Genomic DNA, 72,089 nt, shown 5'->3' with positions numbered 1-72,089 from the left:
CTGGGTGGGGATCCTGACCTCCCATAGCGGGCAGGGAGGTACACACTGTGTCTTCTATCCCCTTATATCTGTTTTCCAACATGCTTTCTGTCTTTGTCTTGGAATGAGATTACTTAGTTTTTTTCCTGGCCCTGGTCGGAGTCCTAGCTGGGAGGGAAACAGTCAAATGCATAGTTATTGTTTTGGGAGATGATATTTTTTTCCTTGTAAATCATCTCTCTGTTATTAGTATATTTGTTATTTTTAAATGTATAATGTAAGCATTTGAGTGTGTTCCTCTTTGTTGGATTTTGTTCTTGTGTCCGGATGAGACTTATAGGTGATCTCAAACTAAGTACATTGGTGGTATGCTCTTGGAATCTACATCTGATCCCTATTTGTTCCCAGTTCCCCTTTGTCTTACTTTTTCTTGGATGCTTTAATTGTAATTCTAGAGCTTTTTACTGTCCCATTTTCTTCCTTTTTACTGGCGCTGATATAACCTAAATGTGTTGCAAGCGCCGTAAAACCCTTTTTAAAAAAATCAGGTTTCAAATACAGCAGATCCCGTATAGAGCAGTATAATTAGGTGCCCCAAACGTAAACAATAACAAGTTGCTAGTGATTTTCGTTACGCACAATATAGGTCTCCCAATTTTGTAGTTTGAGTTGTAGGCAATACACTTTCAGTATTGAAAATATGTTTACATAAAATCTAACAGTTGCAGAAATAATAATATAAGGCTAAATTATTCTGAAAATCAGGCTCCGAATAATTCTCGTTTTGTTCACACCAGCGCAATAATTTGCTCTGGTCTAAAAATAGGTAGACTGTAACTTTTGATAAATTTTACCTTTTGTTCTATAAAATATCCATATCTAGACATTATTTGATGCATGATCGAGTATTTATGAATATGTGTTTCTTTTGCCACCTAACAGCCAAATTTTAAAGGTTATTTTTTTTTTCTATAATTTACATTGGAACTTGAGCTGTCAAGACAGGAACATGTGGTTTGCCATGTGCTTCTAGACCTTTGTTTACGTTTGGGGCACCTAATTATACTGCTCTATATACGAGTAGCAGCTATCGAATACAGCAGAATCTCAGATATGACATCAGGTATCGCATACAGAATGAAGGTATCGAGAAAAGCAGGTATGGGACACAACAGGGCCTGGGTGGGGATCCTGACCTTCCATAGTGGGCAGGGAGGTACATGCTGTGTCTTCTATCCCCTTATATCTGTTTTCCAACGTGCTTTCTATCTTTGTCTTGGAATGAGATTACTTAGTTTTTTCCTGGCCCTAGTCGGAGTCCTGGCTGGGAGGGAAACAGTCAAATGCATAGTTGTTTTGGGAGATATTTTTTTCCTGTAAATCATCTCTCTGTTATGTATTATTGTATGTGTTATTTTAAATGTATAATGTAAGTATTTGAGTGTGTTCCTCTATGTTGGATTTTGTGCTTGTGTCCGGATAAGACTTAAAGGTGATCTCAAACTATGTACATTGGTGGTATGCTCTTGGAATCTACATCTGATCCCTATTTGTTCCCAGTTCCCCTTTGTCTTACTTTCTCTTGAGTGCTTTAATTGTAATTCTAGAACTTTTTACTATCCCATTTTCTTCCTTTTTACTGGCGCTGATATAACCTAAGTGTTGCAAGCGCCGTAAAACTCTTAAAAACAAAAAAACAAACACAACAGGGATTTAGCCACGTTGCTGCAAAACCATCAGGAAAGTGCCAGAAGACAATAGAGAATAAAAATGTCGTGGCGGCAATGAGGGCTCTAACCTGCAACCTAATTGGTACGACAACTCAGCCGATGAGAACATGTCTCTACTGTGTGAGCTATTCATCACACCAGTCTTACAACATACTTCCTTTGAAATCCTCGAAAAGGACATGTGTTTATTCAGTCATTAGCAAGAAATTAAAAGAACAGAGAAGTGCGAAAGGCAAAAGCCAGTAAATACTTATATTGTGCTGAGAATTGAACCCGTCATCTAGCAGGTAGTGGTACTGCTGTTTTTGTTTTTGAGGGTTTTACGGCGCTTGCAACACATTAAGGTCATATCAGCGCCAGTAAAAAAGAAGAAATGGGATAGTAAAAAGTTCTAGAATTCAATGAAGACCCAAGAAAAGGTAAGACAAAGGGGAATTTGATCAAATAGGAAACAGATGTAGATTCCAAGAGCACACCATCAAAGTACTTAGTTTGAGATCACCTAAAAGTCTCATCCAGACACAAGCACAGGTCCCCACTAAGAGGAATACACTCAAATGTTAACAAATCAAATATAACATGTAAATAAAACATAATACAGTACATAACAGAGATGATTTACAAGGAAAAAAATATCATCTCCCAAAGCAATAACTATACATTCGACTGTTCTCTCTCAGCCAAGGACTCCGACCAAGGTTAGGACAAAACCAAGCAATCTCACTCCAAGACAAAGACAGAGAGCATGTTGGAAAACAGATATAAGGGGATAGAAGACACAGTATGTACCCCCCTGCCCGCTATGGGAGGTCAGGATCCCCACCCAGTATACAGGGATAGAAGACACAGTATGTACCTCCCTGCCCGCTATGGGAGGTCAGGATCCCCACCCAGTATACAGGGATAGAAGACACAGTATGTACCCCTCTGTCCGCTATGGGAGGTCAGGATCCCCACCCAGTTTACAGGGATAAAAGACACAGTATGTACCTCCCTGCCCGCTATGGGAGGTCAGGATCCCCACCCAGTAGTGGTACTGCATCATCCCCATGGATATGCAAGGGACGTTAACGATCAATGCCACCCTCCATCTTGAAAGGAAAAAAAATACACACAGTCAGTTTCAAAGGTCGTGTCTATTTCGAGCCTCCAATCTTATAACATTTTGGGGTCATAACCAGGCCAAAAGAAAATAGCTTTAAAGCACACACATACAAATATGGTTTTTGTTTCAATCATATTGCTCATTCTGAGGTGGACTAAGAGCAATGTTTACAACAATTTGAATCCACCAGATATGTGTAAAATGTTATCATGGACAGGAAACTCAACTTCGGTTAATCGCAACATTTTTGCTGATCCCAAGGTGTTGCGATTATCCGATAACCCAGAGTGAACTGTATAACCAAATCATGTGAAAGGAAGAAGAGGAAAACACAAACAAGTAAAAATTTTATCAGTCATTTATTATCAAAATCATGGATAAGATTCATATTACTTCTACTAATTGTGATCTAAGTCCCAAGTTATTTATAATAGAAAAAAAAACATACTAGAGTATTTATAAAGGGCAATATCCACTAACGGTAAACATGCTCAAAGTGCTTTACAAGGGGTCCCTGACCAACAGCAGCACGTAACATATAGAACGAAACATAACGCCTGTTAGGCGATATTATATAGTTTCACAGAGACAATGCTGTTAACGGCCAGCTACTCATTTTACACCCGAGTACAGTGAGAGAATGTGAGTAAAGAGCCTTTTTCCAAGGACTCGTGTATGCACCGAGCGAGGCTCAAACCCAGGACCGATGAAAGCGAGTGTCATACCAGAAGACCACATAGCCCCACAAGTGTTCTAATTTTAAACAAGTTCACAGGTTGCATTCATATCGTATACATGGACTAGCATCCTATTCGGCTATGTGGTCTAGTGGTATGACACTCGCTTTCGGATCGGAAGGTCCTGGGTTCGAGCCTCGTTCGGCGCATAGTTGAGTCCTTGGAAAAGGTTCTTTACTCACATTCTCTCACCGTACTCAGGTGTAAAATGAGGACATGACCGTTAACAGCTTGTCTGTCGGAAAAAAATTGTAATATCGCCTAACAGGCATCATGTCCAGTCCTACATGTTACGTATTGCTGTTGGCCAGGGACCCTTTGTAAAGCGCTTTGAGCACATTTAGTGGATATTGCGCTGTATAAAAGCTCTATCTTTTTTTTTTTCAAAGGATAGAAAGTGACTGCTATTGTCCGTTTCATGTTATAGAAACTGGGGCGTGTTTGTTGTCTTTTAAAGGGTATTACGGCACTTGCAACACATTGTCATATCAGCGCCAGTACAATGGAGGAAAATGTGACAGTAAAAAGTTCTAGAATTAAAATTGAAGCACCCAAGGAAAAAGTAAGACAAAGGGTAATTAGTTCAAATAGGATTAGGAAACAGATGAAGATTCCAAGAGCACAAAATACAAACACGGAATATTTTGGGCTCAAAACCCTTCTTCAGCCAAAAAGTTTTGTTTGTTTTTGTTTTTAAGGGTTTTACAGCGCTTGCAACACAAGGTCATATCAGCGCCAGTAAAAAGGAAGAAAATGGGATAGTAATAAGTTCTAGAATTACATTAAAGCAACCAAGAAAAAGTAAGACAAAGGAGAATTGGATCAAATAGGGAACAGATGTAGATTCCAAGAGCACACTATCGAAGTACTTAGTTTGAGATCACCTTAGTCTTATCCAGTCACAAGCACAGGTCCCCACTAAGAGGAATACACTCAAATGTTTGCAAATCATATATATAATATGTAAAACAAACATAATACATTACATAACAGAGATGATTTACAAGGAAAAAAATATCATCTCCCAAAACTAACTATACATTTGACTGTTTTCCCTCTCACCAAGGGTATCCGGTCAGGGCCAGGACAAAACCAAGTAATAACATTCCAAGACAAAGACAGAAAGCTAGTTGGAAAACAGATATAGGGGGATAGAAGACAGTAAGTACCTCCCTGCCCACTATGGGAGGTCAGGAACTCCACACAGTCAGCCAAAAAGAAAAAAAAAAAGAAAAAAAAGAAAACAATAAAAGAATATATACATTAAAATGTTAGAATGTTTAGTGATCCTAAGATATTTCTTCTACTGAATAGTTTAGAAATGTAATTATGTTTTTAGTTGTTTGGCTGAAGAATTTTGAACCCGAAACGTTCCTTGTTGAGTATTTTGTTATTTTTTAAAGCTGTTGTATTCATTTTTGTTTATTACTTTTTACAGTCCTTAGTTTCTATGAGTATAATCTATCAGTGTACTTAGTTTTAGATCACCTAAAAGTCACGATCAGTCACCAGCAAAGGATCCCAACAAGATTAATACACTCATACACTCAAACGTTTACAGAATATATCCTAAAAGAAAAGATATCTAACAATACATAACAGAGAAATGATTTACAAGGGAAAAAATCTAAACATTGACTGCTTGCTTCCCTCTCAGATTGAACCTGCATTTCTGAATGTAATTTAACATTTTTTTAAATATTGGTAAACGGTCCTAACAATTCCATTGAGCCCTTCTTTCCTTTTCTTTCTACGATTCTGAGCGATTGCAATTTTTAAAAAAATTCTCTTTAATCTCCAATAAAACAATGAGTAACAACCATGGTATATAACAACTTTCAAGACTTGACAATTCTCACAACGTTTACATTACATGCATGGGTGCAAGTCGGTCGGTAAGGCCAAAAAACAAGACCGAAGGGCTAGAGCTCAGGTGGTCGCTGGTTCGGATAAGTAAGTAAGAAAGGCCCAAAAAAAAAAAAGCCTGAAATTCAAATCTACAATTTTAAAAAAAGGCTGAAATTCAAATCTAACAAATTAAAAAAAGCCTGAAACTTATATTGAAGTGTGACTTATTATCTCAAAATGTTATTATGTTGAGATGATCTAGAGGCGAGAAATAAATGAAAATCATTTCAAAAAGCCTGAAATCCAAAAGCTGGGATAAGCCAGAAATCTTGCACCCATGTACATGAGACAAGAGATAGGAGATAGAAGCAATGCCCTGACAAAAATTCAAGTCCTACAATTCTCAGACTGTTTCACTCGACCTGTCACAAGCAACAAAAAAATAAAAATAAAAGTGTATTCCTTAAAAATCAGAAACTAAAAAAAAAAAAAATTCAATTTACCCATAATGCGTAATTGAATATTACTCGCATTACTTAAACAAACTGTCACTTTGAAAAGATTCCAAAATTGTGTGGTGTCCAGTTGGCGCTCTTACAGTTGGCTAATTATTCGCTCTCATCAAAACATTCAACGGTTTTTTATTTATTTGTTCATATGTAACCCATCGCTTCAACATGGTTTTATGTCCAGAGCTTGTGTTGTACATGAGAATGAGCGCTGTATAAATGTGTATTATTTTGTCGGGGTGTACCAGAATGTTGGAAAGTGTCTAAAATAAAACAATCAAAACTATGAATTTTTAATACTTTGCATTTTCGGAAACGATGGCATTTCTCGTCCATACCACAAATAAACGTAAAATAAATCTAATGTACTTGATTACAAATATAATCTTTCAGACTTTCAGCAACGACATCATCCGACATAAAACTGATAATAAAAGTTTAGGAACATTTCCATATTTGAAGACCCATGAAGGTGAGGCCATAAGAGGGCAACTGTCCATTAATATCTATGATGGCAGTGATTCTATGTAAAACAACAGAGCAGTCTCGTGATCATAATTTTTATACCAATGGTCAAATGGAATGAAAGCTTCAATATAATTAATAATTATTAACATCCAATTGCCTCAGCACCCTAACACACATGATGACATTCAAAAGCTAAGAACACTTGCACTGGACAGAGATCTATGGAAACAAATTACTAACTGGATACTAGAAACAGACTGACACACTCGAAGAAGAAAACACATTGATGGGCAAGCGTCCAGAAAGACAGACAGCCATATTAATTCATTAACAAAGACATCTTTTGTTTGTTTTTAAGGGTTCTACAGTGCTTGCAACACAATTAGGTCATTTCAGTGCCAGTAAAAGGGAAGAAAATTGGATAGTCAAAACATTCTAGATGAAGCCCACAAAGAAAAAGACTTGAGGAAAAAGTAAGATAAAGGGGAAATGGTTCAAAAAGGGAACAGATGTAGATTCATCTCAAGATGAAAAATTTTACAAGTCTGATCTCTCAAACCATCTTTGGTGTTTCATTAATCATGTCTTGTTGACAAAGGAGAAACCCGAAACATCCATCTGACTTTGTTAATTACATTTGACGTTTCCATTCCATTTGACTATGGTTAACTATTTCTTTGATATTCAAGCAACAATATTTGCATGACTTTATACCAGAAATTGGGACGTTTAAGTTCTTTCAATAAAAAATTTCTTTTTCTTTCTTTTGGTTTCCCAAAAATAAATAGTTCAGCTGTCAAAATAAATATTTTATAATTTCTCAACTCAATCTTGAGATTCCTGATAGAGTGACACATTCCTCCTCTTAAACTTTTTCACACTCTCACCTCCTGCACCCCCCAAAGACGGCGATGAAGACAATGAAGAAGATGATATAACCTTCAACTCTTCTGTCGAGTCGAGGTCGCTATTATCCCTTTTCAGAGGGGGTGATATTGACTGACATGACGATGACGAGGTCGTCTTTGAAGAACCATTTGTAGTGGTCGAACTTACTCCAGAAGAATCACACCTTGCTTCCAACTGAGCTCTAGTTTCGATTCCTTGACAATCCAAAGTGTCCAGTCTGGACAGATTAGGGCAGGCTTCTTTTTGTGAGGAATCATCACAGGATTCAGCAATGGACGTGTCTGAGGTAAGTCTAGAAATGGAGGAACAGTTGGTATCTGTTGAAGAGGTGGAGTCGGCCCTTTCAATACAACTTCCACTCGTCGTTTCAGAATTTTTGTACTGGTGTTCCTTGGCTTTCAACGCCCGAAGTCTGTCAGCAACTGAAAGTTTTGGTGGATGTTTAGAAACTGAATGCCTGTCACTTTTCCCTAAATCTGATTTTGTGATTGATGATGCTGAAGTTGACGACGACGGTGAAAATGATGAAGATGCGGGAGCAGTGGCAGATCGGTGTAAAGGTGTTGATGTTAACAAAACTGATGAAGATATTAATGGGGAGGATGGCAATGGCGAGGCATCACTTTCTACAGGTTTACTGGACAAATGATGAGGAGTAGGAGGAAGAGATTTGCTCTTCTGTGCTAGAAGAATAGACTGAAATTCTTCGTCGTCATCTGCAACGTCGACGTGTTTCATACCAGGAGACGAAGTTGATGTGTTCACAGGATCATTACCTTTCTTCAGCTCGCTCGGGACTAATTTGTCCCAAGAAGCGGAGATGTTTGAAGAAAATGATGAGGAAGACTGAGAAAGGTCTAAACTACTGTCGATGTAGCTGGGATTGAATGTGGTATTTGCAGCATCACTGTCACTTCCGTCGTCGTCGTCTTCATCATCATCAATACCTTCTTCGTCGTCTCCGTCTTTCTCCGAAGGAAGACCGATATTGCTTTCCTCAAGCAGCTCCTCGGAGGTCTTCCCGAGAATTTTGGCATTGGGGTCTGTGATCTCCAGCATAGTGCATAGTAGAGTGGTCTGTGGGTTGACGCGCACAAACAGTGGATTGGGACGATGCCGTGTGGGGTTGTTGTGAGGGTTGCCCCTGAAGACCGGTGCTGTTTCCACAAAGTTTTCTGGGAGGGTCATGTCCCCTCCAAACAATCCTACTACCTTGTCTAAATCACTGTCGGAGACCGTGTAATCACACCTGGGATGAAATGCAGAGATAAAAATAAATATAAAATTGATTCTGTCAGGGCAATTGGAGCAGGAATTTTTTTATCCCCATTTCTATCTAGTGCAAAATGGACAATAGCAAGTTAGTGTTACCCTTTGGATACAACGCTAGTCTATCGCAATGTACTAACAGATCTACCAAATCACTGCTGGGGGAAAAGGGGGGTCAGAACATAATGATTATGAAAAGAAATTCTTGGAACCAAAAATTTCGATCTAATATTTATGAGTCGGAAATAAAGGAATTCAAGAAAGAGAGAGAAAAAAAAAGAAAATATATATATATCAAGAAAATTCAGATAAATTAAGGGCAGCTGACAGGGCTATGTAGCCTTTTGATAAGGCACTTGCCTTCACACCAGAAGATCCATGGTTCGAGTGTCTGGGGCGATGCATAGTTGAGTCCTTGGAAAAGGCTATTTACTCACAATTTCTCATCGCACTCTGGTTTAAAATGAATAACTGACAAGTAGTAACGCTGTCTCTGTCAGAAAAAAATTGTAATATAGCCTAACCGTCGTCATGTCTCTTCCTATATGTTAAATGTTGCTGTTGGCCAGTGACCCCTTGTAAAAAGCTTTGAAGCACTTTTATTAATGCACAAGGTTTGTTTGTTTTTTTTGTTACTACCTGTTTTTATTGTCCAATATTCTTTGAATTATTTACAATAAGCATTGTTATTTTTAAAACACTCACCTAGCATTACCACCTGGTCCAGGCATAAAACGATTGTGTGGACTGGTATTCAACAAATGATTCGTAGACTGTAGAATCCTCAGCCATTCGGGATCCAACTTTATCTTCAGACCTTCCTCCTCGTTGTGCGGCACATCCAGGACCTAATTTTGAAGGAAAGGGAGGGAGGGAGTGAGATTAGTTATTAGTATCCGATATAGAATGTGACTTATATTTCTCTGTCGTCAATCTGTTTTTTTTTAAGTAATGTATCCATATTTTCATTGATTTTTTATTTTATTGTTGGCTGAAGAAGGGTTTTGAGCTCGAAATGTTCCGTGTTTGGTATTTTGTTCATTTTTTTAAAGCTGCTATATTCATTTTTGTTTATTTACTTTTTTACACTCCAAACTTTAGAGCATTTGCTTTACGCTATATCATTCCAGGTGAAGTTGAGCTTTTTTTCTCTGACCCCCTGTGCACCCTGCAGTCTTGTATGTTTTTAAGGGTTTTACGGCACTTACAACACATTCAGGTCATATCAGTACCAGTAAAAAGGAAGAAAATGGGATAGTAAAAAGTTCTAAAATTACAATTAAAGTAACCAAGAAAAAGGCAAAGGGGAATTAGTTTGAATAGGGAACAGGTGTAGATTCTAAGAGCACACTATAAGTGTACTTAGTTGGAGATCACCTAAATGGCTTGCCTAACACAAGCATGGGTCCCTACTAAGAGGAACACACTCAAATGTTTACAAATCATATAACATGTAAACATTTGTTTTTGTTTTTAAGGGTTTTACGGCGCTTGCAACACATTTAGGTTATATCAGCGCCAGTAAAAAGGAAGAAAATGGGAAGTAAAAAGTTCTAGAATTACAATTAAAGCACCCAAGAAAAAGTAAGACAAAGGGGAATTGAGAACAAATAGGGATCAGATGTAGATTCCAAGAGCATACCACCAATGTACTTAGTTTGAAATCACCTACAAGTCTCATCCAGACACAAGCACAAAATCCAACAAAGAGGAACACACTCAAATGCTTACATTATACATTCAAAATAAAAATAATAATACATAACAGAGAGATGATTTACAAGGAAAAAAATATCATCTCCAAAAACAATAACTATGCATTTGACTGTTTCCCTCCCAGCTAGGATTCCGGCCAGTGCCAGGACAAAACCAAGTAATCTCATTCCGAGACAAAGACAGAAAACATGTTGGATAACAGATATAAGGGGATAGAAGACACAGTATGTACCTCGCTGCCCGCTATGGGAAGTCAGGATCCCCACCCAGAACATGTAAACAAAAACAATACAATGCATAACAGAGAGACGATTCACATGACAAAAAATACCAACTCCCAAAACTCTAACTATACATTTGACCGTCTCCCTCCCAGCTAGGGTATCCGGCTAAGGCCAGGAAAAAAGCAAGTGATCTCATCCCAAGACAAAGACAGAAAGCATTCTGGAAAACATCTGGGGATAGAAGACACGGTAAGTGCCTCCCTGCCCACTATGGGAGGTCAGGAAGACCACCCAGCCACCAAGCAGTGATTGCGTGTTAGATGTGATAAAAAGCAACCTATCCAAAGGGTATCAAGCAATTGCTATTGTTGATTTAACGTTATAGAAACAGGGATAAACTCCGGCTCCACGAATCTCATGGCTCTGAAGGACTACTTTACTTTAAAAGAAGAAAGAAATAAAATTCTGTATTTTTTATTTTTTTAAATGAATAACTAGCTTACCACACATACCTGTAAAAATTTCCTTCTTGGCAAACACTTGTCCAGTGCCAGAAACTTTGTGATTTTGTCATCCTCTGTGTCACTCTGTGTGGGTAAGAGAAAAATTCATCATTCCATCAGTGAAACTCAAACAAAATTTTAACATAAATAACATAAGCGACCCATATGGAACATTCCCAATTATTGCTACAAAGCTTTGTAATGTGTTCACTCATCCAACAACATTAGTGGGTGTTTTCTTTTTTATTTTTTTTTTATTTGTAAAATTGGCTGATTTCAATCAATTGACTGAGAATTTACAGGTCTATACTATTATTATTACTAATCAAATCACAATTGTTTTGATTTTCATTAATATTAATATTATTATTTTCACCACTTATATTATTATTAAAATTCTTATTTTTCTTCCTTTAATAATTAACGAGAGAGGCAAACCCTTACAGCGTGTTGGACATAGGCTGCAAACTTGACATGGAGATGGGCAGCAAACCAGTAGGATGGTTTGAGATGCATGAGAAGATCGGCACACGGTTTGGATCCAAGGCTGCCGTCTTCCACTTCTTTCCTGGGAAAACGGAAAAATATAATACATAAAATTTAGAGCTGTTTTTCAATTTGTCCTGTTTATAGAAATAGTGATAAACCCTAGTGCAGTGGAATTCTGATAAAGCCACTGTTCAACACAATTGGACTGGACTGGAAAGATTGGTTGACTGTAAGAAAGGTTGACATTATCCATAGTCAATGTAACTCATTTGATGATTTAAAAAAAAAACAGCAAAAAAACCCCCAGAAAATTTGGGACCAACAAGGGGTAAATTAAAATTGAGCTTTTATATTGCGCAACACCCACTAAACGTGCTCAAAGCGCTTTACAAGGGGTCCCTGGCCAACAGCAACATTTAACACGTGGGACAGGACATGACGCCTGTTAGGCGATATTACAATTTTTTTCTCTGAGACAATGCTTTTAACTGCCAGGTACTCATTTTACACCTGAGTACGGTGAATAAGAGTAAAGAGCCTTCTCCAAGGACTCAACTGTCTGCCGAGTGAAGCTCGAATCCAGGACCTTTCGATCTGAAAGTGAGTGTCATACCACTAGACCACATAGCCGCAAAACAAGAGGTAAGCAGAGGTTGACTTAAAACAGATTCCATTGTATATTTTTCCCCCGTCAACTAAGCCTAAATCCAGTACAATAAAACATAAAAGCGCAGAAAGAAAGAAAGAGGTAAATAAAAAAACAACGAAAAAAGAAAATAAGGAAAGACATAAAGAAAAAAGCATAGGCCTCAAGTCAGAATTTTTGAAAAGGAGGAATATTTCGTGGCTTCTGCATAATGCGCATATTTTCATAATTAAAGTTGAGCAAAATGAAATGCCTTCATTAATGACAACACTGGTAAAATATAGAATTATTAACAAACAAATCATGATTAAAAGGAAAAGCAAAAAATAAAAGAACTAATGAACATGGGTAAGTCCCTTGCTACCAATGATTTTTTTCAATGATTTTTGAAGTTGTATAGAAACCACTGAGGGCCTGGAGCACAAGCTGAAGAAAATAGCAGAGGGCTTGAAATAACAGAAATCCGATAAATAATTAAATTTGAGACCCATGAAAAGAAAAATAAACTTACTTGAAAAATGGTTTTTGCCTTATCAAAGCATTGACATCCCCGTAGTTGTAGATACCGGTGGGCCAGTCATGGGACACAAAAATATCCAGATGGCGTGACACCTGCTTTAGACGAAACACCTCCAGGTTCCTGACATGGTACACGCTACGTTTTGACCCTTCGTCATAGGGAGGGTGCTCAAAATGGCCCTTGTTGTAGTCATTGCCTTTGTATATCCCCGACATACCACCGATTCGAATGCCTCCGATCTGAATAATGCCTGCATAACCTGAAATAAGGGGAGAGGGGGGGGGGGATAATCTATTATTAATAACAATGATAATAATAATAATATTTATAAAAATAACAAATAGAAGAAACAGCACGGTTAACAGCCAGGTACTAATTTTACACCTGAGTTCAGTGAGAGTGATTGTGGTGAATGAAGAGTCTTTTCCAAGAACTCAACTATGCCCCGCTAAGAGTGAGACTCGAACTGTTAACCTTCCTATCTGAAGGCGAGTGTCGTACCACTAGACCACATAGTCACACTTAATTGGTAAGGAGAGAATTAAACTCAATCCTACTGTCAGGGTTGCCGATTCAAGCGAACCTGGCCCCAATCTAGAGACAAGACTCCAGTAAAAAGACATTGGGTGCTTCCTTTGGAATAAACAGCGTTATAGTTAAGGATCATAATGACAGGTCAAGATTGATCTCAACTGCTAACTGCCGTACTCTGGATACACTCATATTTAAAAATTTGGTCAGAAAGCTAATCCTTCAAATATCAATCGATGAGATTTATCAAAACATTATCAAAACTTTTTTCTTAGTTCGACCAGAAAGAAGACATTAAAAAAATTCGAAATACAAAACAAAAAGGTAGGGATGTCATTTTACCAATTTACTATGAAAAAAAAAAACATGAATCCTTGTGTCATCTAGCAGTTCTGACAGATATAATTAATGGCAAAATGTGTTTTTTTTAAATTTAATTTATATCATTAATATACTTTTAACTTTTGATCTATTCATTAATATTGTTATTATCATCATCATAATTATAATAATATTATCATCATCATTATTATTAATATTATTATCATCATCATTATTACTATTACTATTATTTTTATTATTATTATTAACATCATCATCATTATTATCCTTATAATATTTATCATCATTATTATCCTTATCATTATTATGATCATTGTCATCATTAATTTTATTAATTTTTCCTTTGATTTACTATTGATTTTACACGATTTGATATGTTGATTGGAAATTCTATGTTAATGTAATATATCTTATCGACAATTGGCAACTAAAAAAAAACCTTTGAACCTTTGTGAAGGAAAGATATTATGCACACTATTCACATACCAAGATAGTAAATATTCCTGGCCACCCAGCCACCGTATGGCAATTCCTGCAAATAGTTGGAGGCTTCATGGTTACCTCCTACAAAAATCGTCAGCACTGGAGCCACTTTCTCTCCAGAATAGTACCTGAAAAAAAAAATGTTTGTTGTTTGTCTTGTTTTTAAGGGTTTTACGGCTCTTGCAACACATTTAGGTTATATCAGCGCCAGTAAAAAGGAAGAAAATGGGACAGTTCTAGAATTACAATTAAAGCACTCAAGAGAAAGTAAGACTAAGGGGAACTGGGAACAAATAGGGATCAGATGTAAATTCCAAGAGCATACCACCAATGTACTTAGTTTGAGATCACCTATAAGTCTTATCCTGACACAAGCACAAAATCCAACAAAGAGGAACACACTCAAATACTTACATTATACATTTAAAATAACACATACAATAATACATAACAGAGAGATGATTTACAAGGAAAAAAATATCATCTCCCAAAACAATAACTATGCATTTGACTGTTTCCCTCTCAGCCAGGACTCCGGCGAGGGCCAGGACAAAACCAAGTAATTTCATTCCAAGACAAAGATAGAAAGCATGTTGGAAAACAGATATAAGGGGATAGAAGACACAGTATGTACCTCCCTGCCCGCTATGGGAGGTCAGGATCCCCACCCAGAAATGTTTGTTGTAATAGATAACACAATCATCATCTGTATCCTAATGGAGCTATAATATCAATTGGTCACAAAGCAAAAATGCTTATAGGACATCATAAAGGCCATGGAAAAATTCTTTTGAGGGATGTGACATATTCCTAATAATATAATGATGACATCATTAACAAAGCCAAACTTTACCTGGGACAAAAACAAACAAAAAACCCACATCACAGGGCAGTGTGACTCAGGGGTATGGTCTTTGTTGTGTACCTCAAAGGTACTGAGTTCAAATACCCGCTGCGCTGTGTTGCTTTGGGCAAGTCATTGTGCTCTAGCTCAGATTGCAGCGCTACACTGTGGCTGGCGCATGCCTGAGTTTTTTCAGTCTTCCCTTAAAGTAAAGTAGAGCATTTATCTAACGCAATATCCACTAAACGTGCTCAAAGCGCTTTACAAAGGGTCCCTGGCCAGCAACACTTAACACATAGAACGAGACAAAACGCTTGCTAGGCGATATTACATTTTTTCGGACAGAGACAACGCTGTTAGCGGCCAGGTACTCATTTTACACCTGAGTAAGGAGAGAGAATGTGAGTAAAAAACCTTTTCCAAGGACTCAACTATGCGCAGAGCAAGGCTCGAACCCAGGACCTTCCGATCCGAAAGCGAGTGTCATACCACAAGACCACAAAGCCGCACAAATTCCCTTGGAATAGGCCCTAAAGACAAATTTCCCCTTTTGGGAATAATAAAGAGAATTTTATTTATTTTAAAAATTTCATTTAAGTCTATCAAGACTACATACAGGTTTGCAGATGTAATTTTAACAAAAGCAATATAGAACATCCTTCCAGATCTTTGCCTAAAACTTTATTCTCCATAATATAAATATTTAATGTATTACATATATTACATTTGTAGGCATGACATTTAGTAGAGAATGCTTGAACTTTATTCAATTTTGTTGATTACATTTTTCTGTCCACAGCTTTGTTTCACTAAATATCGACTAAATGTTTAAATTGGCAGGTATGAATTTCCACTCATGTCATATTATCCTTACTTGTAAAACGTGTTGAGTTTTTGGTACTTGGGAGGCACTGCCATGGCCTGGAGATCGTCCATGTTTCTCACTGACTGGAAATCTCCACAAATAATGAGGACATCAATCTGGAGAATCAACATCATTTGTTTATATATATATATATATATATATATATATATATATATATATATATATATATATATATATATATATATATATATATATATTCATAATTCATTATGTCAACCAGTAAAAAATAAGTACAACACAGCAGCCAACTTTAAAAAAAGATAAAACGGGACAGCTTTCCGCAGAACACCGTCATTATCCAAAACAGCAGAGTGTCTGGACTGTTGTTATATAATTTAATCTAGATTTTGAATTTTTTTCCATCCCTTGCTTTAATTTGATAGTCAAATATTTATAATCCCAGGACATGCAAGGGTGATTTCCATACATGATACAAAAAGTCAAATTATTTTGTAAATTTTTCTCCAGATTGCCAAATTGAGATTTTTTTTTTAAATCAGGACAGTTGGCCGCTATGCACCTATACTACAAAAACCTTTAATTAATAACAGCATGGTACCGTCAAAATCACTTGCCAAGACAAGAATTCAAAAAAGTAATCAGTAACAATGAAACAAAATAATATATATTTCTTTTCTAAATTTCTACTTTCTAATAAAAATAAAATACGTCAGGCTATAAATCCTATATTGTCACCATCTAAAATCATTCTGACACAATACCATTTTGAGGTGGCATGCTACATAAATGCTTGGAAAATTATTCCCAAGGAACTGACTTTGTGCTGGATGTGACTGGATATAAAATCAAAGTGATTCCTTATAACAAGAGAAGGAAAATGAGATTGGATGCCAAAATAAAGAATTACCTTGAAGCCATTTTGTGCTTCCAGTTGAGTAACTGTATCGTATATCTTGTCTAACTCTCCATGACAGCAACCTTCTACTGCTATCTTCATCTTTAAGACTGTCTAATGCAACAACACAACAATTTCAAAATACTGCAAAAGAAAAAAGGGTGTAGGGAGAGGGGAGAAAATGAAAAAGAATGGGATTTCAAATCAAAGTATATCACAGAGGCTATTCTGATTTTTCGTCGGTAACCTGTGACCCCAGATGAAAAAGGCTATGCGCAGTAGTACTGCGAATAAGGATTTCCTCTATTCGCAGTAGTACTGTGAATAGTAGATAAATAATAGTTTCCATTTATATTAAATTTTTTACGCAGTAAAAAAGTTTCCACCATAATAGCAGTAAGAATATAGGTAAAAAGGGCTTTGTGCACTTTGGGTGGATATTGTGCAATATAAAAGCTCAAGTTTATAGTTGTTCGTCTTTTGATGAAAACGGTAAGAATTTATTTTAGGTCCAAGTAAGATTGAAATTCGTCTTTGAAAGGTTAAGTATTTGGGGTTTTTTTCAAATGTGGCTATGCTGTTTCTTTCTTTCTAACTGGCAAGCTAACGCTGTACTTACCCGCATGGCTTGCACACACAAAAGAATACATCTAGGTCACAAAATGAGACAAGTACTGTAGGTCACAAATCAAGACATCTCGGTTTCCTTTGTGCCAAGATAGCAAAACAAACCGAGTGTCTTGGAGTTTGAAAGGCCTTTCCATAAAAGACTTGGTATTTGTAGTAAGACCCTTAGAAACCCATTCCCGATACAGCTCTTCTAGTACACATAACTTATCTTGATTTCTTTCGTTCCCACCCACAATCCCACTTATTGTGTTATAGTTATAGGCAGAACATAAATACCTGGGCTGCCACATGCGTGACTAAATTGGCCAAACAGAGAATATATACTTTGGCATTCGACACCCGCTGTGATTATTCAAAGTCACAGTGTCTGTCATTAACCAATTTTTGTTATTCCCAGACACATCTTTGAAACTCCGCTCTTTTAAACAATTATCCACATTCCAGAATATGGAATGTTTCGAAATGCACATAGAAATAAGTAAAGTTAATAAAACATCTATAAAAACATAAAATTAACCAACAATAAATCAACCGTTACTACATATATCATACAAAATATGCGTTGATTTTCAAGTGGGTGTCATGGCTGAATGGTTAAGACGTCTGCCCTGGAAGGCTTGTCAGAATCGACGTTGTGGGTTTGAATCCTGGTTCTGCCACTTAAAAAGAAAAATAAAAAAATTTCGTCTTCTTTTTACAGAGCGTTGCAAATGATAAATGTCCAATCCACCCCCCCCCCCCCCTAAAAAGAATAAATAATTAAAAAGCAAACAATCAGAAAAAAAAAAATAGGTGTTGGTTTTGGGCTTTGGGGCGAACAACACCTTGGCCTAGGAATTCGTCCACGAAATAAACAGATTACCGGCCATCTTCAATATCCCCAAAATTGTGGTCCGCATGAACAAATTATAGAAACAAAAGATGATCAATAAAGTTAACAGAGATAGGTAGTGAAAATTTGAATGGTTGGTGGACTATGACTATGAACAGATTTGATGATTAACAACTTTCTTGCTGGTTGAAAAAAAAAAAAAAAAAAAGGTGAATTGCCAGTTTCACGTTTTCAGTTAAAAGTGACAAAAGAAATTTCATTGATCCATTTGCTTCAAAAAAAAAAAAAAAAAAAAGCTGGATTTGACATTTGATTTTGATCTATTTACGTTAATCTTGTGTTAAATATCACTTGATATCAACTGTTTTGGGACACACTGGCATTATTTTCAAAATATTTGGTATTTTTCACATCTAGTTTAGCATTTTGCATAAAATCTTTCTGACAACATGACATGTGTCTGCCAATAACGAAAATTGGTTATTTCCCAGACATGTCTGGGAATAACAATGACAGCCTTAGTCTTAGTAGTTAGACTTACTTAGACAGACATTACCCGATGTCTTGGTTTTTAATCCTAGTCCTAGTGGATGGGAAGAGGAAAGGATAATACTATGACTATGAATAAGTTTTCTTTCTTTTTCTAATTGGGAACTTTCAAGGAGCTAAACGCTGTGATTATCCCCAGACACCTGTCTGGGGATAACGAATTTTCATTATCCCCAGACGCATATTTGAAACTCCGCTCTTTTAAACAATTATCCACATTCCAGAATATGGAATGTTTCCAGATGCACATAGAAATAAGGAAAGTTAATAAAATATCTATAAAAACATAAAATTAACCAACATTAAAATCAGTTGTTACTACATATATACACAATATGCGTCGACTTCGAAGTGGGTGTCATGGCCGAATGGTTTAGTCGTCTGCCCTGGAAGTTTGACCATAATCGACGTTGTGGGTTCGAATCCTGGTAACGTCATTTTTTTTTTTTTTTTTTTTTAAATTCCGTCTTCTTTTTACAGAACGTTGAAAGGGATAAATGTCCCATCCATCCTCCCCTCACCTCTTTTTTTTATTATTAAACTCTCTCTCTCTCTCTCTTGTTTTTTTCTAGTTTCTAGCAAATAAATTCGTCCCCACTCCGATCTCAAATAGTGTCTAAAAAGAATAAATAATTAAAAAGCAAACAAACAGAAATATTCAGAGAGCGACCAAATGGTCAGATAGAGGAGAAAAAAAAACAATAATTGTTTTAAAAATAAAAACAATAATTGTTTTAAAAATAAAAACAATTTAAGAAATTCATGCTCAGAAACGGAACATTTACTTTTACATAAAGGTTTAGCAAACAAAAAACTCTAAGGTTTAGGTCAAAATATAAAAAAAAAAAAGAAAAAGAGAGATTTCCCTCGGAGAAGGGAATAGTGTTAACAATAATAATAATAATAATAATAATAGTAATAGTATGATAATAAGAGTATTAATAATAAAAATAATACTATTATTGATAATAATATAATAATGATTATGATGGTAATAGTAATAATAATAACAAATATTACAATTATTATTATTATTATTATTATTATTATTATTATTATCATTGACCAAAACAAAAAGAAAAACAATAATAGATCTAGAGCAAATTAAATAATGAAATAATATTATCGGAGAAATAAAAAATTCAACTGATTAAAAAAAAACTCTTGCTCGGAACTCGGAACAAAAGTGAAAACAATGAAAATCCGCTATCGGAATATTTTAAATTCATATATGAGCTAAACATATTTCCACCATTTTTGCTTCCTTGTTTTGGTATGGTAGTTATTTTCATCTCTGATTCGAATAAAAATATGTTGTTGGATCTAGTTTTGTGGACGTGTGATACTAAATTGTATTATCTTGTGCGAAGCAGACAGGAAAATAACAGGTGTGGGTTTTGGGCTTTGGGGCGAACAACACCATGGCCTAGGAATTCGTCCGCGACATAAAAATTATTCCCGGTCGTCCCCAAAATTGTGGCCAGAATGAGCAAATTATAGAAACAAGAGATGATCAATAAAGTTAACAGGTAGGTTGGTAATGAAAATTTAAATGGTTGGTCGACTATGGACAGATTTGATGATTAACAACTTTCTTCCTGGTTGAAAATAAAAAGTCGAATTGCCAGTTTGACGTTTTCAGATCAAAGTAACAAAAGAAATTTCATTGATCCATTTGCTTTAAAAAATTTTTTTAAAAAGAGCTGGATTTGACATTTGATCACTATTTACTTTCATCTTGTGTTAAATATCACTTGATATATTAATATTAACTGTTTTGGGACACAACCACTAGTATTTTTTCCAGAATATTTGGTATTTTTCACGCCTAGTTTGGCATTTTGCATAAAATCTTTCTGCCCACTTGCTACATACGTCTGGGGATAGTATCCTCAGACAGGTGTCTGGGGATAACAAAAATTGGTTATCCCCAGACACCTGTCTGGGGATAACGAATTTTTATTATCCCCAGACAGCGTCTGGGAATAATGACAGCCGGAGCTAAATGTTGCTTCCACTGGCTCACCTCTCTACTTACATGTTTCAATTTTCTTTGCAACTTTTGTTTACCCGTACTTAAAAAATTACAAATTACGTTCCTTTGACTATCACTTTCAGCTCATAGATTCGGCTCTCAACTTGCTTTTTTGTTGACATGATACCAGATCAGTTCTAGCTACGTTTGATAACATCAAATGACATAGAGACTCTTACTCGTTGTCTTAGTCTTAGGAGGAGTTAAGAGTTGTAGAGTACGAGTACTTACCTTGACAAGCGACTCATGAATGGTCAGTTAGACCACTTGATTTTTTCCGTCGTGTTCAGTGCTCGAATATAATGGTCCTATAATGATATTAATATATCATCATTAGTATTTGAGCCAAATATTTAATCCAATATATCATTAAATAATAAACGTAACGCGTGGGATTATAGAAAAAAAAAACTGCTTTCAATTAATCCGATTTCAAAAGCGAAAGTTAAAAGTAAAAAGTAGCTATGGAATATGGCGAAACGCACTAGTCTACTTAGGTCACGTGTCCACCGCCGGGAAAACGACCAATAAACGACCAGTTTTTTTTTTTGTGTGTGTGCCGTAGGCAAAATCTGGTCGGATTGTTTCTTTTACTCGAGTCCACCAAAAGAGAAACGACACACCATAGTGGTTGTAGTAGTAGTGGTAGTGGTGATGGTAGCAGTGGTGGTCGAAGTAGTATTAGTAGAAATAGTAGTAGTAGTAGTAGCAGTAGTAGTAGTAGTAGTAGTAGTAGTAGTAGTAGTAGTAGTAGTAGTAGTAGTAGTAGTAGTAGTAGTAAGTCGCAAAAGAAACAATATGAATGGACGAGTGTTATGAGAATAATACACACATACGTACAAGTGTACACACACAAGGTGTTGGTGAGAAATTCGTAAGAAAGCTAGAGGTCTATGTCTCAAGATCATTTTTGAATTAATTTTTAAAAAAATGAAATAGTAAAAATGCATTAAAATAAACGCATATGTTTTACTAATTTTGAGGTGCCGAGTTCAATTCTGATATTATGTTTTAGATTTGAGCAAACAAACAAAACAAAAATATTTAAAAAAAAAAAATTCAAACCAAGGAAATGGCTGATGACTCATCAAACGTTCCGACCAAAATAGTGCATGAACTATTCCCAGCGTATTGTCGGAAATGGGCAATCGTTTCGGATCGATGCCAGTGGATACGGGTTCCTTTGCGTTAAGTCATCAGATACAGGAAAATGGTGGTGTTCTATTTTTAATATTTTTTTTTTTTCCGAAATACTGACGACTTTTAGTCAGGTCAATTCTGTTTTGGTGGACACGGAGCCTTAGACTACTTCAGCGACTTTAGCGGAAGCGTCTACGTTCTCCAACTTGAGACGGTATAGAGGCTGGGTTTTCTCTCACCCTCTGAATTCTTGTTTCAAAGCCATGTTTTTTCTCGAAATCCATTTCTAGCACGTTGGGTGGTGCGCATTCGGTCTGGCGCGGTATTGTAAGATTTATTTATTTATTTCTTAGAGGCTAAAAACAAAGTAGACGCCGGATCGTCAAGCGCGCGTTTTTCAGCCATCTTTTTGATTACTGCAGATTTTATTAAGTAATGCCAGTGTGAGACGCTCTGGAGTTGGGGCTTTGCGGTGTCTCGCTATCGTTAACGAACCAAGTGGCCATTCCTGTATCTAAGTGAATTGCCTTGTGTGTAATGTTTATTCTTCTTCTTATTATTATTATCATCATCATCATCATCATCAATACTTTTTTAAAAAATCAAATTTCAATCTGAAGATTACAGCCATTGACAGCCGCATCAAAACATAGCACACAATATGTAACATTTCGAGAGAGAGAGAGAGAGAGAGAGAGAGAGAGAGAGAGAGAGAGAGAGAGAGAGAGAGAGAGAGAGAGAGAGAGAGAGAGAGAGAGAGGGGGTCCGTATTGTTGCTATGCGTTTAGCCAAATACTCACAACACCCACCGGCCGGATATAACACACGAACACACAAGACTATAGATAGTATGCACTTGGCTAAGAGGTTCACAACATTGCCATCCGGAAGTATAACTGACCAACACACAAAACGGTATGCAATCATGATTGTTTATAGTGTGGTTAATACAATTTAGTGAGAAGTACTCATAAACGCGGATGGCAAAAAACAATAACAAAGACCTGAGTGACGTCAACTTCGAACTACCAATAACCTAATCTGATAGAATTTAGTGAGAACCACAGACGAGCCCCTCTCTCTAGTCTGTGGTGACAACTACTCATTAAAATAGTTGTCTAAAAAACAATAACAAAGAGCTGAGTGACGTCAATTTCATTCCTTCTAATAGAAGTTCTATAGATAGTTCGAAGATGACGTCACACATGTCTTTGTTATTGTTTTTTGCCATCCGCGTTTATGAGTAATGCTCACTGAACTGTATTAACCTGACTATAAACGTTCATGGGTACACAAAGTTTTGTGTTGGTCCGTTATACTTCCGGATGGCAATGTTATGAGCTTCTTAGCGAAGCGCATACTATCTATAAAATGTGGAAAGAGTGGTCAGAGTGAGTAAAGTTCAACTGAGTGATTTGACGACTAAAGTCGCTTCCTCTTGGTTTCTGTCAGTCTTGGCCGAATCGTCGTCGCGTACAAAGAGCATTAAAAAGAGGCGAGGGAAAAGCCAGCAAAGCGACACCACTTTGTCTGATTGTTTGTTGTTGCTTTAGGTCTCTTCCAACACATCCACTTTGTCTGAGTCTGAGCCCTGAAGGAGAGATTATAAACAGCGTGTCCGTCTGTGTTCTCTCATCCGTGACCAGGTTGTCTACGTCCTCTCGTTCCTCATTACAGAAAGAGGCGAAAAACAAAGAATAAGCCCCCCCCCCCCCCCCTTTCACATCCCCATGTATCGATAGTATGAGCTTGCCAAAGAAGCTCACAACATTGCCATCCTGAAGTATAAAACGGACCCAACACACAAAACTTTGTGTAACCATGAACTTTTATAGTTTGGTTAATACAGTTTAGTGCGAAGAAGCATATGCTGAATTAGTGCAATGTTTAGATGATAGGTCCCTCTCAATAATTATGAGAGAGGCCAACAACAATAGTACTACTGCTCTCAACATTCTGCGGAGACATTACAGACCGAAAGGCAAGTCACGCATTATTGCACTCTATAACGAGTTGACGACACTAATTAAACAGCCGCAAGAATCAATAACAGATTACATCATTAAAGCGGAGACTGCATCAAATTCACTGATACAAGCAGGTGAGAAAATAAGTGATTCACTTCTGATAGCTATGGTGCTTAAATGATTACCTAACCAATACCAGTCATTCAAAACGGTGACTACACAAAGGGACAGTGAACAAACATTCCTAGAATTTAAAGAAAGTCTAAGAAATCAAGAAGACAATGTCTCTAACAATGAATCTTCTGTTCTTTCGGTACATTATTCCCAGCGACCATCAAATTACTACGATACTCGTTCTGCTGAAACATCCTCTTTGAGACGACAAAATCATTCTGCTGAAACATCCTCTTCGAGACGACAAAATCACTATCGTGGTCCACAGAATTATACAAATGGTGCTACTTCCAAATGGTGCGCGAATTGTAAGACAAATACCCACAACACCAAAGATTGTCGAAGAAAACAAAGATGGTGTGACAACTGCAAATCAAAAACCCACGACACATCATATTGTCGAAATATCAATAAACCTTCTGCAAAATTTATAATAGATACCAATAAATCAGTAGAAACTGAAAATCGCCACTTCAGCTTTGCAGTCAACAATCCTGTCCAACTTCAACAACCGATCAACAGTGCTAACTTCTTGCTCGTGGATAGTGGTGCTTCGGCACATATAATCAACGATATTAATAAATTCGTTAAGTTAGATTCTTCATTTCACTCGTCAAACCACGCAATTGAATTGGCAGATGGCCAAAGAATAAATGATATGATCAAAGGTCAAGGTCATGCCCTTGTCACCCTTACGGATACAAAAGGAATCAAACATGAAGTAAGCTTGAAAAATGCTTTATATATTCCAGCTTTTCAACAAAATATTTTTTCTATATCGGCCGCTGTAAATGGAATAACTTCTCCAAAGATATCATTTGATAAGCATTGTGCTATGCTCACTTGTGATAACGATACAAAATTTGAAATGGAGAAACGAGGAAATTTATACTATCTATACTCATCATCGGTCAAAAATCGTTGTGCCACCCATACACTGAAAGAATGGCATACAATTCTCGGTCATTGCAATGTGAAAGGTCTGATGAAATTAGAAAAATGTGTTGATGGTATGAAAATTGTTCCAAATGAAAATTCTGATAATGGATTATACGGCTTTAGATGTGAAACCTGTCTTCTTGGAAAGATGACTGAATCAAGGAACCGACAACCAGATGTACGTTCGACGAAAATCCTGGAGAAAGTTCATATTGATCTTGCGGGTCCAATAACTCCAATATCGAAAGACAATTTCCAATATGCTATGTGTATTATTGACGATTATTCTGGACTCATTAATGTTTATTTCCTAAAAAGTAAATCAGATGCATGTTATGCTTTTCAAAAATTCTTATCTGAAATGAGTCCATATGGACATGTTAAGTGTGTGAGAAGTGATGGAGGTGGGGAATTTACTTCAAAAGAGTTTGAAACTTTATTGGTAAATAACAAAATAAAACATGAAAAATCTTGCCCACACAGTCCTCACCAGAACGGGACTGCCGAAAGGTGCTTTCGAACCCTATTTGAAATGGCAAGGTGTCTGCTTATCTCGGCTAAATTACCGAAAGAGCTATGGACATATGCCGTCACTTACGCAGCTTACATACGAAACAGGTGTTTCAATCACCGACTCCAGTGTACCCCTTTTGAAGCCTTTACAAATTTGAAACCAAATCTGTCTGAGTTGCAGACATTTGGAAGCATCTGTTATGCTTTTGTACAAAATCCTAGGAAGCTTGATGATAGAAGCAAAAAGGGAATTTTCTTGGGATTTGATAAAAATAGTCCAGCTTATGCTGTATATTTTCCTGATACTAAAAATGTCTTGAAAGTAAGAATTGTCAAATTTACTCAATCAGTCAAATTCAAATATGATGATAATAATATTCATGATGTTGTAGATGAAAATGATTACATGCTTATTCCTTTAACCAAACCACAAGAAAACACAATACCAAATGCAGTAAATCCAACTGCTGATTGTGACCCTGAATACCAAGAGCCTGAACCCACTCTTGATGAAAGTGTGAACCCAAGTCAATCAGATACTGACGACACTGACGCAAACACTAATTGTGAAAGAGACCCAAGAAGAATGAAAAAGAAGCCTAAGTATTTAGAGGACTATGTTGTTAATGATGAAATTGATCATTATTTGAATGCTACTACCCATTATTGTTATGCTATTCATGACATACCAAAATGCTATAAGGAAGCTATATCTAGTGTTTCATCTGAGAAATGGCAAAATGCTATGATTGAGGAAATAGAGACTTTGAATGAGAATGATACTTTTGAATTAACTCCTTTACCTCCAGGCAGGGAAGCAGTGGGGGGAAGATGGGTCTATGCTATTAAAGAAAATCAATCAGACCAAATTCAGTATAAAGCTAGATTTGTGGCAAAGGGATATTCTCAAGTGCCTGATATTGACTATACAGAAACATTCTCACCCACAGCTCGCATGACCTCAATCAGAACATTATTGTAGTTAGCAGCACAAAATGATATGGACATAGACCAAATGGATGTCAAAGCGGCATTTCTAAATGCTCCTATTGATACTGAGATATTTATTGAACAACCAGAAGGTTTTGAGATAAAACATAAGAATAACAAAAATGAAAAACTTGTATTCAAATTAAAGAAATCTTTATATGGGTTGAAACAGAGTGGTCGAAACTGGAACCTTACTCTACATTCTCATTTGTCTGATCAGGGATTTACTCAGTCATTGGCTGACCCATGTCTATATGTGAAAACCTATTTTGATAAACAAAATAAGAAAGAAGTCAGAATTATTCTCATAGTTTGGGTCGATGATTTACTGATAGCATCTCACAGTAAGAGTGCAATAGAAGAAGTAAAGGATAAATTAAAGTCTAACTTTAAAATGAAAGATTTGGGAAGAGTTTCTAAGTTTTTGGGAATCAAATTTGAATTCCAGCAGGATATGATTTCTATGTCACAGACAGATTATATTACAAAGTTCATAAAAAGATTTGGACTTGAACACTGTAAACCTAGATATACACCTAGTGAAATTGATACAAATAAAGTAAACAATGAAACATGTTCTGATCAAGATACTAGAAAGTATAGGGAAATAATTGGAGGTCTCATATACATTATGACGGCCACTAGACCTGATCTTTCATACATAGTCACAAAACTGTCTCAATTCATGTCCAAACCTGATACATACCATATGATTATGGCTAAGCATGTTTTAAGATATTTGAAGGGTACAATCAACCAGAAACTACTGTTTAAGAAGACAGACCAGCCACTATCCCTATCGGGATATTGTGATGCAGACTGGGGTAGCTCAAGTGACCGAAAAAGCATTACTGGTTATGGATTCGAACTATCTGATAAAGGCCCATTGATTTCATGGAAATCAAAGAAACAGCCAACGGTGGCTTTATCCTCATGTGAAGCCGAATATATGGCTTTAGCTGCTGCTACACAGGAAGGAAAATTTTTGAAAGCCTTGTTGAATGATATGTTTGACTTTGGTATCAACAAATTTACTCTATATTGTGACAACCAAGGTGCTATGGCACTAGCAAAGAACCCGGTTCAGCACCAAAGGTCAAAACACATTGATTTAAGATTCCATTTTATTAGAAATGAGATGATGGATGATAAGCTGCAATTGATATATGTTCCATCTGATAAGAATTTGGCAGATGTGTTTACTAAACCAGTTAGCAAATTTAGAAATACAAACTTTCTTGATCTTTTAATGGGGAAATGAATAATAATAATATTGTTCATTCTAATCTATATTCACATTATTATTCTTTATTATGCTCTCTTAACTTGAAGAAAATCAAGCTTGATTATCAATAAACTATTTTTTTTTTATTTTGTAATTTGTAATAGATAGGTACATAAATTTTCATTGTCCTATTCCTTTTTATTTTTATTAGTCTGTTGCTTGATTAACCAACATTTCATTAAAGTTAAATAAATCAGTTAAATAACCTTTTTTTTAAATGATAGATTACACATCACATTTCTCTTTTCTTTAATTTAAATGTCAAAGGATATGATGTGTAACATAAAGGTATATATATATTATATTTTAAAGCTAGATTAAATCAAGTGGGGGTGTTAAGATAATGATTTAATCTTTTGCTTAATACATTATTATTATTTTGATTGGAAGTCTATGTGGAATCATTTCACTTTGTTTGCTATTGTATTGTTACTTCCTATTTCCGGTATGATTAGTCTACTTTCACTTTTCTTTTTATCCTGTCGACATGGCAGACGTTCCTGTTCATTAAAAACATATTAAACTTATCATCTGCCTCCATCGCGTTTATCCTTTAATTATAAAGATGGCCAAACATATTTTAACAAGAATTACTCATAAACGCGGATGGCAAAAAAAAAAACAACAAAAAAAAAAACAAACAAACAAAGACTCGAGTGACGTCAACTTCATTTTATGTATAGATAGTATGCGCTTGGCTAAGGAGTTCACAACATTGCCATCCGAAAGCATAACGGACCAACACACAAAACTTTGTGTAACCATGATCGTTTATAGTCAGGTTAATACAGCTTAGTGAGAATTACTCATAAATGCGGATGGCAAAAAAAAACCAATAACACAGACCTGAGTGACGTCATCTTCGATCTATCTCTACAAGCATCGTCCACAAAATATAGATGCTATGCGTTTACTTCGAAAACTCATAAAATTCGCCAACCAGATATTATAGATGGTATGCGCTTGGCTAATAAGCTCACAACATTGCCAACACACAAAACTCTGTGTAACCATGAACTTTTATAGCCTGGATAATACAGTTAAGTGACAACTACTCATAAACGTAGATGGCAAAAAAAACAACAACTAATAATAACAAACAAAATAAATAAATGAAGACCCGAGTGACGTCAACTTCATTCCATCTATAGATAGTATGCGCTTGGCTAAGAAGCTCATAACATTGCCATCCGGAAGTACACAAAACTGTGTGTATCCGTGAACGTTTAGAGTCGGGTTAATACAGTTCAGTGAGCATTTCTCATAAACGCGGATGGCAAAAAAACAACAGATAACAAAGACCTGAGTGACGTCATCTTCGAACTATCTATAAGTACCTACAAAGGAGGAAATAAATTGATGGTACCAATACAAAACAATGTGTAACCTTAAACGTTTATAAATTATAGTCTGATAAATACAATTTAGTGAGAACTACTCATAAAAATGGCTAGCTTCAAAACAAAAGGCTGAGTGACATCAAATAGCAAGGACTATCCCGCACAAATCTTTGGGCCTCTTTTTCGCTCACGAAGTGCCCAAATTCGCGACAAAATATGGGACGAAGCCGTTCCGTACATGCTATTTTAAAAAATTAATTACGACGCTGTTTATCGATGAATTTGACTGAAAGTTGGCACACAGTTAGAAAAGAGGTCATTTTAGATTATGTCAAGCGACAAAACTCGTACGATTACCAGAAGACCGTTAAAAATAGATTTTTACTCTTTGGAGTACAATATTTCTAAAACTACAAAGAGGAGAGATTTTGTCGCTCACAAGGTTATATATACACATTTCTTCTATTTATATTTCAAATGTCATTGGATTATGATAAGTACTTTTCCCGTATTCTCACAAAACATCAACCCAATTTGCATTTCAATGAGTGAAAATATGGCGGAGACGGCCATTTTGTTCCCTCATCGCACGACACGAAAATGACGTGAGCGAGGCAAGGCTGCCAGATGGCTAGACCAAATTCGACTTCAAAAGTGGCTAAATAGAAAATCATAGTCATATGGCTTTCACTATTAAGACTGGCCCACTTAATATGAACTAAATTTTAACAAACAGAGAATTGAATAGACTAGGATAAATGTCACTGAGACAAAAATAGATGAATCAAATTTAATAAAAGAAACAAAATTATATATATGGCCACACACGTGGCCATCTGGCAACTTGTTCGCGGTGACTGACGACACAAATCCTCGCGCGCTTTTTTTAAATTAAGGCATTGTTTCATTGTTATGTCATATGGATAGTAGATTAACTCTCTCTCTCTCTCTCTCTCTCTCTCTCTCTCTCTCTCTCTCTCTCTCTCTCTCTCTCTCTCTCTCTCTCTCTCTCTCTCTCTCTCTCTAATAAATACTAGCAATAACATAAGCCATTGTCTCACTGGACTGGTTGATAATAATTTAGCAGGCATTTATCGTGTCATTTGTATGGGTTGTAGACACAAAATTACACTTCGGAAAAGTTCCAAATGATCAATATTATGTATATTTTAAAACAAAATTATAGTTGACCCTAGCCATACAGCTCCAAAACTATACAAGTTAGAACTCTTCTGATGTATTCATCATATTTTCTGATAATTTTGCCATAAAATTGCCAAGTTTTAACATCTAATTCCACGTATTAAGCGAGATACAGCCACAAACCAGAATAAAACGCAGAAAAAGCGTCCCATATTTTCGGTATTTTTTTCTCTTTGTGAGTCATCCAAATAAATGACACCTTTGAAACTGCATAACTTTTTTATTTATGAATGGATTTTCAAAATTCAAAAACATTTTTACTCAGTGGAGATAGGGCTTTGATTTCAGACAAAATTTTCCTCTCAAAAAGAGAAAAAAACATTTTTCATAGTCTTTGCTACATCAAATGGTTAAATAATATTATGGGAACCCACCACAGGATACTTTGACATGATAGTCCATTGAAGGACAGCTATTTTAGATGTGGCTTTGTCGTCTAATGGGCATGATCTATGTTAACTTTCCATGTGCTCGAGGTCATTGGTATTGGTCACATTGGAATATGTGCTCAACTCAAAGTGACCGACATTGTGAAAAGTTCACATTTTAAACTATCTAACATTACGAATGGTCATTGTGTTCAGCTTGACACATGGGTATGTTTACAACTTTTATAAACAAAACAGCTTGTTTACATTTCTGAAGAAATATCCAATCGTTGGACAGCAACAAATCATGTGATTGAAGACTTGGACGAAAACATGAATATAGATCGCTCCTATTGTTATGGGACTCGGACCAGTAAGGTCCAGGGGAGTTTCTTGCTCATGAAAAAAAAAATTAAAATCTGAAGATGGGACCCAAACTCTGTCGGAGTGTCAATGCAATGCCTTACGCACCCGACTGTCTAACCCCCGACTGCCACAATAAGACCATACAAAATATTTTAAAGGATTTGCCATGCATACTTGTGTCTGCTTCCACATAATAGTAATACTTTCTAACCAGCATCCCTTTGTGATAACATAATTATTGTATTCCCCGTGTTCCAACAAAACGTCTTTTTCGTTTTTTTTTTTACATCAAATATGCATTTTTAAAAATTGAGCTTTTATCTAGCGCATTATCCACTAAACGTACTCAACAAAGCGCTTTACAGGGGGGTCACTAGCCAACAGCAACATTTAACATGTAGAACGAGACATACGATGACGTATGTTATGCAATTTTACAATTTTTCCGACAGAGAAAAATCTGTTAACGGTCAGGTTCCCATTTTACACCTGATTACGATGAGAGATTGTGTGTAAATGGCATTGCACCTCCACGCATTCGAAGAGCCACTGCTTCCAGAGCCATAAATATAAACAGGAAATGGATCCAAGGTAACCCCTCCCCTCAATGTTTACAACCTAAAAACAAGTAGACTGAAGCCAAGAAAGAGCTTCATGATAGAAGAAAGCATTAACCCTGACCATGTAGCGGTCTAAAGACTTGCCACATGGAGGGAGTGGGACAATCACGCAAATAAAGCCGTTGAAGATCCAAGAGAAGAACTGCCCTATGGAACTGAGCTCCCAGGAATGAATGGGTAACACTCAACAGTGTGGGTAAAACTTGGGAGAACAGCTGGAAGAGGGAAGCATAATGAAAAGGCGCGGACTGGTAGAAACCAGCATGTGTACATGTGGATGCCCAGGGCAGACGATGGGGCACAGCCTTAAAGAATGCCAGGACGGACCCAGCTGCATTGATCATAATCTAAGAGTCTGCTCCCCAGATGCACATGTTCACTATCTTAGCCTCATGTTATTCAAAGCAATGGAACCTATCTTGAGCCATCGTTTATTATTGTTTTTGTTACTGTTATTATTATCATCATCATTATTATTACGTACTATTACTTCAAGAAAAACACTGTAAAAGTTGAAGCGGATTAGTAACATATATGTTATTATTCGGATAGGACATCAGTCTTCACAAATTACTTTTTACCAGATCAGGTGATCCACCTACACCTATTCACTGCTGGGTGGACAGGGGGCCCCCGAAAAAAAAAAGTGGCTGCGATGGGAATCAACTTGAGTTGTCAGGTCTTCAGCCACGCTCTAACAACTGAACTACCCTAAACATGTCTACATCTTCAAAATGGACTTTTTTTTTGTTAACATCGTGTAATGCTGGCTACCAGTATTGAACAGAGACAAAGAGGTATATATCAAATTTCACACCTTTTGGCACTCAGTTGTTTTTACCTCTTTTCCTCTGTTCAATCGCCACCATCACATGACTTTCACGAAAAATAGTCCATTTTGATGATGTCATCAGATTGGGGGGGGGGGGGGGGGGGGGGGGGTCAAGTCAATGATGACAATTGATGACATGGGGGGAGGGGGGGTCTAAAAATGCCAATTTTTTGTTGACATAATATGTGAACGCTCCCGTAGATGGTCTTGGTCGCGTCAGGGAGGTTTCCGTTATATAGAGGTAAAGTATAGAGAAAAAAACTCAAGGGTGTCAACAGAGCTGGTTGTTATGTAGAGGTGTTCACTGTGGCAGGTCTGACTTACTTACAGTTTGAGAGTACCTCAAAGTCTCAACCAGACACCAGCACAAGATCCCACTAAGAAGAATACACTCAAATGTTTACTTTTACAAATCATATGTTAAAAAAAAAAATAGTAGGTACATAAAAGAGAGATGGTTTATAAGGAAAAATAATATAATCTCCCAAAACTATAACTGTACATTTGACTGATTCCCTCCCACTCCCAGCCATGGACTCCGGCCAGGGTCAGGACAAAACCTGCTATGGACTCTAGATAGGGTCGGGACAAAACCAAGTAATCTGATTCCAAGACAAAGACAGAAAGCACCTCCCTGCCCACTGTGGGAGGTCAGGAATCCCACCCAGTAGTAAAAAGTATTAGTTATTAGTTTGTAGTTAGTAGCTCAAATAACCAAGTGAAATTAATTGAAGAAATGATTAAAACTCAACTTTTGTCAGCCGATCGTAAATTGCTTTATTCAGAGGGTGATTTAAACTGTAACAAATCCTGTACCCCGGTCTGGGATCAGATAAATATAAATAGACAAAATTTCAAATTACGCGGACATCATGGACCCTTGAGGATGAATAAAGTAATAAAGGGAATTAAAATCACATACTATTACTATTATCATTTGTGCGTCAAGAGCTATAATTGTATGGAACAGGCGCTACATAAATTATGTTTGTTTTTAAGAGTTTTACGGCGATTGCAACACATTCAGGTTATATCAGCGCCAGTAAAAAGGAAGAAAATGGGATAGTAAAAAGTTCTAGAATTACAATTAAAGCACCAAAGAGAAAGTAAGACAAAGGTGAACTGGGAACAAATAGGGATCAGACGTAAATTCCAAGAGCACACCACCAATGTACTTAGTTTGAGATCACCTATAAGTCTCATCCGGAGACAAGAATAAAATCCAACAAAGAAGAATACACTCAAATGCTTCAATTACACATTAAAAATTACAAATATAATAATACATAACAGAGAGATGATTTACAAGGAAAAAAATATCATCTCCCAAAACAATAACTATGCATTCGACTGCTTCCCTCCCAACCAGGACTCCGACCAGGGCCAGGAAAAAACAAAGTAATCTCATTCCAAGACAAAGACAGAAAGCATGTTGGAAAACAGATATAAGGGGATAGAAGACAAAGTATGTACCTCCCTGCCTGCTATGGGAGGTCAGGATCACCACCCAGGCTACATAAATTAAATTACAATATTATTATTGTTGTCACCATCATCTTTATCACCCATTATTAATATAATGTATGTATTTAATATTATTATTGCAGTCATTGCTGGATACCAGCACACTCTGCAATAGGCACGTTAGAGCTAGGTGATCAAATTTTATATATATAAAATACCTCGTGTTCGGATTCCAGTTCCAGCACGCTTTTCGACTTCTCCGGAGAGTGTGATAGAATCCAGCGAGTACTGTATTATTATTATTATTATTATTATTATTATTATTATTATTATTATTATTATTATTATCTTTATTATCATTATATTATTATCTTCATTATTATTTTATTTTCTTATTATTATTATTTTATTATTATTATTATTTTATTATTATTATTATTATTTTTATTATTATTATTATTTTATTATTATTATTATTTTATTACAGTATTATTATTATTTTATTATTATTATTATTTTATTATTATTATTATTATTTTATTATTATTATTATTATTTTATTATTATTATTATTATTATTATTATTACTAACAGTCTTGTAGATGGCACCTGTTGAAGCAATGAGGTAAATGGTAACATTTTAAATAGAAACAAAGTTTAAAGCAGAACAAAATTAAAAAAAAAAAAGAACATTGCCTGTTTATGACAAAACAGCAATCAATTATAACAAAACAGAACAGTTGCACCCATAGTCTTACACCATCCTATCACTTCCAAATATTGAAATAGGTACCACTGAAACATCTCTCCCGATTCCTCTTCGCATAAACCGATTGACTCAGTCAGACCGACTGTTATTGTCAAAGTAATTAAATATACCCAAAATATCTGAAGAAATATTGTTCATTCATTTTATCTTTACACGGGTGTTAATTGTCTTTCAAGAAAATTTTTATATCTCATTTCCATTTTTTTAAAAACCCCAACTAATTTCCAACAGAAATCACTGGAATAAGATTATGTGGCCATGCTTTGCATGCACTTTCAAATGTCTCTTCAAATCACTAAGCTTTTTAAAAGCTTTGGTGCAAACTGTACACTTGTGACGATATGGCAACAGAAAGTGCTTGGTTGGCTGCGGGTGTTCGGCTTTTAGATGATCCTGCAACTGGAACCTACCAAAGAACGTTTCCGCGCAATAAGAACACTCATACGGCTTTTGTCCCGTGTGAATCCGCATATGACCGGCCAATTCCTTATGGTGGATGAAAACAATGCCGCATACTGGACATTTAAACAACACTCGATTACTGAAATTCAACCTGATCAGTTCCCCCTCCAAACCTTTCTTGCTATTCACCAACACTTTCTTATGAATTACTTTCAAATGCGACTTCAGGATAAAAATTCTGCTGAAGGACTTGTCACAGAAATCACACTTGAACGTCTCTCCCTTATGAGAGATCATGTGACCTCTCAACCCTTTGGCTTTAGCAAAAACTTTTTTACAAATAGAACAAATAAACGGTGAATTTGGATCAACATTGCGAGCCTTTTTGGGCTTCTTTGTTTTCACACCCATCACCTTCTCTTTCCCAGCATGCACGCTTAAATGCCTTTTCAAATGAGAGAGTTTAATGAAAGTCTTACTGCACACGCTGCAAAAATGGACACGCTTTTCGGGCAACACTTTATGTAGATCTGTTTGTAGTACTTTGTGTCTTGAAGAAACTCCAGACACATCACTATCACAAGGTTTCTCTGTGCGAGTTTCGGCGTGTTGGTTCCTGTCTCCATGGTCTGTATCCATGTGCTTTTTCAAAATGTATGATCTGTCAAAAGATCTCTTACAAATCTCGCAGTCAAAAGATTTTTTAGCTTTTCCTGGATGACGGGATTCCATATGTGTCCAATACATCATGCTGTGTTTGAAACATTGACCACACAAGATGCATCTGTAAGGTTTTTTATGAGAATGAGTGACAGCATGTCTTTGAAGGTCCACTTCTTGATCATACATCTTGCTACAGATTGTGCATTTAAATCTGCCCAAAACATCTCCTCCATGATTTGCCATGTGTTGATCAATACTCGATTTGGTTTTAAATATTTTACGACACCAGTTACACTTGAAGACCTGCTGTGGGCAAGTTTTCCTATGTTCGATAAGCGCTTCCTTGCTCATAGTTTCACCACAAAATTCACATTTTAACAAAGAACTGGAATTGTTTGCAGAAGTAGAAAGTGATTTTGTTGATCCAGGTAATAAACTTTTGGGGAGGATTGGTCTAAAAACCACTGGCTGACCATTTGGATGATCAGGCTTAGGAAGAATGGGTCTTAGAGGTGCTTGAGCCAGTTTTGGGTTGTCATTCTTCTGTGGGGTGGGACCACCATTTCCATCTTTCCTAATCTTGTCATCGACATTGTAACTACCCACCTCGTAAAGTTCAGGGTGATGTTTTTTAATATGTTTACGTAAATATCCCCTTAGTCTGAATCGCTTGTCGCAGATGGTGCATTCATGACTCCACTCAACATTCGGATACGGCATTGTTTCCGGTAATTTATGAGCTTTCAGGTGTGAATGAAGCGATCCCTTGTTGATGAATAAACGGGAGCAGATAGGGCACTCAAACGACTTTTGATTTCCTTCATGAACCTGCTTGTGCAAAAGCAGACCTCCACGACTCTCAAACTCCTTATCACAATACTTACAAAAGAATGAGTTCTGCGTTCTCAGATTCCTTCCACCAGTTGTAGAAATATCAGCAGCATTGCCATTGGAACTCAACCTTGTTCTGTCTGTATGGCTTTGTATGTGAGCTAAAAAGACATCCTTCTGCGTTTCAACAACGTTGCAAAGTGGACAGTGATAAGGAGCCACCTCTTTCTCACCTCCATCGCCGCTGCAATCCCCTGATGAACTCCCATTATTCGTCTTCCTATTTCCTTCTTTATCACTATCATCAAGGTTAAGAACCTCCCTCGTTCCCTCTGGTGAGTCCTCCTTTTCAAACAATCCATGACTACTGAGGTGTCTTAGATAAGCTCTTTTGGTTTTATATCTTTTCTCACAAATCTGACATTTGAATGGGAAAGTATCTTTACGGGTATCTCTAATCAGCCCCACTTCGTGTGATCTCATGTGAGTATGTAAAGCTCCACTGTTTTTACATGTCTTTCCGCACGTTGAGCATTCATAAGGACCTGCTTCTCCTTCAAAAAATTGTGTTTGACGAGTCTCCCCGGATTCTGTAATTAGTGTTACAGCTATTTTAGTGGCTCCTTGTAATTCCTTCTGCATGTCCAGGTCTACCCGTTCCTGCAGTTTTATCACAATTTTACCTTCAGGTTCTTCTGTGCTGTTACTATTAGCAAGAGAAGCAGCACTTCTCTGATGAGTATTTTGTGTATCCATTTTATCTACTACCCCAGAGGTGGATGGTGTCAATGCTTGAAGAACAACAAATCAAATGCAGCCTTTTGCACTGAAATGATAAAAATAAAATAAAATAAAATGTAATAAGTCATTACACGAATTAGCCTTTCAGAGCCACGAGGCCTCCACACCTGCTGACCTGAAAATTTAAAAATTCGTACTTCTTATGAAATAATACTTGTATTGGCTACAGGTAACTTTAAAAATCAACAATCTACCCTCACCACAAGGATTAAATAACGCTTCAAAATCCCAAAGATTATGTAGTCTGGTATCAACTTTCATTTTCAATAAGTTTTAATGACTGAAGAGATGCTCATAAAGTTATGAAATTGGAGCCAAAATTTCTAATTTCGAGTTTTTCGTAATGTTAGACAGGTCTAGACCCATGGAGCCAATTATGTAAAGTTAAAAATAAATTTTAAAAATAAAAACTCGTTTATATAGCACATTACCATGGATTTACCATTCTCAATGCGCTTCACAATGTATCTATTTGGTCTAGTGGTATGACACTCGCTTTCGGATCGGAAGACCCTGAGCTCGAGCCTAGCTTGGCGCATGGTTGAGTCCTTGGAAAAGGCTTTTTACTCACATTCTCTCACCGAACTCAGGTGCAGAATGAGTACCTGGCAGTAAACAGCGTAGTTTCTATCCGGAAAAAAATGTAATATCGCCTGACAGGCGTCATGTCTCGTTCTACATGTTACGTGTTGCTGTTGGTCATGGACCCCTTGTAAAGTGCTTTGAGCATATTTAGTGGATATTGCGCTATATAAAAGCTCAATTTTTTTCCCCATTTATTCTCCCAACAAGCCACATGGATGCTAACAATTTCATTTCAAGCAGTAGCAGTAATTTGTTAGGGCCACCATTTTATACTAATACCAACACTCTTACAATATCCATCACTTCTTTTTTTAGTCTGTCCAATTCAATAGAGTATGCTAGAGAGTATGCGGTAAAGACTAAGGGAGTTAATTTTTGACATTTTACACGATTTAGTCCCTTGATTGGTGACCAATCCTTTCAACACAATGGACACTGTATTGAAAAAACGCTACAAAGAAAAAATTGAATGTAAGAAAGAGATTGATCCATAAGACATTAACTCAGAAAACTGGACAAAGACTTATCCTCAATCACGTATCATCATATATCTATCTATTTATCTATTATTATTATCATTATTATTATTATCATTATCATTAATTTATCATTATTAATATTAATGGGAAGTGGAAGAGAGAGAGAGAGAGAGAGAGAGAGAGAGAGAGAGAGAGAGAGAGAGAGAGAGAGAGAGAGAGAGACAGAGAGAGAGAGAGAGAGAGAGAGAGAGAGAGAGAGACAGAGAGAGAGACAGAGAGAGAGAGTGCTTGTATGTGCATTGTCGAGGGCGGGAGCTAAATAGAATAAAGATATAAATGTGTGTGTGTATTTGTGTGTTTATATGTGTGAAAGAAATACGATGGAGACAAGCCCTTCGTTTCAAAAGAAACCAAAGTCAATCAATAGGAAACATATTGACCAATGAGATTGTACGTTTAAAAATGGAACTGGTCAAATCATTTGTTGCACTGTTTCCATGTTGAATCAGATGACAGCTTGAAGAGGGGGTGGGGCTTAATTTGTAATGACTTACATGAAATCATATAATCGAATCTTCTTGTTTGAGCTGCAACCTCAAGTTATTTAGGACATGTAGCAATGACTATGAAATTTTTTTTTTCTTCTAATTTTGTCCGGAAATGCTACGTTTAAAATGAAAGCCCTATCTCCACTGAGTAAAAATCTATTTGAATTTTGAAAATCCATTCATAAATAAACAAGTTATGCAGTTTCAAAGGTGTCATTTAATTGGATGACTCACAAAGATAAAAAAAATACGGAAAATATGGGATGCTTTTTCTGCGTTTTATTCTGGTTTGTGGCTGTATCTCGCTTAATACATGGAATATGATATTAAAACTTGGCAATTTTAAGTGCAAATTTCTCAGAAAATGAGATGAAAACATCAGAAGAGCTCTAACTTGTATTGTTTTAGAACTGTATGGCTAGGGTCAACCGTAATTTGGTTTTAAAATATACGTAATATTGATAATTTGGAACAATTCCTAATTGTGTGAACAACCCACACAAATGATGTGAAAAATGCCTGATAAATTATTATCAATCAAAAAAGTCCATGAGACCATGTCTTATGTTATTTCAGAGAGAGAGAGAGAGAGAGAGAGAGAGAGAGAGAGAGAGAGAGAGAGAGAGAGAGAGAGAGAGAGAGAGAGAGAGAGAGAGAGAGAGACAGAGAGAGAGAGAGTGTGTGTGTGTGTGTGTGTGTTTATTTACTGTGAGGAAAAGAGAAATTGGACGAGTCTATTTCAAAGGGTCAAAGATTGTTAAAATATCGAATTATCAACTGATTAGTAAGACAAAATACAATAGCGACAAGCTTAGCACCCCTATGATGTCACAATATTAAAAAATGCAAAAAGCAAAAAACAAAAGACTTTTGCGGCTGAGGTGCCAGATGGCCACGGGTGTGGCCAAAGATAGAATTATATTTCTTTTATTAATATTTTTGTCTCAGTGACTTTTATCCTGGTCTATTCAATTTTATGTTTGCCAAATTCCATTAGCTTTTAAGGGGGTCAGTCTTAGTAGCGAAAACCATGCGAGTATCTATTTAGCCACCTTTTAAATCGAATCCGGTCAGGTAGAAGTCTGGCCATCTGCCAGTCTTGCCTCACAGACGTCACGTGTTCAAGCGATTTGGGGGGCTGTCTCCTCTATACAAGGGGTCCCAAGCCAAAAGCAACACTTAACATGTAGAACGAGACATGAAGCCTACTAGGCGATATTACATTCTTTTCTTTCTGACAAAGACTCGAGACAACGCTCTTAATGGCCTACTAATTTTACAACCGAGTACGGTGAGAGAATGTGAGTAAGGAGTCTTTTTTAAGGACTCAACTATGCACAGAGCGAGGCTCGAACCCATGACATTCCGATCTGAAAGCAACTGTCATACCATAAGACCACAAATCCGCATCAGATACCATTGTCTTACAATCAATGTACAAGAAGGCAATTTTCAAACCCGATGGCTCAGCAGTAGTATAGAGTGTTTTGTCTTGTTGAAAAAAAGTCAAGTGATGTTAAGCTTGGCCAGAGGATGTATGGGTGACAGGGATCATAATAAATTCTGGTCCCGACACTGTGCTCTTGGGTATGGCACTTTACACATATTACCCAACTCTACTCAGGTGTGAACGGCTAAGGCAGTGACGAATATTGTAAGAAGGGACGTCTAACAGGTAACTGGCACCGTATGAAAAGGACATAGTGTTCCAATGGGCTGCTGTGAAAATCAATGAAACACTGTGAATCACATTGAGAATTGAAAATGTGTGGAAATACGCTCTATAAATGCTCAAATCATTAAAAAATAAAAAAAAACTGTTGAGTCATATTCTTATAGGAAATGAGTTACTAACAACCATACTCTGGAAAGACATGCATTGAAAAATTTGGCCAGAAAACTCAGCCTTCAAATATCGATCAATTTAAACGACCCTCCTCATCTTGGAAAAAACTCTTAAAACCTGGGAGCTCACAAGGTTCACAACTAGTTCATAAATTCTGGCTATGCTATAAAACAATAACTCATACATGGAGAGAAAGATAAAGTGAGTAAATGTTACTCATATATAAGGGAACAATACAAAGCAAATAACGTTTCGGCTATTGGCCTTTGTCAGGAGACACAAAACAAAACACAAATATATGAGGTTACAAAATATCACATTTTGTCAACTATTTACACACATAACTGTATACCATTCTTAAGGGGAGGGGCGAGAGAGCATTGAGCTTGGTAACTTACAACTTGACTTCTTTCAGACATCACCCCCCCCCTTTTTTTTGTGTGTTATAAGCAAAACATATGCAGTAGCTGGACTGCCAGAGAGCCACATGTGTGGCTAAATCAGCCAATCAGAGAATCATGTTTTTATTATTATTATTATGAATTTTCAAAGACATTTTTTTGGTTGTTAGTCAATTTTTTGTTTTTCAAAACCTATGAGTTTTTTTAAAGGGGGTTAGAGTATTAGTTGTGTTCGGCCATGTGAGTTTCTTTTTGGCCATTTTTCAAGGTAAAACTTGTCCACAAGGAACTCTGCCATCCGGCAGCCTGTACTCTTGCAGTTATTGTTGTTTTTAAGGGTTTTACAGCCCTTGCGACACATTTAGGAAGGAAATGGGATAGCAAAAGTTGTAGATTTACAATTGCAAGTACACGAGAAAAAGTAAGACAAAGGGGAAGGGTTCAAATAGGGAATAGATGTAGATTACAAGAGTGTACTTAGCTCGAGATCACCAAAAGTCTCATCCAGTCACAAACACATGTTCTCACTTAGTCACTAAGAGGAGTACACTCAAAATTTTACAAACCAATATATATATATATATATATATATATATATATATATATATATATATATATATATATATATATATATATATATATATATATATATATATATATATATATATATATATATATATATTTATAACCAAAAAAATGTATCAATTCATAACAGAGAGCTGATTTACAAAGAAAAAAAAATTTCTCTCACAAAACTATACATTTGACTCCTTCATTCCCAGTCAAGGACTCTGGCAGGGACAAAACCAAGCAATCCCATTCCAAGACAAAGAGAGAAAGCAACTCATAAAACAGATATAAGGTAAAAGAAGACATAGCGTAACCTCCTGTCCACCATGGGAGGTCAAAGACCCCACCCATCAGCCTGTACTGTAACGAGACATCGGAACAGTTCATCACTCGGGACATATTATATAATTTATCTTTGAAACCGAAACAGGTTTTACATCGAACTTCATTGAATCATAAACAGCGAATAAAAGGCAAGAAATCTGTAAAAATTTAAAATGCTTGCTTTGCCAAAGATGCCAAACAAGTAACTGTGAGTAATAACCCACACTCTGGCCAGCAACAATCAAAAGACACCAATTTATGACACTGTTCCGCTCGGCACCCTACACTCCCTTTTTAATGTCTCGTGTTTAATTAAACGGGACCTGTGTATCATTTGGCATTTGGCATCAATTACCCAATGTCTTGGTTTTGAATCGAATAATACCCTAGTGAGAGCAAGTCTCGTGTATTACAGTAGAACTTGGAAATAGCGAGTTCGACGGGTCCACTCCTGATTACTCGCTATTTCCGAGTTCTCGCTATTCCCGAGTTGCCAGGAAAGGTCACTCGGCCGTACAAAAATATGGAAAGACAATGTGGGTGTGCGTGTGTGTGTGTGTGTGTGTGTTTGTGCGTGTGTGCCGCGCGTGCATGCAAATGACTGTGTGTGGATAAAGTGGGGTGAGGGCGGGGTTGAACACGGCCTTTGTTAACTACGTAATGATGGCCACAGGTTGAAGTTGATCCACCCCTTCCATTTCCATCAAGATTCCGTGTATGTGTGTGTGTGCGAGTGTTTGTATGCACTAGGCATGTTTGATGAGGTAAGCAAGCGCATCACTCAATCACTGACCCACTGAAATAATGGTTCCACGCTCCCCGCTCTCGCTGATCGTGTCGTTCGTTAACGAATGCGACTCGCTGACCGATGCTGCGAAGTGAGGCATGTTGACATGTTGGCTGCCAGTGCTTACCTCGCGCGGCACCACATTGGGTGAATAATTGACCCCCACACGCACACAAACACACACACCCAACCCCCACCCAAATTTGTTTCGTCTATTATGTACTCTAGACTAGGCTACTATGTAATATTACTCGTAACGAAAAATAAGAAAAGAAAAGAAGCTAGGCTAAAAATATTTAAATCGCCCTTGTCTGGTGTTTTGCTTTACTTCGTTCAAAGTCCTAGGCTAGGGCAGGAAATGCTCGTTATTTCCGAGTTGACCTCTTTTTCATACTCGCTACTTGCATGCTAATTTTATTGACTCAAATAAGAGAAAAAAACGGGGATTTAGATTTTACTCGCTATGTCCGAGTTCTCGCTATTTCCGAGTACGTTACTTTCATGTTCTACTGTATTTGCAAACTGAGCAGAAAGTTTTCGTTTTACAATGTGATTGGAATGGAAAGGGATGGTATTATGGCAAGAGAATGGGGGAGGCATGGGGGAAGATGAAAGAAACAATAGGTCACCTGAGGAAATAGTAGTAGTATATAGGAGAGTCACGTGTGAGACTTATGGTGGGTGCAGCTATTTTAACCTCTTAAAAGTGACACTAATTTTTTTTCCAGATGATAAGTTTCCCAGCATATTATTGTTTGATAATGTAGAATAGTTACAACAAGACAGCAGTTAGATTATTTCAACGCCGGCTTCAATAATCAAGCTTTAATCGCAGTGAAAACAGAACAAACACAAACACACATTGCTTGCATCACGACGGCAAACCATTTACTGTGTATGTAGGTCCTGAGGCGAAGCAAGGTGCCCCGTAACTGTGTACTGAAAAGAATTTCAAACTACCTCCACCAAAATGTCACAAACGAACAATCTAAAGCAGATGTGATCTTAGAAACGTTGAAGTTTCTGACTTGGGAAGGACTTCCATAGTTTCACAGCATGCCTAAAAGAAGGAATTTTCTTTTAATTATCATGGGGGGGGGGGTACCCCAACCCTAACTAAAGATACTATTACTATCCTGATGAAACAATGTTTGCCATCAGTTGCAATATATCAAAACTGATTGGAAACACAGTAAGTAATTAACTCAAGTGACGCGGCCTTGCATTCCGGAAGCTACACTGGACAATGCCTAGTTGCTACAGCTGATCAGTTGAAACAATGGCAGCTCGCCTAGCAGTTTTTCAATATTTACACCCATCCCAGAAAATATACTTTTTTGAGCTAATAGCAATAATTTATGGTACAACCTTTACATTTTTTAAAGAGAAATAAGATATTTATTGAGAGAGCAAACTTAGTAAGAATTTATGAAACCTGCAACAGTCATCTTTCTATTACGAATAATTGAGTGGTGGAATGAGAGGGAGCAAGGCTTTACACCTTATTGCTACACACATTAGCCTAGTTTTCGTCTAACATACGCATATACACACCAAGAGCCCACGTACAGATGCACACATGTAATAAAGGAATTTTCTACAAACAAACACACGTGGGTAACATTATTTCTTTGTGTCCTTTGTTTGAGATGTAACAGATGACCAGAGCATGCAAAACAGCGTGGTAGGGGCATGGGGGTGGGGGGGGGGGGGGGGGGGGGCTCTTTGTTGGCTTTGTTTATGACTTGAAAGGCCACTAACTTGCCTTCAACAAGTTGAAGGACATAGCTAAATTATTGACCAATCAGAATCAATTAAATTTTTACTGCATTTCTAAATATAGAAAGGTTAACAACTCCATTCATAAACGGGGTTGATCTTGTCCTCAATAATGGACTGGCGCGCTTGGCGTCAAAGCCAACTCGTCCTCAATACTGGACCATCGCCCCACTGACTCAGTTATGCTCGTCCCCAATATTGGACCTGCGCGCTACTAGACTTAATGGCATCGGCAGGTGGCAACCAACTCATCAACAAACTGTTTTTGAAAAATTAGAAAAATCACACCACTTATAGAAATTAAACTTATCTTAAATAATATTATTTTATTGGACATTGCAACTAATTGAAAGGGCTGCGGCTATTCAAACTCCAGTGTGCATGCACAATCAACTCGAATCTGAATAGCCTCCCCTAGCAGTAAATTTCGAATTTATTTAAGTTATTGATATTGACAATTGCATACAACTGATGCAAATGAAAACAACAAAATAAGGTTATTTTAACTACCAACAAGCAGTCTAAACCTGCTTTATTTGACGAGACAAAAGAAGTCCAGATAAAAATTCGTAACTGAGGTCTAAATGAAAAGCTTTTCTAACAACTTTACACGATGTCCAAATAAATAATAATAATATAATAATATTCTGAATGTTAGACAAGCAACAATCCTTCGACAATACGAAGTCAGGGTATCACCAGCTGTGTCAGTCTGTGTAAAACGAAAACAGAATTTCTTCTGCTTTCTTTCAGTTTCACCCTTTGCGTACGCACATTCAAGTTTATAAGATACTTTTCCACACCCACACTGGAGTTTGAGTCCGAATAGCCAATGGAGATTATTCAGACTCGAGTCCGAATTGCCACTTCGAATTGCCATAATTAATAATGGTCTAGAATAATATATAAAAGTGTTGTGAAATTACCGAAGTCCTCCCAAGAATGGTACTGTAAATGTTTAAACTGTAAACTGTAAATGTTTGGTTGACACTGAGTTGAGTCTGAGACTGACTGACTAAAGTGAGTAGTGTAGTGGATGATCATTGTTATTCGAATTAGGATTCAGCAGGATAATTGACAGCTAAATCGTAAAAAAAAATAAAATAAATGAGAAGTCGATCGATGACAATACAATTTTGCTTAAACTACCATACTCACATTTTACAGTTTCAATTCATTCATTGTTCTAATAACTTTAATCTAGACGTCTAGATACCGTTGGTCAGTTCCAAGTTTTCTTTCGCTTTACTTCACAGTTCACAGTTCACAGCAAAACAAGAGGCGATGGATAGGCAGGTAATATTTGCAAAAATAGCTAACTGAGAAAATGAATTCATACCATATCCTTACTGAACTCTCTCTCAATAAAACTAAAAAAAAACAATATATCTTATAAATTAAATTGTTTATCAGACATCAAACGTTGACATCTGCTGATTTTTTGAGAAAAACAAAACAAAAATGATAATAATTTTTGGTTTTCATGCCATTGACCACAAAAATGCAAAACTGGCATTCTTTAATTCACAGTTACGTCCCTTCCTTGCCGCTTCCTCCCAAACGCGGGGTTGCCTTCCGTCCATTATGCACAAGACGTGTGGCCTCATCAACGAGCTCCATGGGTCGTTAGAGGGCGCTCTTTTTCTGCTTCGCGCTTGCGCTCTGGCATGTCTTCTAACTCGTTTGCTTCACCAGTACTCTGGAAAGACACACATTTTTGCCAGAAAACTCGTCCTTCAAATATCGATCGATTTAATTGGCAAACACTTTCAAACATGAGGTCCCAGGTTTAATAATAATATTAATAATAATAATAATTATGATGATGGTGAACGTTGTAAGGAAATTGTAAAAGAGCCTTTCTTTCAGGCGTATTGTCTAGTCCTCCAGGTTGACCTGTTGTTGGCTGGAAATCATTGCAGAGATCTTTAAGCAAATAAAGTGGATATTGCACTATATAAAGGCCCAGTCTCTTTCTTGATTGTGCTGTGTATCTGATTTGACTAAAAGAGTCCAAACCGAATCACTATAATCAAACAATATAGTTAGAACAGTTCGTATTTACTTACCTAAAATTATAATGATAGATTACTATTGTTGTTGTTTTTGTTTTAAAGGGTTTTACCGCGCTTGCGACACATTCTGGTCATATCAGTGCCAGTAAAAATAAAAAGGAAGAAAATAGGAGAGTCAAAAAATTCAAAAATGACAATTAAAGCACCCAAGCAAAAATAAGACAAAGGGAATTGTTCAAATAGAGAATATGTGTAGATTTCAAGCGCATACCATCAATGCATTTAGTTTGAGATCACCTAAAAGTCTCATCCAGGCATAAGCACAGTGTCCCACTAAGAAGATTACATTCATATGTTTACACAAATACACACACAAAAAATCCCCAAAAAACAAAGCAAAATAACAATCGGGACATAACAGAGATGCTATTCTACATGCCCCCCCCCCCCCCCCCCCCCATTTTGCATTTGACTGTTTCCCTCCAATGATAGGACAAAACTGGAGCTTTTTTAAATAGCGCAATATTCCACTAAACGTGCTCAAAGCGCTTTACAAAGGGTCCCTGACCAACAGCAGCACGTAACATGTAGAACGAGACACGACGTCTGTTAGGCGATATTACATTTTTTTCTGAAAGGACAACGCTGTTAATGACCAGGTACTCATTTTGCACCTGAGTATGGTGAAAGATTGTGAGTAAAGAGCCTTTTCCAAGTACTCAACTATCTGTCTGTATGGTTGGCGCTGAAGAAACCAATGGTCTGGTTGTATTTCAGCGGCGTCCTCATTGGGCGCGGGCCCATGTCAGTCGGGCCTTGAAATCGTTTAGGTGTGGTGCCATGATGACCAGTTCATCCAGCCCATTCCACTCCGAGATAGTTCTAATGAAGAAAGAATTTCTGTAGTTTTGTGTTCTTGTCTGTGGGATTTTAAAGCAGTTCGAATTGTTTGTGGCGTATCTGTCAATGGGGTTTTCGGTTATGTGGTTGGCGAAAGTGAGTGCTCGGATTTTTCTTTTGTTTGGTCGTGGCGTGAAAAAAAAACTATGCGCCGAGTGAGGCTCTAACTCAGGAACTTCCGATCCGAAAGAGAGTGTCATACCACAATACTACAAAGCCGCACAATAATTTGGCCACAACGTATATTTAGGACACAGAAACTAGTATTGTTATTTAATGTGGGAAAATGTCTTGTGGGAGCTTATTTCTACGATGTCAACTTGGAGTTTGTTCCAAAGTTTAATTGTAGAGGGATATAATATAATGTGTAAGATTCAGTTCTTGCTTATGATGTATTTTATGTCATCGTGTTAATCTTGTTGCTAGATTTACTTGGCAATATATTTTTGTGGGAAATTTTGTAGAACATTTTTGCTTTACTTCTTAATTCGTCATGCTTAAAGAGGTGGAGACAAGATTTTATGCACTGGTTGATCGTGGTGGGTTATGTTATAGTAGGTAACATTGTGAAATTGAATGTAAGCTTCAATTTAATATATCAAAACAGATAAAATGGATGTTTCAGGTTTCTCCTTTATCAACAAAACAGGATGTTTTGTTTATTTTTAAGGGTTTTACAGCGCTTGTTTTGTTTTTGTTTTGTTTTTAAGGGTTTTACAGCGCTTGTTTTGTTTTTGTTTTGTTTTTAAGGGTTTTACGGCGCTTGCAACACAATAAGGTCATATCAGCGCCAGTAAAAAGGAAGAAAATGGAATAGTAAAAAGTTCTTGAATTACAATTAAAGCACAAAAGAAAAGGTGAGACAAAGGGGAATTGGTTCAAATAGGGAACAGATGTAGATTCCAAGAGCACACCGTCAAAGTACTTAGTTTGAGATCACCTAAAAGTCTCATCCAGACACAAGCACAGGTTCCAACTAAGAGGAATACACTCAAATGTTTACCAATCATATAATATAATATGCAAACTAAACATAATACAATGCATAACAGAGAGATGATTTACAAGGAAAAAAATATCATCTCCCAAAACAATAACTATGCATTTGACTGTTTCTCTCCCAGCCAAGGAACTCCGGCAAGGTTCAGGACAAAACTAAGAAATCTCATTCCAAGACAATGACAGGAAGCAATTGGAAAACGGATATGGGGGGATAGAAGACACAGCATGTACCTCCCTGCCCACTATGGGAGGTCAGGATCCCCACCCAGTTACAGCGCTTGCAACACATTTAGGTTATATCAGTGCCAGTAAAAAGGAAGAAAACGGGACAGTAAAAAGTTCTAGAATTACAATTAAAGCTCTCAAGAAAAAGTAAGACAAAAGGGAACTGGGAACAAATAGGGATCAGATGTAGATTCCAAGAGAATACCACCAATGTACTTAGTCTGAGATCACCTATAAGTCTCATCCGGACACAAGCACAAAATCCAAGAAAGAGGAATACACTCAAATGTTTACATCATACATTCAAAATAACAAATATAATAATACATAACAGAGAGATGATATACAAGGAAAAAAATATCAACTCCCAAAACAATAACTATGCATTTGACTGTTTCCCTCCCGGTTAGGACTCCGGCCAGGGCCAGGACAAAACCAAGTAATCTTATTCCATGACAAAGACAGAAAGCATATTGGAAAACAGATATAAGGGTAAAGAAGACACAGTATGTAACCCCCCCCCCCCCCCCCTTGCCCACTATGGGAGGTCAGGAATCCCACCAAGACAAAATAGGATGAATGAAACACTACAGACAAATGAGATAATGTGGTAGTGGGTTGTCACGATGAATTATCTATATTATTATTTATTCATCTTACCAACGCCACTACCACATTATCTCATTCGTCTGGAGTGTTTCACTCATCCTGTTTTGGTGATTAGATCCAGCCACCCATTTGCTGCTGGGTAAATTAGGCAGCCTGGAGAGAAGGAAAAAAAAAAGGCTAGGCGGGGTTGAACCAGATTCACCTGCATGCAAGTTAGGAGCTCTACCACAGAACAGACATACATCTAAGTATAAGGCATTCTAGCATAAAGCACTCTCAATTAAAAAGTTTAGCCAGTAAAGATGATGCTTATTTATTGAATCATGCAACATCTATATTTTTTGAAACACTGAACAACAAAATAGTTCTAATAAGTGATAAATGTTTATTTTGCAACTTTTGTCTCTTTTCAGCAGAGTCGAGCATGACTGATAATTTCAATTAGTGAAAGAAACTAATTAAATATTTTTAAACATCAGAAAAAGAAAAGTACTTGAAGAAGAAAGAAACGTGTGCTTTGTGTCATTACAAAACGGAATTTTTTCTTGTTTTAGTTTGCTTGTTTCGTTTTTAAGGGTTTTACGGTGCTTGCAACACATTAAGGTCATATCAGCGCCAGTAAAAGGCAGAAAAGGGAATAGTAAAAAGTTCTAGAATTACAATTAAAGCACCCAAGAAAAGGTAAATAGGAAACAGATGTAGATTCCAAGAGCACACTATCAAAGTACTTAGTTTGAGATCACCTAAAAGTCTCATCCAGAACAAGCACAGGTCCCTCATAAGAGGAATACACTCAAATGTTTACAAATTATGTATAATATGAAAACAAAACATAGTACAGTGCATAACAGAGAGATGATTTACAAGGAAAACAAATATCACCTCCCAAAACTATGTAAACGTTTGACTGTTTCCCTCTCAGCAAGGCCAACCGGCCAGGGCCAGGACAAAACCAAGTAATCTCATTCCAAGACAACAGAAAGCAAGTTGGAAAACAAATACATTTGTATAGGGGGACAGAAGACACAGTAAGTACCTCCCTGCCCAGTATGGGAAAGGGAAAGGGAATCTTTTACATTCATTACAATCATAATACAATTCTTAAGGTTAAAATCTATATTTATCAAAGGGAAAGCCATCAACGATTAATTGTTTGGTTTAATTACAGTCCACTCCACTCGGATAATCACAACACCTTGGGATCAGTGAAAATGTTGCGATTTACCGAAGTTGCGATTTACCGAAGTTGAGTTGCCTGTCCACTATTGCAACTTTATCCTTCTGAGTTTATCCAGGCTTTAGACCTACATAGCATCATTAAAATTTGTGGGTCTGTTAGTTTGTTTGTTTTTCTTTGTTTGTTTGTTTTGTTTTACTTTTTTCTTTGTGTGTGTGTGTGTGTGTATGTGTGCGTCTGTCTGTTTTCTTTTAATTTGTCTTTTTAATGGTTTTAAATTACATCATTTTCCCTTGTGTTTTTCATCACTCATCTCCCAAAGAAGACATCAAGGTTCGTCAGTTTTCTTGCTGAGGCCTGCTGATGTTTATATACGTAATGCTCAATAGTTTCAAAAATTGAAATAAATCTGTTAAAGAATCTTCTTGAACGAAGTCACATATGAGTGCATAAACCCATACTGAAATGCCCGCCCCCTTTTGTCTCTAATAGAATGGTGAAACACTACTATACCTCACCACTCTCGATTCTGCAACGTGTCATGATTTCACCCATGATGAAATTTAATCATGAAATGTTGTTTGATTGATTTCTTGAATTTACCATTTTTCGAGGCGAAAATTTGTTGTGATTAACCGAAGTGTGTTGCAATTAACCAGTGACTTTTATATAGAATTAATTCCGTTTCTTGGGAAATGTTGCGATTAACCGAAAGTTGCGATTATCCGGAGTGGACTATAACAGTGTTTTCAAAACATTTAGATCATAAAAGCATGAAAAATAAGACACTAGTAAAAAACAAACAAAAGTGGAATAAGTCTTAACCATACAAACCATGACCCCAACCAACATTCTAGCATATGACTTCTGCTAAATAAAGAAGATTGAGGGTTACATCGAGATAAAAAAAAAATCATCACAAACCAAAGCTACACCTCAAAAAAGTGCACAGCGATCCCATCCAGGGTTTTCTATCACTCTTTGTGAACAACAGTACCCAGTTCTTCTTGATAGCAAGAGGTCCCAATAAATTTAGCCAGTAGTGCATGAAACGGGGAATGGCTTTGTAACACGTTCAGCAAAAGTCTGAGCCGGAGAAAAAACCAAAAAAAAAACCCTGCCAAATTATCCTCTAATATAGCATGAAAACAGCAAGACGATGATAGCTGTAGACCAGGGAGAGAAAAAAAAAAGGGCCTACCAGTAGCCCCTTCAACCACCCGCAATAATGATTAATAATATGAAAATATACTAGTTGAGTTAAACTTCTCATTTAAAAGGTACTTTCAAAATGCAAAAAGCAATAATACAATGCATACTTAGCAAGTTGCATTGTGTCATCAGGCAAACGGTAGTAATCTTTGAACAGATTTCTCATGGCCCAAAAAAATAGCCAAAGCCTCTAGTTCATTCTCTTTCAAATTAAGTAAAGGCAAATAGTTCTAAGTGTCTTGCCATTTTGGCATACAAATTTGAATAATATAAACAACAATGTGTTTTGTCCCACGATGCTGTTGGTGCTTGTTGAGCTCTTTTTCACCGCTTGCAAATCACCTTGAGCACATTTGGGTAAAGGGATGGTTGCAGCTGCCCCGTCATCATCATTGTCACTATCAGGAACGTATCTGTCTGTGTTCTCTTCACCATAACTTTGCACTTCATCTCCAATAAGTGCAGTTGGGGCATTTCCATTAGTTCTTGTATCCTTTAAATACATAGAAAAGAAAAAGTAAACTGTTTAGAATTAGAAAAGATATCCCAAAACTAAAATTTCATTATAATAGCATAAATTAAATTACAAAGCTACGTGTGACTTCCCAAACCATGGAAAACAACATTTCATATATCGAAATTGGAAAATAAATTAAAAAGTCATGGGTTTTTAAAGTTTCATTTTATGATAATTTGTGAAGAAAAATAAATCTAGGTTAGGGAAAGAAAAAAATAGGCTTTGTTTATATAGATGGCTCTCAAACTGAACACAGCTAGCAGGCCCAATTTGGGATATTAAAATCTTCAAAGGCTGCTGATTTTAATCGTATAAGTTTTTTCACCTATAACTTCAAGAGACAGAGAGACTGTTTAAATAGATCTCATTTTTGATGATTTATGAAGAAACATTCAGCAGTAACAAAAGTAGTTTGGGATACCTAATTAGAAATATAAATGACATCATAAGAATAACGCATTTATTTAGCCCTAATCCACAATCATTTACAATATGTATTGTCTCCTGGTGGACAACACACATTTATAACATAAATAACGAGACATGCAGCCTATTAGGTGCTCTTTAATATATCAAAACAAAAACAACGCTATTTGTTGCCAGGGGGACCTCTGAATTTTAACATCCATATCCAATAGGAAGAGAGAAAAGAGTGCAAAATGCCTTTTCTACAAGGCATACAAGCCAAATACCTTTTTTACAAGGCATACCAGCCAAATGCCTTTTCTACAAGGCAAACCAGCCAAATGCCTTTTTTATAAGGCATACCAGCCAAATGCCTTTTCTACAAGGCAAACCAGCCAAATGCCTTTTCTATAAGGCATACCAGCCAAATGCCTTTTCTATAAGGGATACCAGCCGAATACCTTGTCTACAAGGCATACCAGCCAAATACCTTGTCTACAAGGCATACCAGCCAAATACCTTTTCTACAAGGCATACCAGCCAAATGCCTTTTCTACAAGGCATACCAGCCAAATGCCTCGAGAATGATTCAAATCCGAGTCCTGAGTAAGTTAGAGTTATGAGTCAAACTAATTGTCCTGTCCTTCATGTAAAGTGTTGCTGATGGCCAGGGACCCTTTGTAAAGTGCTTTGGGCACGTTTAGCGGATATCGCGCTATATAAAAGCTCAATATTTTTTTTAATTTTAAAAAAATTCATTCATTGCTTGTTCTGTCACTGAAGTTTATCAGTTTTTTCAAAATATTGATCAATTTGTTATCTACCAATCAAAGAAAAAAAGATTCAGCAGGAAAGAAGTTTCTAAAGCTTAGCACTTGATAGAAAAAGAAATGTATTAAAAAAAGAAGACATGTCTTCCTTCATGACAACATGACGCTCAGTCAACACTGGTTGACTTTCAATGCTGCAGACAGAGAAAAGGATTTCACCAATCAAAGCTTATCAATAGACAGAAGTAGTTGATCCTAATCAGCTGGGTTGAAATCATGATATTCATACATGAGTGATAGTCTTATTTTACAAACTAAAGAAATAAATTCTTTATCATACAATCTCCAAGAGGAAAGAAAAGACTATTGTAACAAAAATTCCCATCCACTCTAAATAGAATAACTCATCTCACCTTAATCTTTTTGCAACCTTAGTCCTCTTGGTAGTCTTCGATTGATTTTTTTTTGTTTGTTTGTTTGTTGCTTTAGGTCTCTTCCAACACAATTGAGGTTATATGAGAGACCGCTGAAACAAAAAAACAAGCAATCTAACAAAAATAGTACAAATGTCAATCAAAAGCATAACCTAAAGATATCATAAGCTAAATTATAAATAACCAAGAACAAACAGGCAGAGGATTTACAGGAAAAAAAATATCCCCTGTCAAAAATACAATCACAAACCAAAGAAGCAGGATAGGCTAGTAAAGAGAAGAAACGACATCACTATCGGATCGTACACCCATGCGAACATCATAGGTATATGATTCAAGGGTGATGCTCCCATCCAACCACCCGCAGTCTTCGATTGAGGTTTTATTCAAATCATCTTTGGGTACACATTCATCATCACTATCAAAGTCAGCAGATACATTCTGCAAACAGAGAAGAGACCAGTTATTTAACATTTTTCATGTATGAGTGGAGTAAGGACAATGGAATAATGAGTGATATCATTTGTACCTTGGACCAAGGACAATCTAAATCCACTAGATCCATTTACGGGCAGTTCGTCACAGAATTATAAAGAGAATCTTATGCCACATTGAGTCAATAAAATGGATGTGCTCACAACAAAAGCCATATATATTTTTTAAACTCTGAAATTGCTTGGTTTTACAATTATAAATATTTGCAAACACTTTCATTGCTGCTAACACAGTAAAAGATTTTAGCCATCAATGCTAATCAATACCAAGACTGAAATCAAGGAAACCTTTTAAAACTTCAAGACAACATTTCAACGTGAATAATAATAATAATAATAGATCTTTATTGTCCATAAATATGGCAATTTGTCATTTAGTTACACTTGTTATAACGTTAAACGATAACTGTAACATTGAACAGATATTTCACTCCTACTTATTTTCTCTCTCTCTCTCAAGTGAAAGAGGAATGGATGTCGATGTGGAACCAAGACAGCCCCAGGGGAGGCGACATCATACCTGACCCAACAGAAAGAACACCTGGCTTTCTCTGCAATAGCCGAAAATGCTGGGTCACCTCCAACTGCATTTTGACAGGACATGGCAGAACCGCAGCTAACATGCACAGATGGAATCTGAGAGAATCAGATGCATGCCGTCATTGCCAAAAAGGCCCTGAGACAATGGACCACATCGTGTTCCACTGCCCAGTGACAAGCCTATCAGGAGGCTACGAGACAGCCTATAAGGCAGGAAAAGAATTTGAAGAATGGATTAAAAGATTCAAAATAAAGGTGTAGCCATTCGATACTACTAATGCCCATAAACAGTTGATTAGGTCTTTAGAACGTGACATTCATAAATGACTGATTTGATAGTCTTTTTTACAAACTAAAGATTTAAATTCCTTATCGCACAATCTCAAAGAGGAAGGGAAAAGCCAATGTAACAAAATTTCCCTTACACTCATCTCACCTAAATCGTTTCGCAACCTAAGTCCTCTTGGTTGCCTTCCCCTGGGGTTGTATCCACATCATCATCATCAGGAATTCATTCATCACTACTGTTGTAGTAAGCAGATCCATCCTATAAGCAGAAAATAGACAAGTTATTCAACATTTTCCAAGTAAAGGTGGAATAAGAATAATGGAATAATGAGTGAAATCATTCATACATTGGATAAATAAAGTAATTGTGATCATAAACAACAACAAGAACAATCTTAAGTCCATGGATCTATTTAAGAGCAGTTGTTTCAAAATTGTAAAGAGAATCTTGTGCCAGATTGAGTCAATAAAATGGAAGTGCACACACCAAAGCCATGCATTTTAAACTCTTAAACTGCATATTTTTTTTTATTTATAAATATATGCAAATACTTTCTTTGCTGCTTACACAGTAAAGGATTTCAGCCACCAATGCCAACAAATACCCATCGACAGTTGATTAGGAATTGAAAACATGATATTCATAGATGATCTTATAGTCTTTTTTAACAAACTAAAGATGTAAATTTCTTACTGCAAATCTCCACGATGAAGAGAAAGACGAATGTACCAAAAGTTCCCATACACTCTAAGCACAATGACTCATTTTACCTTAATTGTTATGCAACCTTAATCCTCTTAGTCATCTTCACTTGAGGTTTAAAACAAATCATCATCGGGACATATTCATCACCAAAATCAAAGTCAACAGATCCATCCTACAGAGCAGAAAAGAGACCAGTTAGTTAGTTAACATTTTTCATTAAAGAGTGGATTAAGGACAATGGACAAGAAGTACATAATAAAAATATAATGGCATTTCTATAGCGCTTATCCATGGTCTCAGGCCATGCTCTAAGGGCTTTGCAGTATTTATTTTCTCCTGGTGTACATAGAACATTCATTTATGATGAGACACAGCTGCCTGTCAAAATGTAAAGTTGTCTTCAAGGGTAAGAGCCACCAAACCCATGGATGCCGGAGTTTATCCCAGTTTCTGTATCGCTAAACGAATAGTAAAAACTGCTTGATATCCTCTTGACAGGATACTGGTTTATCTCAGGTTACCCACTGAATTAGATCTCAGCTACCCATTTCTTGCTGGGTGGACAGGGCGCGTGGCTAGAAAAAAACTGAGGCTACGCAGGGTTGAACCAGGTTTGCCTGCGTGCAAGTCAGGCACTCTACTGATTGAGCTACTGGGCTACATAAGCTGCCTGTCAGTCATGTTAAAGATCTTTTGGAGATGGAGAAACACTACAACCAAGGAATTATCGTCCATCCCATATAAAATGAGAAAATTTTATACAAAATGTCTCTCCCAAGACCACACTGCCTGTGATCCCAAAAGAATTCAAACTCAGGACACGTGGGTCTCGAGCCAAATGTGCCACTGCTGCTCCAAAGATGCTACAAAAAAAGAAGAGATTTTATGTGATTGTAAGGCCCAATATAGGGAGACCTTCCGAAAGCTCCTACATCCCCAGTATTCTTGTTCTCGCAGGGGGTTTGGGAGGGGGGAAACTTTTTTTATAATGTTCTAGTAGGGGAATTGGGAGGGGGGAAGACTTTAAAAAAAAAAAAGTTTACACGCTCCCAAACCCCCTACTAGAACATTATAAAAAACAAGAATACTGGGGATGTAGGAGCTTTCGGAAGGCCTCTCCCAATAAATGTTTTCTTTCCAGAATAATGTAATGGAAACTGACATTAATGTTTCTGTCAGTTACCATTTGGGATTCTATCAGAGCATTTGAAATCCTGGCCTTCTAAGATGGGGCTTCCCATGGCTGTTTGGAAAGCGAAAAAAGTAGACTCATCTCATAATAAATAATACTTAAAACTAAAACCAGTTATATTTAACATTTGAAAAGGATTGTCTCGTAAAGAAGGTTCACTTAGGTGTCGATTAATTGCCATTGTGAGTCGAAAAGAGCAGGAAATGATGAAAAAAAGATAATCAATGACAATCTAACTAATTATTCAAATATGAATAGAAAAAAAAAAACATGGACCCAACGACTCATTCGAATAACAACAAAACCTATGAACTATAACAGACAATTTTTAGGACAACACTCTATCATAATCATATTGATCAGCCTATCAACTAACCATAATAGTAAGAATAATAGAGGAAAAAAAAAACCCGCTCGGACTTGGGTATTGGCAGCAGATCAGAAATCAATTTTATTGTGATTGCGTGAACGACATTTTCAATCATTTTGGGTTCTTGATGCTATTTCATCAATGCATGGGCATGGTGCCATGTAAGAGGGGTGAAAATAGTTCACTCACTGTGAGAAAATGATTGTGGCTGATGAGGCACATTCACAGAGATAGAGAACTTCCATATGCAGGCGCCACTCAGGGAAGACTCGTATATATAATACCTAGATATTTATTAAACCATACTATATTTTATAAATATGCACTGTGACTGATACTGATACTGATATACTTTTAATCATTAAGTTCATGATAATGAATGAATGGCATGATCATGATAATAATAATGAAGTGGTTATTCAGAGTCGACTCTGGATAACTGTAGGCAGTTATTCAGAGTCGACTCTGGATAACTGTAGATGGTTATTCAGAGTCAACCCTGGATAACCATCAATGTGTACAGATATTTAGAGCCGAGTAGCCTATCGAATTATCGAGTTGAGTTCTTGCGAGATGAGTTTGTATCAATTTGATACCAGTTTACTACGGTTATTTTGTGACTTTGGCAATTTTAATGCCAAATTCTTAAAACTTGGCGATTTTTCAACTTCAGTCGCTTATAAATAAGAATCTTTTTATTAATCAATTGCAAATCATATTCCATCAACAAAGCAAATTTAAATTAGCTTATAAACAATCATTTCTTAAATCGATCAGCCTAACTTATTATCTCTCTTATTACCAAATGATATCTATAAACATAATATGAAGATAGAAGGGTGGCTGAGAGAGAGAGAGAGAGAGAGAGAGAGAGAGAGAGAGAGAGAGAGAGAGAGAGAGAGAGAGAGAGAGAGAGAGAGAGAGAGAGAGAGTATTAATGAATTGATTTTTTTTTTTTTAATTGTTTAATAATTAGACACAAGTTGTAATGAATTCTATAAACAAATTCAGAACAATCAAACAAAACAAAACTTAAAAAGGAAGAAGAAAAAAAAGACACGCTTATAAACCTTATAAAATCGTCAAATGAATGTACTATCATGTTACAGCTAAAAAGTACACAAATATTTACACCCATTTGCTCCATCCCCTTCCCTTTCGATCATCTTCTCATTCATGGCCACCATGTGTCTTGTGCTGCCTTTGACATTTGGCGCCAGCGTGTCTAGACTAACGTCATAAATAAAGGACTGTCACCAAAATTCATGCAACTGAGCAGAGGTGTCAAAAAATGATAGAAGGCATATAATTGTTTTTCCCCCCCTGAACTACCACTGAGCAGAAAATGTTTGACATGACAAAAAACTACGGAACATTTATGAACAAATCCTAAAATCCCAGAAATCCGCGGAAGATTATCATCACCGGTCCCCACTATATTTTTTTTACATATATTTTTTTTTTTTTTTTTTTTTTTGGGTGCAAAATCTCGACAATTTGCAAAAAATTGCAAATTTTGCGGCCGCAATGCAAATCTCCGATGCAAAAAACTGCCATGACAGAAGAGACAAGAAAATACCAAAAAGTAAAACGATTTTTTCTCGTAGGGTTAAACAGAGGTGGGAGAGAGGAAAAAAACAGAAAAACCGTGTGGTTGGTAACTGGAAATTCATCACTCATAACTGTCTAGTTATTCAGAGTCGACTCCCCGACTCTGAATAACTGTAGCCAGTTATTCAGAGTCAACTGTCTACAGTTATTCAGAGTGGACTCCCCGACTCTGAATAACCGTAGACAGTTATTCAGAGTCGACTCTGAATAACCGTAGACAGTTATTCAGAGTCGACTCTGAATAACCGTAGACAGTTATTCAGAGTCGACTCTGAATAACCACAGCCTAATAATAATTCGTACTGAACTGAGGCAAGGCTGCGTCCGTTCTACTCTACTATCTAGCGAGACTACGAGTTGGAGTAGAGGTTAGCCTATCTATGAAATTCTAGATTCTTAAAGATATCAATTGTTTGGTGTTTACTCACCACTTTCTTCTCTTGAAACGAGCAAAAACAACGTCTTCCTTTATTCTTTGTCGAAACCGACATTGTTTTGTTTTTGTCTCCGCACCCGCATCTTTATTCTCTGATCAAAGAATGGGCAATTTATTGCAGTACCAACAGTCCAACAGCAGTTTGGAAACCACCTTTGGCGATAATGGAGCTCTTTTCGAAAAAAATTGTTTATTTTGGTTGCCCCCTTTCGTCAATTTCATAAGAAACTGTCAGTCTCAACATGGCTCCACTTAAATCGCTGTTTTCTACCAGTGTAAAACTTGCACAAAGATGCATGTTTTCATCTAGATCGAATATATGTTCAAGACAATCAATGCAGTCAATGGTGAGAATGGGAATTTTTGCTAATAACCAAAAATATTTTTCTACCGCTCAGCGTCTTTTGTCAGCTCGAGTTCAACACCCGGCACCTGATTTCAAAGGTCAAGCGGTGGTGGATGGACAGTTCAAAGACATAGAACTCTCTGACTATAAAGGAAAATATCTAGTATTATTCTTCTATCCACTAGATTTCACATTTGTCTGTCCTACTGAACTCATTGCTTTCAGCGACAGTATCAAAAAATTTAAAGACTGCAACACTGAAGTTGTGGGAGTGTCTACAGATTCACACTTCAGTCATCTTGCTTGGATAAACACACCCAGGAAAGAAGGCGGTTTAGGTGGATTAAATTATCCACTTCTCTCTGATTTCAACAAGAACATTTCACGTGAATATGGAGTGCTACTTGAAAATGAGGGTATTGCTCTTAGGGGCCTTTTCCTGATTGATCCTTCTGGAGTAGTCCGTCAAATTACTATCAACGATCTGCCTGTTGGTCGTTCTGTAAATGAAGTGCTACGTCTAATCCATGCTTTCCAATTTGTTGAACGTCATGGAGAAGTTTGTCCAGCTGGATGGAATCCAGAATCAAACTCCGCCACGATCAAACCAACACCACAAGATTCAAAGGAATATTTCAATAAAGTGAACTAGATAGAAAATTAAACTCATGACATGACTCGGATGAATCACTCTTTTAAGAAAAAAAAAAAGAAGAAAGAAACGATGAGAGGTGTTCTGGAGTGTGAAAGATTGTTAATTGATTTTGATTTTCACTTTTGCGGAGTGCTTTTTATTTATTTTAAAAATGCTTTGAAATTTTGTGTGTTGAAGTCGACGGACTTATTAACTGATATTGTTGTCCACGAATGCATGCAATATATCTAATCAGAATAACAATAATTAACCTACCCCAGATATTTGAAAAAGTATAAGTATGAAACATCTTTGTTTTTTAAAGCATGTCAATGCCACGTGAGTCATCCCTATCATCCATAAATTATTAAATAGGAAACAGTTATTATAGCTTCATTTTCTAAAATCCATTTTTATGTGTACACTGTTTCAAGTTTATGTGAAAGGGAATTAAAAAAAAAAAAAAATTTATATTCATGAAAACGGTAAATTGTCGTTAGCTATAAACTTTGGATTCTTGCTATTTTGTCACTGATTTTGAACTCTACTGTTTTGTTATAAAATAAAACTGAAGAGAATTGTCTCCCTTATTAGCTGTTTATGCTTGTCCCTCAATTTATGTTCTCTGAGATGTCTGTAACAAGTAGTAGCAATATGACATAATTCATTTCTAGGGGCTGGTATTATAAAGGGGAGATAAACCAATAATAAGCAGAGTTAAGATATAAATTGATTAGTATCCTCCCTTGATTTTTAACCCTTTTGCTACCATTAAGCCAATATTTCAGGCGTGTATGTTATTGCCGACACTACCATTTGGCCAATATTTCGGCCAAAGCTGGAGATACTAAAACTACCACACATACGATATACTGGCGAATTTCATTCAACTATTTTTAATCAAAACTTTTTACTGATACTTTTTTTTATTGACTTGTTATTCTTGCAGTACAGTGTAGTTGAAGTTGTTCATTCTTTTCAAAGTATTTTTTTTTCAATTGAAAATAAGTGCTGACAATTTAAAAAAAAAAAGTTGAAACCTATTTTAAACTCTGATTCTTATACAGACTCAATCTATTGAGGAGAGTGAAGATTTTACTTCAAAAGATGATGGTAAATCAGATCCAGATCTTAATGTAGATGATTCAAATGACCTTTCAAAAAATGTACAATGTCTATATATGCTACAATTTATAGTTTGGTCATTAAACATTTCAAAGTAATAAATACAGACAAAATAATATTTCTAAAAAATAAAAACACCCCTAGTAGTAAAGATTTACTAATTTACTGTCCCACTTAACCCTCACATAGTTTTTTAAGGGCTCGTCAATCGGTAATCAAAACAAGACTGGCACTCAGCTCGCAATTAGCCTAGACTAGGGGACAAGTCGTGATAGCTTCTCAACTCTCTCAACTTTTTATTTCATTCTTACTCTTACTCTAACAACAAATAATAGTTGAAGAAAAAGTCGCTCTTAGTTTAGCCAATTTTAACAGGAAACAAGGCTGTCTTTCTGGGGATATTTGTTTATTGAAGGGGGATAACAAATAAATTTTATGTTGGTGTTGCTGAGTGATTTGTCTTTTTTGTCTAGGCCTTTCTAGAGTATATTTATTATCGCCAAGGCCATACCTTGACCCATGCCCTTAAAATGGTATCATGTAGAGATGGTATAGTTGTTGAAAATTGAGTTCATGTTCATGTATAAAACCTGGGATCAGTTTTTATGTTTCATTGCCCAGAGTAAATATAATTACTTAAAAATGTGAAAAAAACTGAAATTTGATATTTCTTTATGTATTAACCTTTGAATTGAAATAATTTAGTGACATCTGTTTTACACACATATATACAGGTGGCTGGTTATTGGAATGCTGCTTAATCAGAACATTATAAGCATTATACAATTTTATTGGTTAATTGGAATGCAAACAGATTAATTAGAATGATTTCATAGCTTTGTCAAACTTTTTTTTGCCCTTTTTTCAATTAACTTTTAACCATAATGTATGTCTTAGTTTAGGACTAAACAAAGTAATCCAATTCTAAGACAAAGACAGAAAGCAACTCGGAAAACAGATCAAGAGGGATAGAAGACACAGCAAGTGATCTCCTGCCTACCTCGGGAGGTTATAAATTGTGGGTTTGTTACCGATCAGTTGTATGATAATTATCAGTCAGGTTGTTCAAAAGACAAACCAATAACAACATCCGTTAATCATTAACATGACTTTGATGATAGTAAAATTCTTAGGACATTCATTATTTTTTTTAAAATGGAAACAACCCTCCCCCTCCATGTTTTCCAAAAAAAAAAGGAAAAAGAAAAAATAACCGGAACAAAACATTTTTTTTTAACAGCATAAAAAGAAAGCAAAGAAGGAAGTGCGTGATTTACGTAAATTGTTGCCCTATTGTACTGACGAAGGGAATTAACTCGTTATTTGTACTATTACATTTAGACCATTCTCGATTGTCACCCATTGTTCATTGGACATAGTGGACCAGTTTTCTCTGTTCTACTGAGTTGGAATGTGATTTTTATAAGTGATATTCTCTATTCCATTGTTATTATCACAATTTCAACGTTTCATAGATATTATTATTACTCCATCTGATATTACAAGGGGAATTATCCTGAAGCTGGTTGCCTGAGATTTTCAGTCAGTGGAACAAGCTTTGATTTTATTTGTCCACTTTTTAAATTTTGATATTGAGGTTTAGTTTATTTAAACGTTTTGATGCATAGGCGAATCCTATTTACTGTTCTTTTAGTTTGTCAATGAAAGGGTTAGATCTCTCGGCTATGTGGTCTCTCGGCTATGTGGTCTAGTCGTATGACATTCATTGGAAGATCAAGGGTTCAAGTCCTGCATAGTTGAGTCCTTGGAAAATACACTTTACTCACACTCTGTCACCATACTCAGGTGTAAAATGGTTACCTGACCTGTTTATAATTTTGCCTAACACGCGTCATGTCTTGTCCTATATTTTAAATGTTGCTGTTGGTCAGGGATACTTTGTAAACTGCCTTGAGCATGGTTAGTGGATATTGCACTATATATTAACTATATATATGCAATTTTTTTTTTTGTTTTTTTTTTTTTTTGTTTCAAAATATATATATTTAGATACAAATATATATATTAATTAAAACATCATCTCTAACATGCGATGTTGTTTACTTCAGAAAAGGGAGTGGAGCAGGCACTTATGTTGGTAACAACAAGATATGAAGTGAGTAGAAAAGTGCCAGAAGACAATAGAGAATACAAAATTTTTCGCGGCGGTGGTGGGGTTTGAACCTGTGACCTTATTGGTACAACTCCGCCTGGCAGGTGAGAGCGTGGCCACGCAACTTTTCTACTCACTTCATATCTTGTTGTTGTTTACTTAAACATAATTTGTTCTTTTCTCCAGTCGATTTCTTTAATAGAGATAAAGAGAAAATTGATAGACAGGTAAATAAGGTTTATATTATATTGTGATAATGTGTTTGACTTTTCTAGTCTTTTGTTGTAAGTATTGAAGAACCGAATGATGAAAATGCATTTTTATAATTAAAATAGTCACAGTCAATTGTTCTTTTATTCAAAACTTTTATTTTGATTAATATCATAAGTATTGTATATCGTAAGTATTGTCTTTGACTTCATGTTCTATCATAGTGACATTTTAGTGATTTTAATTATATGATAATATATAATATATCATGTTATATATTTTGTACTTTTACTTTTATAAAATAAAAAGAAATAATCAGTGGTTTTAGGATAAATCATAATTTGAGCCCATACAATAATATGTAAAATTCATCGTCAATGACTATGGACTGTGTACTTATTGCTGAAATGATTAGTATGACTTGACAATGATAATATATCGCAGCCCAGCTTTTTTTGAAATCCAAAATTTTTACAAACCCTCTGAGAATGTATCTCCACACCGCTCTATTATTATTCTGTGACACTGATACACACAATCATGTAGATATATGCTGTGATTGTTTTGTTGTTTGATTTCCTCTGAAATCCAATTTTTACAAACCATCTGAGCTGGGTGGGGATCCTGACCTCCCATAGCGGGCAGGAAGGTACACACTGTGTCTTCTATCCCCTTATATCTGTTTTCCAACATGCTTTCTGTCTTTGTCTTGGAATGAGATTACTTGTTTTTTTCCTGGGCCTCGCCGGAGTCCTAGCTGGGAGGGAAACAGTCAAATGCATAGTTACTGTTTTGGGAGATGATATTTTTTTCCTTGTAAATCATCTCGCTGTTATGTATTATTCTGTTTGTTATTTTCAATGTATAATGTAGGCATTTGAGTGTATTCCTCTTTGCTGGATTTTGTGCTTGTGTCCAAATGAGACTTATAGGTGATCTCAAACTAAGTACATTGGTGGTGAGCTGTTGGAATCTACATCTGATCCCTATTTGTTCCCAGTTCCTGGCCTTTGTCTTACTTTCTCTTAGGTGCTTTTAAATTGTAATTCTAGAACTCTTTACTATCCCACTTTCTTCCTTTTTTACTGGCGCTGATATAACCTAAATGTGTTGCAAGCGCCGTAAAACCCTTAAAAACATAAACAAAAAACCATCTGAGAATGTATAAATCTCCACACTGCTCTATTATTCCGTGACACTGATTATACATACAATCATGTAGATTCTGTGACTGTTTTGTTGTTTGATTTCCTGTATGTATTATAAAGCATATCATCAAAGGTAGACACACCTGTCAATACCTATTGAATCGTAGTTTTGAGTTTGAACACTGGTTCGTTTTGTTTGTTTGTTTGATTTGTTTTGCTTTTTTTTTTTTCTTATTTATTTTGTTTCCCCACTTTACTGTTTGTTTAAAATCTGCCACCCAGAGAAATTGTTAGAGGTTATGGTAGCTGCACTTGGACTCAAACTGTTCAGGTTGAAACCCGCACAGCTTTGTTGTTGTTGTTTTCTTATTGTTTGTTTGTTTTATTTGTTTTTTTTTTGTTTTTTTTTTGTCGTTTTTTTTTTGGGGGGGGGGGGGGGGGGGGGGATGTTGTGTTCAGTTTTCGTTATTGCTTTTTTTTTCTTTTTTGTTTGTTTGTTTTTTGTTGTTTTTTTGTTCTGAACTTTTTACCCAACAATGATTGTATATCGTGAAAATTACTGTACGTCAAACCAGCATCTCATCCAAAAGGGTTTACTTACTTATTCATTTTAATTTTACTTCTCTGGGTGGGGTTCCTGGCATCCCACAGTGGGCACTCACTGTGTCTTCTATCCCCATATATAGTTGTTTTTCAATTTGCTCTCTGTCTTTGTCTTGGAATAAGATTACTTGGTTTTGTCCTGGCCCTGGTCGGAGTCCATGGCTGGGAGGGAAATAGTCAAATGAATAGTTATTGTTTTGAGGTATGATATTGTTTTTTCCTTGTAAATCATCTCTCTGTTATGTATTGTTATATTTGTTATTTTGAATGTATAATGTAAGCATCTTTGACTCTACATACCAATTCTCTCAACAATGATCAAACATATTAAATTGCAATGTGACAATCATATTTAATTGTGTGTTGTTTTAACGTATGTGTGTTTTTATGCCAGGGTAAAACTATCTTCAAACATTCACTAAACTAGACTTAACTTGTGATATCAACAGCACAAAAAAAAAAAAAAAAAAATTCAGATCAAAACAAAGTAAAAAAAAAAAAAAAAAAGAACTTTAGAGAACGGGTGATGTTATGTACCGATATTCTTTAAATTTTCTTTTTATTCTATTATTTTGTTGTTATTGTTGAGAAATCAGAATAATTTTAAAGATATTACTTAATTCTATAGTTGTTTGTGATCTGATTAGAGGGATTTAATGTTCCTAAAATGAAACTGCCACATTATAACTTTTTTTTTCTGTATTTGTGTGTGTGTGTGTGTGTGTGTTTTAAATTTTAGATTAATGTTCTTCATCGCATTGAAATATTTATTTTCTATTATGAGTATTATTTGTGAGTTCTCTCTCTAAAAAACTGGTTGGGGTTTCTGACCTCCCATAGTGGGCAGGGAGGTACATACTGTGTCTTCTATCCCCTTATATCTGTTTTCCAACTTGCTTTCTTTGTCTTGGAATGAGATTACTTGGTTTTATCCTGGCTGGGAGGGAAGCAGTCAAATGCATAGTTATTGTTTTGGGAGATTATATTTTTTCCCTTGTAAATCATCTCTGTTATGTATTATTATATTTGTTATTTTGAATGTATAATGTAAGCATTTGAGTGTATTCCTCTTTGTTAGATTTTGTGCTTGTATCCGGATGAGACTTAAAGGTGGTCTCAAACCAAGTACAATGGTGGTATGCTCTTGGAACCTACATCTGATCCCTATTTTTTCCCAGTTCCCCTTTGTCTTACATTCTCGTGGGTGCTTTAATTGTAATTCTAGAACTTTTTACTGGCGCTGGTATAACCTAAATGTGTTGCAAGCGCCGTAAAACCCTTAAATACAAAAACAACATCTCTCTAAAAGAGAAAATAAAAATTTATAGTTTAGTTAATGTTTTTTATTATTTTTGCTTTGTTACCTGAGTGTTCGAAAATTGATTTGTTAGGAATAAACCATTGATGTTCGTTGAATTTATCTTTTTTGTTGACTTTTTATTGTACCGACACATATAGCATTTTTAAACGTTTCATTATGAGGGGGGGGGGGGGGGGGGGGGAGGAGGGGGGGGGGTGGAGTTGATTTGACCCATTGGTCTATGGACGCCAGCCCCTGTTGTGTTTTTTCTATTCCTAATTCGTATCTTTGCCTTCATCTGCCTTTTTGGTCTAGGGACGCCAAACCCTGTTGTGTTTCTTCTATTCCTAATTCGTATCATTGCCTTCATCTGCCTTTTTGGTCTAGGGACGCCAAACCCTGTTGTGTTTCTTCTATTCCTAATTCGTATCATTGCCTTCATCTGCCTTTTTGGTCTAGGGACGCCAAACCCTGTTGTGTTTTGTTTCTATTCCTAATACTGTATCCTTGTCTTCATCTGTGAAGATTTTTCTTCATTACCCCTGGAATTGGACTTTGATTTTGTCCTTGCCATTTAAGCAAAATTACAAAAGACACATCCCCTTCCTGTCCCCTATGTCAACACCCCAATGAGACAGTAACACACCACTTGCTTGAATGTCAACCTCTTGAAGACCTGAGATGCACATTCCTCCCACCAAATCCAAGCATCAGTAACACACTTTATAGTCACCTGGAACAACTACAAAAGACGTCTAACTTCTACGTCATGACACAAGACCGAAGGGCTAGAGCTCAGGTGGTCGCTGGTTCGGATAAGTAAGTAAGTCCTTGCCCAAGATGAGATCTACCCTGGAAGGGGGAAAAGACAAATGTATTGGTCGGATAGAGTTTGTAAAGGATCTACTTCCATTCTTCCCCCTCTCTGGTGAGACTTGCCTCTTTAACAAGTGTCATACTCATACTCTGGAAATTCATGAATTTAAAGATTTGGCCAGAAAACTTCCACCCTTCAAATATCTATCGATTTAAATGACCCTCACCTTGGCAAAAACTCAGGGTTTGATCTTTTTCATTTTTCCAAGATGAGGATCAGTTAAATCGATCGAAGGACGATTTTTCTGGCTAACTTTTTAAATACAATATACATGTTTTCCTGAGGACGACCGTTGACTGGTTAACTGTTTGCGCTTAGCTTAGAAGCTCACAACATTGTCACCCGGAAGTATCACGGGCCAACACATAAAACTATGTGTAACCTTGAATGTTTATAGTCTGGTTAATACAGTTTCGTGAGAATTATTCGTAAGCGCGGATGGCAAAAAGCAATAACAAAATCTTGAGTGACGTCAACTGCATTCTATCTATATAATACATATTAATTTACAGTGAAAAGATTGATTCAGTCTGGGTGGGGTTCCTGACCTCCCATAGTGGGCAGGGGGGTACTTACTGTGTCTTCTATCCCCCTATACTATATATGTTTTCCAACTAGCTTTCTATCTTTGTCTTGGAATGAGATTACTTGGTTTTGTCCTGGCACCTGGATGGGGTTCCTACCTCCCATAGCGGGCAGGGAGGTACTTTCTGTGTCTTCTATCCCCTCTTATCTGTTTTCCAATTGCTTTCTGTCTTTGTCCTGGAATGAGATTGCTTAGTTTTGTCCTGGCTTTGGTCGGAGTCCTTGGCTGAGAGGGAAACAGTCGAATGTATAGTTATAGTTTTGGGAGATGATATTTTTTTCCTTGTAAATCATCTCTCTGTTATGTACTGTTACTCTTTTCCTTTTTAAATATGATTTGTAAACATTTGAGTGTGTTCCTCTTAGTCTTAGTGGGATCTGTGCTTGTGTCTGGATGAGACTTTTAGGTGATCTCAAACTAAGTACTTTGATAGTGTGCTCTTGGAATGGACATACATCTATTTCCTATTTGAACCAATTCCCAAAAACAAGCAACAATTGTCCTGGCACTGGCCGGGTACTCTGGCTGGGAGGGAAACAGTCAAATGTATAGTTTTGGGAGATGATATTTTTTTCCTTGTAAATTATCTCGCTGTTTTGCACTGTGTTATGTTTTTTTTTTTTTGTATTATATATGATTTGTAAAACATTTGAGTGTATTCCTCTTAGTGGGGACCTCTGCTTATGTCTGGATGGACTTTTAGGTGATCTCAAAATAGGTACTTTGATAGTGTGCTCTTGGAATTTACATCTATTTCCAATTTGAACCAATTCCCCTTTGTCTTACCTTTTCTTGGGTGCTCTAATTGTAATTCTAGAACTTTTTACTAACCCATTTTCTTCCTTTTTAGTGGCGCTGATATGACCTTAATGTATTGCAAGCGCCGAAAACACTTAAAAACAAACATAAAACATTGAATCAGTCGGTTTATTTGAAAGGAGAAATTATAGAAACATTGATCATTGATAGGTTGTTCTTTGAATCTTTTGATTGAGGGACAGCTGAGAAAAACCATAAACACACGCTCCATTAATATTAAATCTGACTATTGTATAATCATCATTTTTTTTTTTTGGGGGGGGGGGGGGGGGGGGGTAGGTATCTTATTATTATTATTATTATTATTATTATTATTATTATTATTATTATTATTATTATTATTATTATTATTATTATTATTATTATTATTATTATTATTATTATTATTATTATTGTTATTATTATTTATTATTATTATTATTATTATTATTATTATTATTATTATATTATTATTATTATTATTATTATTATTATTATTATTATTATTATTATTATTATATTATTATTATTATTATTATTATTATTATTATTATTATTATTATTATTATTTATTATTATTATTATATATTATTATTATTATATATTATTATATTATTATTATTATTATATATTATTATTAATTATTATATTATTACCCACCACATTTCACTGTATTACCAGTCAGTCTCCACCAAGAACATCATTATTATAATTATAACATCAGGAAAGTGAATTATCACAAACACATCACAATAATAATAGCCACTCCCATCTACGAACCGCCCCCCTGTCAATCAATGTCATAAATATACACATGCCACTCCTCCTCAATGACAACTTACAACTTACAACTTACACTGAGTAACCTAAAGAAGGAATAATATAATATGCCTATAATTTTTATTACATTTTTGTTTCAGAAAACAACAATTCCCACCCCCGACACACACACACACACACACACACACACACACACACACACACACACACACACACACGCACGCACACGCACACGCAAGACAGACTATGCCAGCGCGTTGAAGAGAGAAATAAAAACATCAATCTGATTAAATTAATCTTCTAAATCGAGTGCACCATTTCTTTGCTGCTTCCATGCGGAGTTGAGGGTCGTACACGTAAATATAGGGAATGAATTAATCCATAAAGTAAATACTCGTATGCTTATCTTTGCAGACAAATTTCAATAGTTTCTATAATGTACCTGGCGCAAAGGGGAGAAGAGAGAGAGAGAGAGAGAGAGAGAGAGAGAGAGAGAGAGAGAGAGAGAGAGAGAGAGAGAGAGAGAGAGAGAGAGAGAGAGAGAGAGAGAGAGAGAGAGAGAGAGAGAGATAAAAAATCAGGAAAGAGAGCGAGCGAGAGAAAGAGAGAGAGAAAAAAATCAGGAGAGAGAGAGAGGGAGAGAGAGAGAGAGAGAGAGAGAGAGAGAGAGAGAGAGAGAGAGAGAGAGATTGTTGTAGTTTTCATTATATTCCACGAACTCCAATTTTCAAATTCTGATCATTTTAATGATAAATATGTAAAAATGTATATGGCCCATTTTCCTCGAATTGACCATGCTCGATGCGCTTAATATAATATTTCATGTATATCCCCAGCAAGCCATAGTATGAAGTCGTTCTGTTCGGCATCTTATTAGTACTACTAACACTCCTACAATATCAGTCCCTGTCTATAGTCAAGTACTCATTCACACCTGAGTCGATCGGGTTGATGTGAAATTCCTTACCCAAGGACATCTCATCGAGACCAGAGTTTCCCACGACATCAACGATTTTCACAACGCAGTGGTTGCTCTTCACAATGCAGCAGAGTTGGAGAAATTATGTTTTGAAAATAAGATAAAATGTAATAAAATATATTCATTTAAAAAGAGCTTTCATATAGCGGAAAATCCACTAAACGTGCTCAAAGCGGTTTACAAGGGGTCCCTGACCAACAGCAATACTTAACATGTAGGACGAGACATGACATGACGCCTGTTAGGCGATATTACAATTTTTTCGGACAGAGACAACGCTGTTTACGGCCAGGTACTCATTTTACACCTGAGTATGGTGAGAGTATGTGGGTAAAGAATCTTATCCAAAGACTCAACTATGCGCCGAGCGAGGTTCGAACCCAGGACCTTCCGATCCGAAAACGAGTGTCATACCACAAGACTACATAGCCGTATTCATTCATTCTCACCATTAATGGATTAACATGACTTTGTACAATTTATTTAGTCGTAATGAAAATGTTGCTGCTTGAAAGAATAACGATTAATATTGAATTGTAAGCTTCAATTTATTATGTGAATGCCCAGAGCAGACGATGGAGCACAACCTTTTGGGCTCAGCTGCACTGACCATGACCTAAGAGTCTGCTCCACAGATACTGTGGAGTGGGTTCGGTGTTGGAGCGACAAGCTATGATGATGATCTATTTATTAGACGATGACATATACTGTTGACGTTTCGGGTTTCCCCTTTATCAACAAAACAAGATGAAAGAAACACTGCAGTACGTACGAATGAGATAATGTGACTGATAGTTTCGTTGTTTAGGTGAATAAAAAACAAAAACATTGATGGGGCAGGAAAAATATCACTATCACATTATTTCATGCGTCTGTAGTGTTTCACCCATCCTGTTTTGTTGATCAAGGGGAAACCCGAAACGTATCTGTCTTCGTCTAATAAATTGAAGCTTGCAATTCAATATTTTAGTTTAGTTGCATGGCACTCGTCTATAAGATTATAATTCATTCGGAGCCATTAGGCCCGTGGAGTCGGAGTTTATCCCGCTTTATATAGCATT

General features: G+C 36.4%; 2 protein-coding genes, 1 long non-coding RNA gene and 1 pseudogene across 9 annotated transcripts; 1 reads left to right on the top strand and 3 right to left on the bottom strand.

Moving 5' to 3' along the window:
• Positions 1-3,901: 3,901 nt before the first annotated feature.
• LOC144959325 (lariat debranching enzyme A-like) lies at positions 3,902-21,135 on the bottom strand. Its single transcript, XM_078891883.1, has 9 exons — positions 20,872-21,135; positions 16,607-16,738; positions 15,727-15,833; positions 14,012-14,136; positions 12,644-12,911; positions 11,442-11,565; positions 11,007-11,081; positions 9,260-9,402; positions 3,902-8,534 (listed from the first exon to the last, which is right to left on the bottom strand). Exons 2-9 carry the CDS (start codon positions 16,694-16,696, stop codon positions 7,202-7,204), a joined length of 2,265 nt encoding a protein of 754 aa, XP_078748009.1. The 5' UTR covers positions 16,697-16,738; positions 20,872-21,135; the 3' UTR covers positions 3,902-7,201.
• An 11,994-nt stretch (positions 21,136-33,129) lies between these two features.
• On the bottom strand, positions 33,130-45,922 carry LOC144958737 (uncharacterized). Its single transcript, XM_078890907.1, has 2 exons — positions 45,785-45,922; positions 33,130-37,332 (listed from the first exon to the last, which is right to left on the bottom strand). Exon 2 carries the CDS (start codon positions 37,260-37,262, stop codon positions 34,845-34,847), a length of 2,418 nt encoding a protein of 805 aa, XP_078747033.1. The 5' UTR covers positions 37,263-37,332; positions 45,785-45,922; the 3' UTR covers positions 33,130-34,844.
• Positions 45,923-49,742: 3,820 nt separating this feature from the next.
• On the bottom strand, positions 49,743-59,650 carry LOC144959328 (uncharacterized). 6 transcript variants are annotated; one of them, XR_013642596.1, is made up of 5 exons: positions 59,522-59,650; positions 55,909-56,092; positions 55,363-55,473; positions 53,872-54,333; positions 49,743-52,259 (listed from the first exon to the last, which is right to left on the bottom strand). It is a non-coding gene; the product is annotated as an uncharacterized LOC144959328 (long non-coding RNA). The 6 variants fall into 6 exon arrangements; XR_013642595.1 differs by having other exon boundaries at positions 55,986-56,092; XR_013642597.1 differs by having other exon boundaries at positions 53,872-53,984; positions 55,986-56,092.
• An 82-nt stretch (positions 59,651-59,732) lies between these two features.
• LOC144959327 (peroxiredoxin-2 pseudogene) lies at positions 59,733-62,858 on the top strand (annotated as a pseudogene). The gene has a single exon (XR_013642593.1). The product of XR_013642593.1 is annotated as a peroxiredoxin-2 pseudogene (transcript).
• Positions 62,859-72,089: the final 9,231 nt, after the last annotated feature.

Source organism: Berghia stephanieae, chromosome 13, assembly GCF_034508935.2.
Source record: "Berghia stephanieae isolate SIO BIC M18660-M18661 chromosome 13, UCSD_Bste_1.3, whole genome shotgun sequence".
NCBI classification, from domain to species: Eukaryota; Metazoa; Mollusca; class Gastropoda; order Nudibranchia; family Aeolidiidae; genus Berghia; species Berghia stephanieae.
Note: the sequence above shows the minus strand (reverse complement) of the source record. Positions and strands in the feature narration are given on the sequence as shown.

Coding starts and splice junctions, on each gene's coding strand:
- LOC144959325 (XM_078891883.1), bottom strand. CDS start 16,696: ATGAAGATAGCAGTAGAAGGTTGCTGTCATGGAGAGTTAGACAAGATA. Junction 14,137..15,726: donor AAACTCAACACGTTTTACAA/GTAAGGATAATA, acceptor TTTTTTTTTCAG/GTACTATTCTGGAGAGAAAG. Junction 11,082..11,441: donor CAGCCTATGTCCAACACGCT/GTAAGGGTTTGC, acceptor TTACCCACACAG/AGTGACACAGAGGATGACAA.
- LOC144958737 (XM_078890907.1), bottom strand. CDS start 37,262: ATGGATACACAAAATACTCATCAGAGAAGTGCTGCTTCTCTTGCTAAT.